Below are 72,089 nucleotides of genomic sequence, written 5' to 3'. Positions count from 1 at the left end.
CACGTCACACATCGGAGTGTCTTCCTTTCCACTTCCATATGCCCTGCAAAAACAGTATGGGCAAATATCTCAACAACAAACGCAAAATTGCAACATACAAAATGCAACTTCAACAAAAAACATCACTCGGGTATCTTCATCAAGCAACTCTACTGGTTCTGGCACAAGAATCTAGCAAACTCATGAATGTTGAGCGAATAAGCTCTCAACACAAGAAACAAAAAACAGTCACAAGCAAAGCAACAAGGAAATAAAGAATTTTCATCACATCAGTGGATCATGAGATCGCCAAGGTGAAACGGATAACTTACTTATAGCTCATAGGTCGTGGACACCGTTCATCATCACATTTATATATCTTGGCATTAGCATAACCAAGTTTGATAGTAATATTACGCTCTAACTCATTCTTAAATCGTACAGTCTGCATAAGAGAAATATATCATAAGATATCTTGAAGGATATAAAGCACAACACTAAACAAGCATTCTCCTAAACCACACAACAAGAATAACCAGCACTTGCCCACCACATGCTAGATAACATACTTAAAAGATCTGCACCAACAAGATGAACAAACACACGAATCCCACCCCACCTAATTCAGTTAGATCCCTATTTCTCATTCATAATTCCCTGAAGAAAAAACTCCACCATGAAATTTTGAAAATTAAAATCCCATGTCACATTTGGGAGAGTAGGCAGGCAAAAATCACCTGAACACCAGAAATAGCCTTCACAACTGTTGACTTTCCATGGGCCACATGACCAATAGTTCCTAAAAATATTATGAAGGAAAATTTTCAAACTTGTAAGCAAAACTAAGCAGCATTTTCTGTGTACATTTATAACTAATGCGTATATTACCAATGTTGATTGTAGCCTGGCGAGAAATAACTTCAGGCGAAAGAGGATGTAATTTTGCCACATCCAACTTGCTCAAGTCCTGCTCCATCAATCCTTTTCGTGCCATATTGAACGCAGTTGTCAAAGCTCTCTTCCCCTAAAATGCCTACAACAGATATAATTGACCAAATAAGTGGAATAATCATTAACTATGTTCCTATCTAGGCCATACTTCGTATATGCTATGAGTTAACAAGTGAAAAAAGGGTAGATTCTAGCTCACTCTCATTTAATATTGATTTGTGTTCATGGAGAAGATGGATAAATTAAGAAAAACACAACCACAACGCCCACAGTCATATAAAACATCCAATTACATTGTTTTTCTTCAAGTTTAAGCTTTCACCAATTCCCAGATTACCAATATCCAGATTACCCAGTACAATTATGAATTGGGTATGAACTAATTAGACATAAAACAACACCAAAACAATGCCAACAGAGACTATTGAACAATTTGAAATCATCATATCGGCAAAATCCATCATCCCCGCATGAGAATAATTGACTAAACGCTGTTTGGATCTATAAGTACAAATAAAATCAACAGAAAAAACCCATATAATCGATACGAAAGGAATAAAATAGATGAGGAAAATAAGCTATACACTGTCGTCAATACCAAGAATAGAAGCGGCAGAGAAGGAGAGGCGCCGCCGAGGGGAGGTGGTGATATAACTAAAAGATGCTGGTTCTGTTGGACGAGAGTAGTTAGGGTTTTATGAGGGGGAGGCGGGAGGAAGGAGGAGGATATAACAGCAGCTGCGAGTTCGAGTTTGAGTCTGAGCCTGAGGAGAGAGAAAATATGTTCGATTGAGAAAATATTCGACTAATTTTTTTTCTTTAAGAAATTCGATTATTTTTTTTCTTTAACAAATTCGAGTATTTTAATTTCTTTGAAAGAATCCGAGTATTTTTTTTTCTTTAAGAAATTCCTGTACCAAAAGGTCTTACGTGCACAACGTGTACAATAAATTTATTGTACACCAATATAATTTTTATCCATTTTTTTTGTAACTTTAACCTAGTTTTACTAATGGTTTCGACCAATAAAAAATAAGATTTCTAATTTATTTTTGAATTAAAAAAATCGAGTGCCACATAGATAATTAAATAGGTGCCACGTAGGTATGTTAATTAATTAATTACAAATATATACAACTCCATCTAAAGTCAAACACTCTAATAATTAAAAAATAAATCTAAAATAAATTTCATCCAAAATCAAACACTAATCTAATATACATATATAAAGGAATCATATTTGCTGGACTATTAGAGCGCCACCTAGGATTACTAATGGTTTCGGCCAATGAAAAATAAGATTTCTAATTTATTTTTGAATTATAAAAAATCGAGTGCCACGTAGATAATAAATTAGGTGCCACGTAGATATTTAAATTAATTAATTAATTATTGATATATGCAATTCCATCCAAAATCAAACGCTCTAGTAATTAAAAAAATAAATCTAAAATAAAATTCATCCAAAATCAAACACTAATCTAAAATAAAATTCAATCCAAAATCAAACATTAATCCAATATTATAGCGCCACGTAGGAAATCTAATGGTATCGGCCAATGAAAAATAAGACTTTGAAATTATTTTTGAATTAAAAAGTCGAATGCCACGTAAATAAATAATTAGATGCCACGTAAATATTTTTAATAAATAATTATTAATATTTCTTATATACAATTTCATCCAACATCAAACACTATAATAATTAAAAAATAAATCTAAAATAAAATTCAATCCAAAAAAAAAAAAGATTAATTTAATCTAATATATAAAATATAGCAGTTGATATATGTAGGAGTTTTATTTTAACGTAACAATTTAATAGAAACCGTGCATCGCACGGGCTAAAGTCTAGTCTATCTATTACTATATACTAAAAGAGACACCAGGAATGACACATGTCAATTCCTGGTGCGATTTTTTCCCGCCAAAAAACACTTTCCTAAAATAAAATGTATTTGTTTTATTTTATTTTTATTCTCTACCTTTTTTTTATAAACGATTTATGTATGGAAACAAAATTTAGTTTATAGATTATGGCAATAATAGATACAACGTAATAATAATTATTCTAAATTGGTAATATTTTAGTCAAATCACTATATTAATAATGGAAAATATATCACTCAATATTTTAGTCAAATTACCACATTAGCATTTTAAATATGCATATTAGATGAATAAATTTAAACAATTTTGTTAAAAATGTTATAACTATGCAGTAGTTTGGGAGATATTCATTTAAATATTTTGTGAAAAAAAATGATCAAAATCGTGCATGCACGGGATCTAATCTAGTCTAAAATAAAATTCAATCCAAAATCAAACATTAACCCAATAATAGAGCGCCACGTAAGAAATCTAATGGTTCCGACCTATGAAAAATAAGATGTTAAAATTATTTTTGAATTTAAAAAGTTGGGTGTCATGTAGATAAATAATTAGGTGTCATATAGATATTTTTATTAATTAATTACTAATATTACGCATATACAACTTCATCAAAAGAACAAACACTCTAATATTTAAAAATTAAATCTAAAATAAAATTCAATCCAAAATAAAAAAAATTAATGTAATATAATATATAAAATATAGCAGTTGGTATAGTATATAAGTTTTATTTTAACTTAACAATTTAATAAAATCCGTGCATCGCACGGGCAAAATTCTAGTAAGTTTTATTAAAATAAAAAAATTTATCACTAAAAAGTAGATAACTCTTACATATATAAGCTTAACTTTTAAGCATTTTGAGTTAACTTTTACTCCGGTGCACAATATTTATTGTACACCCCTTGTAAATAAGAATTTGTGTTCCTGTAATTTCCATTGATAAATATTTATAGCATTATACGGTTGCAATAAGAGTCTTAATCATATTCCGGAACTAACAGAAATATGTTAATGTACTACATACTAGATTTTAGCCCGTCAGATATACGAATTCTATTAAATTGTAAAATAAAACTCCTAAATATATCAACTTATATTTTATATAGTAGATTAGATTAGTTTTTAATTTTGGAATGAATTTCATGTTAGATTTATTTTTTAATTATTAAATTGTTTAATTTTGGGTTAAGTTGTATATATATGTGTAATATTAGTATTAAGGAAATCTAGGATAGATGGAGGATTAAATGTATGAAAGATGTTGATCAAAAAGTTTTGGTGGGAGATAAAGGAAATCAAGGATAGATGGAGGTTCTAATTTGATAACTTGTTCAACGGGGATCAAGGGTGCGATATTGGAGATACAAATATCCATTGGGATATGGCCGGTTAACCTAGACTTTATGCGAAGAATTCAAAAGAGAATCGAAATGACATTAAAAAAGATGAGACACAAGAGGGCAGTGGGGCCCGATGGTATATCTACCGAAGTCTGGAGATGCTTGGGGGAGAGAGGGGTTGTATGGTTAACAATTCATTTCAACAAGATTTGGGGAAGTAATAGGATGCCATTAGAGTGGAGAAAAGGTACTATCATCCCTTAGTACAAGAATAAGGTACCTGGTGCATGATGTTTGCAGATGATATTGTGTTGATTGATGAAACAAAAGAAGGAGTGGAAAATAAGTTTGAGTTGTTGAGACAAACTTTGGAATCTCATGGTTTTAGGCTGAGTATAAACAAGACGGAATATATGGAGTGTAAGTTTAGTGGAGTCCAAGATAGAGAGACAGGGGCGATTACCTTAGATGTGAAAATTGTATAAGGATCTGAAATGTTCCTTTATTTAGGATATATTTGTAACACCCCGACAATTCCCTCTTTTCTAAAATAACCTTTTAATATAAAACGTAGAGAATTATCAAGGCATTATCGCCCGTGTGAAAACGTTACGGCTTATTCAGAATTTTGCAGCGGAAAACATAAAACTAACTTTTAGGTTCATAAATAATCTATTACATATTAGGTCCAACCCAATTAACTGAATTAAGGAAATACGAATAGTACGACAAATTTCAAATCCAAGTTAACAAATTAAATCACTTAATTAAACGAATAGAACTACAAGCTCTCTAATCCCGATCCCAATGATGCATCATCTTCAAACCTGTAGATGGGCAACGCTTATTGATCCTTAGAGACTGCTCAACAAAGATGGGTCATCACAGGATCAATAAGGCATAGCCATGATCAACACACACAAACAAAGCACGTAATCAGCAAAGCTGAGTACTACATACTAAAACAACAACAATCCTAGCATGATACTATCAAACCAACAACCCTATCATGATACTAATAAATATAAGTAAGGACAGACAAAACATAATAATTTGACGACTATACTTGACTAGACTAAGCTAGGCTTAATAACCAAAATATTATTTTAGTTGAAATAGACAATGGACCGAGTTGACCATCCAGAAGTCTTCACTAAGGAAGACGAGGTACGGGCGCGACTCCGTAACCTCAGTGACCTGCGATATCGAGGAACGTTTAAATAAAAATAGGACACGGTGATCAATCCGGTCCCAGAAAAGGCCATGGGCTACCACCATGAACCCCAACTCCTGTTTGTCCGTCACTTCAGACGTGCATAGTCTAAAGCTATTGCTATTCAGTTTCACTTTACATGATTTACAAATTGAGATTTCGTTATGACTCAACCATTACATAAGACAGACAATTCACATTTGTTCACAACTGTTTTTATCTTGGAATTAAGTAAGTGATCATAAAAGCATCAATCAAGACTCATTCCAACTTAACCAACCTTTCCTTTAACCATGAGCGACCCTGTATATGGGCATAAAGTTTCAACTTACTAAACAAGGTCCTCCGCCCTTATAAAGTAGTGAAAAGATAGAAAGGGAACAACGACCAATCGATCCAACACAATCATATAGAATAATCTAGTGTTCCCAACCAACATGTTTGTATCAAACATCCATACTAACATGTTACAGTTCTTATAGTGCAAAATACGTTCAATAGGTTTGCCCAACAGTATTAAACATGCACATTCAATATAACCCAGTTCGTCCATAATATCAACATCACCAAGTTCAACAATAATATCAACATAACCAAGTTTAACAACAAGATTCAACATGGTTTCAACAATTAGCACACATTCCAAGCACACAGGTATGTACGTACCTTGTGTAAACAAACTGATAGGCCACTTTAACACTTTCAAAAGTTGCCTAAAGAGAATTCTCCACCTAACAACAACCAATATAGACTCATATCAATTCATATTGAATTTTCAGCAACATTAGGGAGCTTCAAACCCTTCTTAAACATAATTAGAACGTTTCCCAATATCGAAACTTGAATATTTAATTTCCTAGCATCATAATTATTATATTAATTATTGAAATTCGTTGAAAACTCTTCAAAGCATCATACTTTAAATTCCAGCAATATAACTAATTTCAAACTACCCCAAACCATAATTAACATGTTTGAAATCATAAAAACAATAACTTTAATAACTTATAATCATCCTACTATGATTTTAAAACTATTAAAACTTAAAATTCATGCTTTAATAATTAAAATTCTTATTTCAATCCAATTATATAATCTGAAAATTAAATTATTAATTAATCAAAATATATAATCTGAAAATTCATAGCTTAATCATAAAAATCATAAATTTAATTCAAGAAACATAAATTAAATTATTAAAACGTAATTAAAAACAATAATTTAGCTTAGGGTTCAAGAAACAACCAAAAGAGGAGAAAGGAGTTGCTGGCGGGCGGCAGGGCGCGGCAGCGGCGGTGGTCAGGCGAGCCAGGAGACGCGGCTGGCGCGTAGTGGTTGCGGATGGGCTGGTTGCCGAAGGTGGTGATGGCCAGCGTGGAGTAGTGACGAAACAGAGAGGAGAGAGAACGACGCCGACGAAAAAGATGGACGGTGGAGGAAGCCGGGCGTCGGAGGAGAGCAGCGACGGCGGCTGCTGCTGCTCGGCGTCGGTTGTGGTTGCGTGCGACTGCAGTGTTTCGCACAAACAGGAATTTTGAGTGAGGGGAGCAAGGAAACGAAAGGGAAGAAAGAAAGAACGAAGCAAGAGAGAGAGAGAGAGAGAGAGAGAGAGAGAGAGAGAGAGGTTACCGGCGTGAAGGCTGCGGTGAGGGTGGTCGCCGGTGAGTGGTGACGGCGGCCGTGCACAACAATGGAGGCTTGAGAGTGGTTTTCACGTGAATGTTGAAAGAGAGAGAGAAGGGTTTGATTTCTTGTTTTTGCTTTTTACGTGAAATTGAAAGAGAAGGGAGTAATTATTTTTTTGGGTTTTATTATTTGGGCTTCACCCAATTGGGCTAGAATTAGGATTTAGATTTAGTATTTGAATCCAAAATCGGTTATGATTGTTTTCTAAATTTAATTGTGTTTTCGTAATTCAAATTCTTTCAACATCAATTCTAAAATTATTTTTGATTTCATAAATCATTGAAATATTTAAAATGTATAAAAATAAATATTCGTAAATTACATATTTATTTCTGAAATTCGTAAATTCTATTTAAATATAATTAACTATACATTAAAATATATTAATAAAATGTATAAAATTACGGGGGATTACAATCTACCCCTCTTAAAAGAAGTTTCGTCCTGAAACTTGACACGAAAATTCACACATTTTTCAAAAGTTTTCAACTTATTCCTATTGGAGAAGTACTTGTGCCACTCATGTGCACTCTTTTGCCAACTTAAAGTTACTTGTAATATTCACGAACACATTTTCTTATGCGGAGAATCTATGTACTTTGCATCAGCATGAATAAGTTGCTAAAAATAAGCATAAAAATGCATATAAATACCATAAAAATAGGTAAAAAGCGCGAATTTCTATCGCATTCTACCCCCCTTAAAGAAAACGAGTTACGCCCTCGTAACTCATCTCAGGGAATAACTTTGGATATTTCTACTTCATCGAATCATTTCCCCAACGCTATATTTCCACTAAAATCGTAGCAAGTGGGATTTCTACACTTCTTTCCACACAATGCCTCAATAGGTGGTATCTTAAAGCTCACATAGTAACTATTGTTGCAAGAAATTCAATCGAATTTAGATGGTCTTCCCAATTACCCTTAAAGTCAACAACACAGGATCTCAACATATTTTCAGTTAGTAATCTCAGTTTGTCCATCGATCGCAGGTGGAAAGCAGTACTCATTTTCAATGTCGCCCCCAAGATTCACTAGACCTTTTTGCCAAAGCTTCAGACTTTTATGGTGAGGATCTCAAATGTTGCCCCATAAAGATAATGTCTCCAAATCATTCAAAGTGAACACAATAACAACTAACTCTAGATCAAGGGTAGGGTAATTGATTTCATAAGGTTTCAATTGTCGTGACGACAGGTGCGGAGGTCAAACATTCCTTTAAAATCTGGAAAGCTTCTTCACATTTCTCACTCCACTTGAATTTCGATTCCTTTTTCAACAAGTTGGTCCTTGGTTTTTCTTTGTTCGAAAATCTTTCACAAACTCCCTATAATAGTCAGCTAGGCCTAGGAAACTTCGGATATCAGACACGTTCCTTTGGAGTTGGTCACTCACTCACAACTTGATTCTTAGTAGGATCTACAGAAACTCCTTCTACTCAGCTTTCTCTTTCTAGTGATCCTCATTACGGCTTTCATGGATGTATAACTCTTGGGCTTAACTCTTAGCACTTTCACCAATTCATACATTACCATCTTTTCAAGACAACAAATGATTTCTAACGATCCTGGATCACTCAAATTTTCTCTTAAATTTATTCCCTTACGTAACATAGCTCTCAATCAATTTAGTCCTTTACTTTTCCGTCGGTGTCACTTATACACATATGACTTCAAGATTTGTATACTTCATTTAATAAAACTAGATTCTTTCTAAGCGTCTCCAAGTAATTCTCAAGTGTTTGTCATGCTCTTTCTCATTCCTTGAACAAATCGGGATATCATCAATAACATAATATCGAACTTAATTCGGAATTCGTAGAAAATCTTATCCATCAAATCCATAATTATGGTAGGTGCATTGGTTAACCCAAAAGACATTATTCTAAACCCATAATGACAATAACGAGTCCTAATGAGGTCTTAGTCCCTTATCAGCTATCCTCAATTGGTGATACTTCAAACACAAATCAGTCTTCGAGAACACACTCGCCCAATTCATTGATCCAATATGTCATCTATTCTAGGCAAATGATACTTGGAGTTTAGCTCCCTAAATTCGATGCATAATTCCATACTCTTATCTTTCTCCTTAATAAACAACACATGAGCTCCTCACGGTGACGCACTAGGCCTAACATACTCCTTAACGAAACAACTATTGCGATTGTGTCCTAATTAGATCATTTATAGGTGTCGTTTCAGGATTTAACTCTATAGTGAACTCAAATGCTCTAGCTGGTAACATACTTGCAATTTCACTCGGAAACACATCAATGAATCCACTCACAATGACAAACATCCTCGATTTTGACTCCAAGTTCTTTATTCACCTCAAACACACTACAGAAAAATAGTTCACGCTCCCTATTCATCAATTTCCTCACTCGCATTATAGAAATAACCAAAGGTTCTTGGACTACCCAAAACATCTATACTAGGTCAATCTTCCAATATGGTTCCTTACATTTACTTTCTGAATTTCACAGTACGTCTATCTTAGCCTTGTACAAACTTAGTCAATTCCATCCTAAGGTTTATGAATTCTTGTGCCTTTTGATTTCTCATAAAAGGAGTTTCCTTAAAGCAGTAACAAACGAATCCCAATTGAATCTCTCAACAATGCTAAGTCTAACCCCATTTTCTCTCCACCACAAATCAACTTCATCTTCCAAGTACAGTACAACTTGACCCACTCTCATGTTCTCAAGACAGTTCACATCCCCAAACAGTTTCTCAAACTCCCTAACCTAGTTCTCTAAAAAGGTAGGATCAGCTTGCCCCTTAAAGTATGGTGGCTTAACTTTGGTTAGTCTCTCAAACATGTCCCCAGTAGAATCAGGACGCTCAGTTCTCTCTACAGCCAGTCTTCCCGCCAAAAGGCGAATAGCAGCAACTAACTCACTATTGCTTGACATTCTAGTATGCGACCTAAAATTAATTATTCTACGATACATAACTCATATGTCCCCTCTACGAGAGAAATTTAGATTTGATCATAGAGATCGCATCAACAAACACTTATTCAAGAATGTACACCAATAATAGAGCAATCATCGTCACTCATTCAAGAAAATATCCCTATCAAGGACATACAATTTGAAAACCAATGAATGGAAGTTCAATCACAACAAATAAGTAATAATATTCCCATTCGCGTGCCCAAAATAAACTCTTGATCATTTGGATTATCAATAATCTAACTCTATTCCTCAAAAGAATGTTAATAACAATTCCTAAACCATAATAACGCACTTGTCCTCAAATTAACATAAAGGTTCTACGACACAAACATAAACTATTGTTGGCGAATAATGGAATTCTCAAACTGGAAATGAATACTTTAACTTCTATTGCTAACTCTATAAAGGTTTATTACATCCTTGAAATTAATAAAGAACATTTCAAACTTCAATAAACTTTAACTTTAAACTGTTGTAGCTTTGCTACTTATTCTTTAAAACATAAAAGAGCTAATTAACTATTTATGACTTCAAAATATTTGTGGCCTCTTGCCTATCCATTGCTCCTGAAACTTGCGGAGTGAAATTTAGATCTCAAGATCATCAAACTCTTCCCCAGGGTCTTCATCTTCTTCCATATTTTCATCTTGATTAGGCTCATTTGCCACCTCCTGTTCACTTTCGAGCTCTGCATCTGAATCACTAGAAATTTCAATGGTTGGCTCATGGGCCACTAGGTTAGGATTCTCTGCCTCAACACCTACATTCTCATTCTCCACAGCTACATCATTTTCCTCTAGGTCATTATTTACACTTACTCCCATAGGTTCTTTTGTAACTGCATCTCCAACATGACTCCCTACTATTTTACCGTCTCTAAACCCACTTTCTGCCGCCTCAATAATGGTGGTTAGAATTTCTGAATCATATTTCCATCTACCATCCCAAGTCTCATACTTAGCCAAGTTTGGAGTTCCATTATCAGAATGCATGTCTTTAAACTTTTCCTTGAGTTCTAGGTATGGAAATTTGTTAGGTAAGCAATTAATAATAGTGGCTGCTATCGTATCCTTTCTCATTAAGATAGGTTGCCCTAGAACTTTAGCATGATATTCGCATCCAAACACAATTTTCTTCACGTAAATATCAGGGGTTTCTATATCAAGTTTCTCGAAAGATCCTATGTTGGTGTACTTGGAAAGAAATATTTTATTCCTGAAATAAACAATTCCATGTCTCACTAACGATTTTCCAACCAAATTATAAACAAAGTTCAATAACGCAATAAGTTTGGTGGGAGAAAACAATTCTTTATGCACATTTAAATGTAACACTTAAACAATTAGTACACGCACGTTCATAACAATCAACTTCTTATCATTGACTAGCTACTAATGCACATATAATTCTATCTTATATGCCCTTCTTATACTACCCATCTCTCATAAACTAAAGCATTGAAATAATTTAATTAACAAAGTAAAATGACGATAATATAAGAAAATTATAACATAGAATAATAACATGAATAAAATATAAAATAAATTAAGTAAAATAAATTAAGGAAATGCGTAGCGAATAAATTAGAAAATAAAGTTATTAATTCGAAAAAGATTTATATTTCCTAATAACGAATTCTAACTCTTGAAACAACTAAAAAAAAAAATTGAACTTCTTTAAAAAAAAACGTACTCATTTTCTTTTTTTTTTTGTTTTTTTTTTTTTTGAATAATAAATAATAAGAAAAATATAAATGTCGAAGGTATCACTTTAATTTTAATAATAATTTGATTTCGAACTTAAATAAGAAATATTATGTTCTTTCAAACAAGATAAAAGGAGATCTGCCCCCCCCAAAAAAAGTACCAATTTTTGAACACTATAATACGTAGAATCTCGATTTTTAAGAAATTTATTTTAAATAACTAGATAGTTAGGCGCCTAAAAATTTATTAAAGTAAAACCTTAGCTTCTAGATACCACTTTGTAACACCCCGACAATTCCCTCTTTTCTAAAATAACCTTTTAATATAAAACGTAGAGAATTATCAAGGCATTATCGCCCGTGTGAAAACGTTACGGCTTATTCAGAATTTTGCAGCGGAAAACATAAAACTAACTTTTAGGTTCATAAATAATCTATTACATATTAGGTCCAACCCAATTAACTGAATTAAGGAAATACGAATAGTACGACAAATTTCAAATCCAAGTTAACAAATTAAATCACTTAATTAAACGAATAGAACTACAAGCTCTCTAATCCCGATCCCAATGATGCATCATCTTCAAACCTGTAGATGGGCAACGCTTATTGATCCTTAGAGACTGCTCACCAAAGATGGGTCATCACAGGATCAATAAGGCATAGCCATGATCAACACACACAAACAAAGCACGTAATCAGCAAAGCTGAGTACTACATACTAAAACAACAACAATCCTAGCATGATACTATCAAACCAACAACCCTATCATGATACTAATAAATATAAGTAAGGACAGACAAAACATAATAATTTGACGACTATACTTGACTAGACTAAGCTAGGCTTAATAACCAAAATATTATTTTAGTTGAAATAGACAATGGACCGAGTTGACCATCCAGAAGTCTTCACTAAGGAAGACGAGGTACGGGCGCGACTCCGTAACCTCAGTGACCTGCGATATCGAGGAACGTTTAAATAAAAATAGGACACGGTGATCAATCCGGTCCCAGAAAAGGCCATGGGCTACCACCATGAACCCCAACTCCTGTTTGTCCGTCACTTCAGACGTGCACAGTCTAAAGCTATTGCTATTCAGTTTCACTTTACATGATTTACAAATTGAGATTTCGTTATGACTCAACCATTACATAAGACAGACAATTCACATTTGTTCACAACTGTTTTTATCTTGGAATTAAGTAAGTGATCATAAAAGCATCAATCAAGACTCATTCCAACTTAACCAACCTTTCCTTTAACCATGAGCGACCCTGTATATGGGCATAAAGTTTCAACTTACTAAACAAGGTCCTCCGCCCTTATAAAGTAGTGAAAAGATAGAAAGGGAACAACGACCAATCGATCCAACACAATCATATAGAATAATCTAGTGTTCCCAACCAACATGTTTGTATCAAACATCCATACTAACATGTTACAGTTCTTATAGTGCAAAATACGTTCAATAGGTTTGCCCAACAGTATTAAACATGCACATTCAATATAACCCAGTTCGTCCATAATATCAACATCACCAAGTTCAACAATAATATCAACATAACCAAGTTTAACAACAAGATTCAACATGGTTTCAACAATTAGCACACATTCCAAGCACACAGGTATGTACGTACCTTGTGTAAACAAACTGATAGGCCACTTTAACACTTTCAAAAGTTGCCTAAAGAGAATTCTCCACCTAACAACAACCAATATAGACTCATATCAATTCATATTGAATTTTCAGCAACATTAGGGAGCTTCAAACCCTTCTTAAACATAATTAGAACGTTTCCCAATATCGAAACTTGAATATTTAATTTCCTAGCATCATAATTATTATATTAATTATTGAAATTCGTTGAAAACTCTTCAAAGCATCATACTTTAAATTCCAGCAATATAACTAATTTCAAACTACCCCAAACCATAATTAACATGTTTGAAATCATAAAAACAATAACTTTAATAACTTATAATCATCCTACTATGATTTTAAAACTATTAAAACTTAAAATTCATGCTTTAATAATTAAAATTCTTATTTCAATCCAATTATATAATCTGAAAATTAAATTATTAATTAATCAAAATATATAATCTGAAAATTCATAGCTTAATCATAAAAATCATAAATTTAATTCAAGAAACATAAATTAAATTATTAAAACGTAATTAAAAACAATAATTTAGCTTAGGGTTCAAGAAACAACCAAAAGAGGAGAAAGGAGTTGCTGGCGGGCGGCAGGGCGCGGCAGCGGCGGTGGTCAGGCGAGCCAGGAGACGCGGCTGGCGCGTAGTGGTTGCGGATGGGCTGGTTGCCGAAGGTGGTGATGGCCAGCGTGGAGTAGTGACAAAACAGAGAGGAGAGAGAACGACGCCGACGAAATAGATGGACGGTGGAGGAAGCCGGGCGTCGGAGGAGAGCAGCGACGGCGGCTGCTGCTGCTCGGCGTCGGTTGTGGTTGCGTGCGACTGCAGTGTTTCGCACAAACAGGAATTTTGAGTGAGGGGAGCAAGGAAACGAAAGGGAAGAAAGAAAGAACGAAGCAAGAGAGAGAGAGAGAGAGAGAGAGAGAGAGAGAGAGAGAGAGAGAGAGAGGTTACCGGCGTGAAGGCTGCGGTGAGGGTGGTCGCCGGTGAGTGGTGACGGCGGCCGTGCACAACAATGGAGGCTTGAGAGTGGTTTTCACGTGAATGTTGAAAGAGAGAGAGAAGGGTTTGATTTCTTGTTTTTGCTTTTTACGTGAAATTGAAAGAGAAGGGAGTAATTATTTTTTTGGGTTTTATTATTTGGGCTTCACCCAATTGGGCTAGAATTAGGATTTAGATTTAGTATTTGAATCCAAAATCGGTTATGATTGTTTTCTAAATTTAATTGTGTTTTCGTAATTCAAATTCTTTCAACATCAATTCTAAAATTATTTTTGATTTCATAAATCATTGAAATATTTAAAATGTATAAAAATAAATATTCGTAAATTACATATTTATTTCTGAAATTCGTAAATTCTATTTAAATATAATTAACTATACATTAAAATATATTAATAAAATGTATAAAATTACGGGGGATTACAATATTATCCAAAAGGATAGGAAATTGGATGGTGATGTGGCTCATAGAATCAAAGCAGGTTGGTTGAAGTAGAAAAATGCCACGGAGTTCCTATGTGATCCAGGCATGCCCCAAAGATTGAAGGGAAAATTTTACCGCACGACAATTCAACAAGCGTTGTTATACGGCACGGAATGCTAGGCAGTTAAACATTGACACGTGCAAAAGATGAATGTGGCGGAGATGCACATGTTACGTTGGATGTGTGGGCATACAAGAAAGGATCATTTGAGGAATGAGATTATTAGGAAGAAAGTAGGGATTGCACCGATTATGATGGAAAATCGTTTAAGATGGTTTTGACATGTAAGCAAAAGATTAAGTGATGCCCCGGTTAGGAGGTTAGAAGGGTGGCAAAGTGATAGAATTTCAAGGGGTAGGGGAAGACCTAGAAAACCTTGGAGGATAGTGATTGAGACGATATGGGCCTTCTTGGGATTGAGAAAAATGTGGCGTTGGATAGGACAGAGTGGAGGGAGAGAATATACATTGATGACTTCATTTGACTTATACAACTTCCATTTTGACTCTTCTTACTTTTACTTCTTGATTTTTTTTAATGTACTTATTTTACTTATTTATTTATTTTAAAGTTTACTTATTTTTATTATCCCTTATAATATTTTTCTATAATACATATATACATTTTCCTCTTATCTCACTTTCATTAATTCCACTTTCTCACCTCTTCCCTGTTTATTTTTTAACTTCCCGCTCCTTTCTTGTTTGATTGGTGACAATGACGATCTCCTACGACGATTCATGTTATCCGACCCCAAAACATTTTGGGACTAAGGCTTTGTTGTTGTTGTTGTTGTTGTTGTTGTTGTTGTTGTTGTTGTTGTTCTATATATGTGGCACCTAATTATTTATTTACGTGGCAATCGACTTTTTTAATTCAAAAATAATTTCGAAATCTTATTTTTAATTGGCAGAAACAATTAGATTTTCTACGTGGCACTCTAATATTGGATTAGTGTTTGATTTTGAATTGACTTTTACTTTAGATTAATTTTTGATTTTGGATGAATTTTATTTTAGATTTATTTTTTTAATTTTAGAGTGTTTTATCTTGGATGGAGTTATATATATTAGCAATTAATTAATTAAAATATTTATGTGACACCTAATTAATTATCTACATGGCAGTCCATTTTTTTAATTCAAAAGAGAAGTTTTACACCAGTTTGAGGACGAATAGTCTCACGACTGCCTCCAATTCCCGATGCGGAAAAATTAGAAATCTTATTTTTCATTGGCCAAAACCATTAGATTTCCTACGTTGCGCTCTAATAATTCAACAAATGTGCCTCTTACATATATATATATATATATATATATATATATATATATATATATATATATATATATATATATATATATATATATATATATATATATATATATATATATATATATATATATACCATGGTTATTTCTTTTAAAAATATTTATTTTTAATCAAACACAACTTAAACACTAATATATGAGTCGTATGATTTGAAATCTCTTTCTATTTTTAAATTAAATTATTATAATTGAAGTAAGTTAAAAGATCGAAGGTACGTTTGAGAATTCCCAAATTACCTTTGGTTATTACCAAAGCGCAAAAATACAGTTTGCATCTCGCCAACTGCGTCTTTGGTCATTATCAAACAATTATTGTCTTCAATATCAAATATACACATAATCTTACTAAATTTGTCTAAATTGTGGTCGATTGAATATTTTATATTCTATATCGTACATGTTTGTTCAAAATAAGAAAACATTTCGTGCTAAAATATCCTTAACTATATATTTTTAATATTTACATCGCATTAATTCCAAGAGACAAGATCATGATTATTTTATTTTTAAGATTTCCATTTTTAATCAAACTTTAGTTATGGACATAATAAAATACATTAGAAAGTTGTTTTTAAAGATATACATAACTTCAGCTCTCACACGTTACCCGAGTTATAGATTTTTTTCTTCTATATCATATGTGGTCGTGCAAAATATCGTATCTTTTACTAAATGTTTTTAATTGTTACATTTTCTTTTATTCTAAGATTCGAAATTGAAAATATTACAGGAAAAATAAAAATTGTTCGAATCGGATAACGAATTGAAAACATGAAGCTCGAACCATGGATGAGGCCAAATGTCGCGTGCATCGCGACGACGAGGCAAGCCACGAGCTGGCGGCAAGGTCAGCCCCATGGGACAACCACGAGCACGAGTTTAATGAATAAAAGTTGATCTTAAATGGATTCAAGTTGAGAAATAAATCAAAGTTGATATTAAATAAATACAAGTTATGCTTAAATGAATACAATTTAAGTTTAATAAATAAAAGTGAGCTTAACTGAATATAAGTTAAACTTAAATGAATAAAACTTATGCTTAAAAGTTGTCGAACTTCTCCCAGAATGCAAAAGAACCGTTTGCACATGACCAACTACGACTTTGGTCATTACCCTCGTATTGTTTAGAGTTGTTTTAAAAAGAAAAAAAATCACTAAAACTCTCATACGTGACCCGGGTTGTGGTTATCTTATCCTATATCGTACATGGTTGTCCAAACTATGATAATCTTTCTTACTTAAAAGGTTTAACTATATATTCTTAATCGTTACATCTCATTCAATCTAAGAGTTATGACTATGACTATTTATTTTCAAGGGCAGTGGCGACGTTGGATCGACGATTGGTGGCATGGGTTGTGGTGTTGTTGGCTGGGCGCAATGAGAGACATGTGTGGTTGTGGTGAAATGCCACGTGGGGAGCTAGAGTAGATATTTATTTTTAAGTTTGATTATTATTATTGAAGTAAGCTAAAAGATCGAAGGTTTGGAAATTCCCAAATTATCTTTGGTCGTTACCAGAACACAAAACTACAGTTTGCATCTCACCAACTGCATCTTTGGTCATTACCAAACAAATATTGTGGTATGACCAATAACCTAGTTGGCTAGATGCGAACTGTATTTTTGTGCTCTAGTATTCTAGTAATGACCAAAGGTAAATCGGAAATTACCAAACCTTTGATTTTTTCGCTTACTTCAATTATAATAATCAAATTTAAAAGTAAATATCTAATATCGTATTTGTTTTGCAAGTATTAGCCGATATGCTTATACTCCATATTTGTTATAGTTATCTCTTAAAGTTTAATTTATTATATAGTGATCTATTAAATTCTAATTTATTATATTATCTTATATAGTGAATAATGTCGAACCTAGAAAAACTTGAGATTGTGGCCCTTGATATTACTAGAAAAAACTACTTCTCATGGGTGTTAGATGCTGAAATACACCTAGATGCTAAAGGGCTTGGTGACACAACAAAAGAAGGAAAAATAAAACAACATGTCAAGATAAACCTAAGGCTATGATATTCCTTCGCCATCACCTCCATGAAGGGCTTAAAACTGAGTATCTGACAGTTAAAGACCCACAAATCCTTTGGAGTAATCTAAAGAAAAGGTATGACCACCAGAAAACTGTGATATTGCCAAAAGCTCGTTATGATTGGTTGTTGCATTTAAGATTATAGGATTTAAAATATGTGAGTGAATATAACTCAGCCAGCCAGCCATGTTTAAAATTACTTCTCAACTGAAATTATGTGGAGAGAAAATTACTGATGCAGATATGTTAGAAAAAACATACTCCACTTTTCATGCAAATAATGTTGTCCTGCAGACACAGTATCGAGAAAAGGATTTTGAAAAATATTCTGAATTGATATCTTGTCTTCTTGTGGCTGAACAAAATAATGAGTTGTTAATGAAAAATCATGAAGCACCCCCTACTGGCTCAACTCCATTCCCTGGAGTGAATGTGACATCCCATTATGGGATAGAATCAAAGAATAAAGACCATGCCAGCAGCAGTGGTCGTGATCGTGGCCAATGGCGGGGCCGTGGGCGTGGTTTTGGTGGCTATGGTAGAGGTCGTGGATGTTATTCCAAGATCTCACATTCCCTCCAGAAGTGGGACCGTAAAGATGGTAAAGGTGATAAAGGAAAAAGTGAAAATGTGACTAGTGTTTGTTACCGTTGTGGAGGAAAAGGCCATTGGTCACGTGTATGTCGCACACCAAAACACCTTGTTAACCTTTATCAAGAATCATTGAAGAAGAAAGGAAAGAATGTTGAGACCAATCTTGTATTTGAAGATGGCGAAGGTGATTTTGATTCTGGTGATACAACTCACCTAGAAGTTGCAGATTTCTTTACTTCCCCTAAAGGGAATAATTAAGCCTTTAATATATTGTGTTGAATTTGATATAGAATTGTAGTAGTTTAACTATGACATTATGTGTTTATGTTATGAACTTTGTGGTTGTACTATGACTTTATATTTTATGTGTTTTCTAAGACATTGTATTATTTTGGGTGTTTTATTTTATAATGGTTATTTTGGACATGTTTGATTTTTATGACACGTATTTTTATTTCCTTGAAGAAAATGAATACATCTCAAGTTCAATGGGAAATAAATGATGAAGAATTATGTCTTGCTGACAGTGCAACTACTCATACTATACTTAAGAATAAGAAATATTTCTCTCAATTGATGATGAGAAAAACTAGTGTGAGTACTATATCGGGTAGTACAAATATTATAGAAGGCTCCGGAAGAGCAAATATATTGTTGCCTATGGGAACTAATTTTGTCATCATTGATGCATTATATTCTCCCAAGTCTCAAAGAAATTTATTGAGTTTAAAGACATTCGAAGTAATGGTTATCATATTGAGACAATTAGTGAAGGAAATGATGAATTCCTTCAAATCACGAGCATAACCAATGGCACAAAGACTGTCTTGGAGAGATTACCTACATTCTCCACTGGTTTGTACTACATGAAAATTAATTCGATTGAAACACATGCTATAGTAAACCAGAAGTTTACTGATAGCTTCATAGTTTGGCATGACCGGTTAGGCCATCCCGGTTCAATAATGATGCAAAAAATCATTGAAAATTCTTGTGGGCATTCATTAAAGAGCCAACAGATTCTTCCTAATAATTTTTCATGTGTTGCTTGCTCACAAGGAAAGTTGATAATTCGGCCATCACCAGCTAAGATAAATTTTGAATCAATCAATTTTTTGGAACGTATACAAGGGGATATTTGTGGGCCAATACATCCCCATGTGGACCATTTAGATACTTTATGGTTTTAATCTATGCATCGACTAGATGGTCACATGTATGTTTGTTATCATCTCGCAACCTGGCGTTTGCGAGATTACTTGCTCAATTGATTAAATTAAGAGCACATTTTCCAGATACTCCTATCAAGTCTATTCGTCTTGATAATGCTGGTGAATTTACTTCTCAATCTTTCAATGATTATTTCATGTCCATTGGGATAAATATTGAACATCCTGTAGCACATGTTCATACACAAAACGGTCTTGCTGAATCATTAATTAAACGCATTCAGTTGATTGCTAGACCATTATTAATGAAGTCTAAACTCCCAATTTCTGCTTGGGGACATGCTATATTACATGCAGCAGCATTGATTCGCATCAGGCCAACAAATTATCATAAGTTCTCCCCATCACAATCGGTTTTTGGTCAGGAACCAAATATATCCCATCTTAGAACTTTTGGATGTGCAGTTTATGTCCCTATAGCTCCACCACAACGCTCCAAGATGGGTCCTCAAAGGAGGTTGGGAATATATGTTGGATTTGATTCCCCATCAATAATCAAATATCTTGAGCCAACTACATGGCATTTATTTAAGGCTCGTTTTTGCTGATTGTCATTTTAATGAGTCAGTTTTCCCAAGTTTAGGGGGAGAAAACAAACAATTGGATAAATAAATTAGTTGGAATGAATTATCATTGTCTTATCTTGATCCTCGTACTAAGAAATGTGAACTAGAAGTTCAAAAGATAATTCATTTACAAAGTTTAGCAAATCAGTTGCCAGACACTTTTACTGACCCAAAGAGAGTAACTAAGTCACATATACCAGCTGTGAATGCTCCAGTTAAGATTGAGGTCCCAGAAGGACAAAATGAAGTTGCTAATGAGTCTAAGGCACGCCAGAAGCGTGGAAGACCAATAGGTTCCAAAGACAAGAATCCTCGAAAAAGGAAAGGGGCAATGGTTGATGATGGTCAAATCGAGGATACGGTCAATTTTTAAAGGATCTCCAAAAGAGACTTTAGACATGATAGAAGATGAAATTCAGGTACCTGATAATGAAGAAATTTCTATAAATTATATCATGTCTGGAATTACATGGAACCGAAACCAAATCGACGTCGACGATGTTTTTGCATGTAATGTAGCATTAGACATTATGGATGATGATGAGGATCATGAACCAAAGTCTATTGAATAATGTAGAAATAGAGATGATTGGCCAAAGTGGAAGGAAGCAATTGAATCAGAATTGAAATCTCTTGCAAAAAGAGAAGTATTTGGACCTGTAGTCCGTACACCTGAAGATGTAAAGCCAGTGGGACATAAATGGGTCTTTGTGCGAAATAAAAATAAAAATGGTGATATTGAAAGATATAAAGCAAGATTAGTTGCACAAGGATTCTCACAAATACCTGACATTGATTATGATGAGACATATTCTCATGTGGTGGATGCAACAACTTTTAGATACATAATCATTCTGGCAATGAGAAAAGAACTTGACTTACGCTTAATGGATGTAGTCACGGCTTATTTGTATGGCCCACTAGATAATGATATCTATATGAAACTCCCAGAAGGATTTAAGTTGCCAGAAGCAACAAAATCAAGTTGTCGAGAATATTTCTCTATCAAATTGAATAGATCTCTATATAGATTGAAACAATCAGGGCGTATGTGGTATAATCGCCTTAGTGAGTACTTGTTGGAGGAAGGCTATAAGAATAATCCTATTAGCCCATGCATTTTTATAAAAAGATTTGGATCATGATTTGTTATAATTGCAGTGTATGTTGATGATCTAAACATTGTTGGAAATCCTGAAGAGATTTTCATGACAGTGGAATGTTTAAAGAAAGAATTTGAAATGAAAGATCTTGGAAAGACAAAATTTTGCTTGGGGTTACAAATTGAGCACCTAAATAATGGAATCCTTGTGCATCAAACAACATATACATAAAAGGTGCTAAAAAGGTTCTATATGAATCAAGCACATCCATTGAGTAGCCCTATGGTTGTAAGATCACTTGATGTGGATAAGGACCCTTTCCGTCCTCGGGAAAATGATGAAGAAAATTTTGGTCCTGAAGTTCCATACTTAAGTGCAATTGGGCATTGATGTATCTTGCTAGTCATACAAGACCTGACATATCATTTTCTGTGAATTTGTTAGCAAGGTTTAGCTCATGCCCAACCCGGAGGCATTGGAATGGGATTAAACCTGTACTTCGTTACCTACAAGGTACAAAAGATATGGGTTTGTTCTTTCCTAATTTATCCAAAGAAGGTTTAGTTGGTTTTGCAGATGTAGGGTATTTATCTGATCCTCATAATTGCCGATCACAAACTGGATATCTATTTACATGTGGAGGTACTGCCATTTCTTGGCGTTCTATGAAACAAACTATTGCAGCTACTTCCTCTAACCATTCTGAGATATTAGCAATTCATGAGGCTAGTCGTGAATGTGTATGGCTACGGTATGTGATTCAACATATAAGAGAAGATTGTTGTTTATCTTCCGGGAAAGAGGCACCAACAGTTTTATATGAGGATAATACAACTTGTATTGCACAGCTCAAGGAAGGATACATCAAAGATTCGTTCAAGTGAAAATTTGGCAAATTTGTTTACTAAGGCGCTTCCTACTGCTTCGTTGAAAAGTTGATTCCCCTCATTGGATTGCACCGTCTCAAAGATATTCAATGATATTGTCATTAGGGGGAGTAAATGCACGCTGCACTCTTTTTTTCCTTAACCATGGTTTTTCCCACTGGGTTTTCCTGGTAAGGTTTTTAATGAGGCAGCATTTCATGCGCATCATAAGGCATTGTATTGTTTTGGATAATGGACATCCAGGGGGAGTGTTATAAAATATATATTAGGGTGGATGCCCATTATACCCTTACCCCTATATAATACTATGTATGGGTATATATTATAAATGCCTAATGAAATAAGATAATAACCGCCAGTTTCTCTCTTCCTATCTCTCCCTCTCTCTACTTTCATAATAATTTTAATGTTATTTAAATTAACTTTATAGTTTACCAAATTAAAAAAATAACAAACTTAAAAATTTATCCAAATTAAAAAATTTAACGAAAGTAAAGGAACCATTACTTGGTATAAAAAATACTGAAATTTAAAAATTACGAAAATTAATTTCAGAGTAAACAGAATTAAATAATTATTTTCATACTCCCTCCATCCCATATTAGTTATTACACTTTCCTTTTTCGTCCGTCCCAGATTAGTTGTAACACTTCTAAATTATGAATGACCCCACAATTATTATATTGTCTCTCTCTTCCCACTAAAACATTTTTTGTCCCCACACCCTCTCTCATTCAATTAAAAAAATACCCCACTAACTCCTATCACATCTACTTTTTCAATAAAATAACAATTGATAACCAAACAACCACTTATCACCTAAAACTTTGTGCAAAGGTAAGTGTAACAACTAATCTGGGACGGAGGGAGTATTTATTTAAGGAGAAAAAATATTTATTTAAGGAAAAAAAAAAACGTAATTTTGATGAAAATAATTAGACAATAATTTTAAAAAATAACATCCCACTATTAACGAAACTAGTTTTAACTCCGTGCGATGCACGATTTTTGTTTTGTTTTTAGTTTTAATTTTATCAAATGACCAAAAATACATACTTTGTACATAAATCAAAGGGGAAGATACATACTTTGTACAACACTTTTTCGATATAGATACGGATTACAACTTAGAGTTTAAGAATCGCTATATTATCAATACATATATCCTCATTATCTTATTAATTAATTACAACAACGCATGGTCTTTACATTGTCAATCCTCCCTTGTTATTGACACTATTTCATTTGGCCCTTTGTATAAATAGTTGAAGAGATACTTAATTGCTTTCCTTTCATCACACTTCTCCGCATCTTTATTCAGTTAGAACCTATTACGAGTGTTGCCAATATTCTTTTCCAACGACATCTGAAGTATGTAATACAATCAAAACCTACACAAAATTCAGTTAATATCATCTCACAAAATTGCAACATCAAGATCCCCATGATTTCGCCTTCTCATATCGAATTTGTATTGCTTATTCAACCAGAGGACACTGACAAAAGAAGGAGTCTAAAAATCTATGTATTTAATTAATTTTATACCCTTTGTGTTTCTATTTCAAGATGATTTTAAATTTTAAACTTTGATTGATCCATTTGATAAATGTAGAACAAACATCAAGGTACACCCTTTAATTCTTGAACATATTTCAAAATGTTTAAAAGGGAATAATTCAAGCTATCAAATGACTAGCAAGTTGAAAGAGAAGAAAACAAACCCGATTCCTTTATTTCCAACTCCCCACAAAATAAAAATCGAATAATAAACTTGAAGATCAACGAAGGACTTATTTTTCAGGTATCCAAGTTTTTAGTGGTTGCAAATGCTGATTCGTAAGCAGACTGTCATGTGAAGCAATTGATCCGAATATAGAAATATATCAATTAAGTCTGTAATTTTCTTTGAACCATACATAGTATAATCCCAAATTTCGTGCATGCAAATCTGAAACCAAAATTTCTATAATTCGAAATTCAATCAAACTTAGAAAAAACAAATAAACCACAAACTTAAGTACCCAATACAACAAATTAATGGATGCGTCAAACAAACCATGGAAAACAAAAAAATGCTAATATAGAATAATGGAAACGGGTATCAAATTTCAAATTAATTACGTAATATCATTCCTAAAAAAAAAAAACGCGATTAATATAAAAAGTAAGCATGTTACCTATCCATTTTACAAAGTATTTAATAATAGGAAATTTAAAGGAAATCTAGAGTGACACTTACAAAATTGTTGAGTCCGTAAAACACGATTTGCACTCTGGAAAAGGTAATTAAATCACAAAGATTTCGAAAATACCTAATGGGAATATGGGATTAGTTTATAAGATTCGTTAAATTCATCTAAAGTTTAAAACAACATAAATTCACAAATCTAATTAATTGAAACTAAAATCTAAGGGAACCCATTGGAGAAGAGGAAAAAAAAAGGACCCATGGTTCCCAAATACAAATTGAAGATTTCTAAAAGAAAAAAAGAATTCGTGATAATATTTGAAAACTATGAAAACGACAATTTAAATACCGATTTTAAGTGGTACATATCAAATAAATTACTCATAATAATTAACAAAATTGCATAAAACAATAGGAGAAAAGGAATATAATCAAAAAACAATTTAGATCAAAAGATAAAACTGTTTTAAAAATGCCGAATTTGTAATTGAGAAAAAACAGAATAATAATATCATCAATTGTTTACTCCTAGGTTGATTAATTCAATCCAAAATATAAAAGAACCGTTCTAAGAGTTTGATTTGGAATCATATATTTTGATTCTTGATAAACTTTTGAGAGGGGATGATATATAGTAAAAATAGGAATTTGAAGGGTTAGTTTTGGGGAAAGTGATAGATTTTATTATGAAGATATGAGATGTAACTAAAATTTGATGGGAACGTAAAACCTTAAGTACACAATTGTAATCTACATTAGAGTTTAAATTTGAAGAATAACTAAATAAACCTGCATAATCAATCAGAGAAACATACTTTGATTTTGCCAAACTAATAATGAAATTTAGGCCCTTTTTAGTTCACCTTATTTCAGGACCTTATTACTTATTTCAGATCTAATCATATCAGATCAGATCAGATCAGATCAGAAAAAATAAGTTCAGATCAGATCATATCAGAAAAAATAAGTTCAGATCAGATCAGATCACACCATATCAGACCAGATCAGATCAGACCAGATTATTATTATTATTATTATTATTATTATTATTTTATTATTATTATTATTATTATTATAATAAAAATTATTATTATTGGTATATGTTTATATCATTGTTATTATATTTAATATTTTATTATTATTATTGCTTTAATAAAAAATAATGTTGTTGTCGGTGCAATTAAAATCTATCATTTAAGGCATAAAAAAAACATTAACAAAACATTCAAATTGATCATGTCCAAATTAAAACCATTAAGTCTAGGTTAGAAACGATATGATCAGGTCATGTCCATATCAGAACTGATTTTTATAGATCAGAACCATTGTATATCCAGACTAGAACTAATAGGATCAGATAATATCCAGATCATAACTGATCTGTACAGATCATGTTCAAATCTGCAAAGATCTTGTCTACATCAGAACCGATCCTTACAGAACTAATATGTTCAGATCAAAACCGATTTGTACAGATCATGTCCAGATCAGAACTTATATGTCTAGATCATAACCGATCTATCTAGATCATGTATAGGTCTATCTAATATAAAGAATAGTTAAATCATGAGCAAAGTCAAGTAAATAATAACAATATTATAAATTTGTGTAACATTTATTTCACACGTAAATCGTTTAATATTAATAAATGTAGATTTTTGTTTAAACTTAATTCAGAAGAATCAGATCAGATCAGACCAGATCAGATCAGATCAGATCAGACCAGATCAGATCAGAAAAAATAAGTTCAGATCAGATCAGATTAGAAAAAATAAGTTCAGTTTAGATCAGACCAGATCAGATCAGACCAGACCAGATCAGATCAGGAGAAATAAGGTGAACTAAACAGGGCCTTAGCGAATTAGCATATAATTTTTCTGAAACAAACTCAAAGCAAAAGGAAGAGAATATTAAAGATCAAAGAGAATTTAAGATAGTTGTTTTTTAAGTTGAATTGCATATGAAGGTGATGTTTGGTTGACATGAAATACAATGGGAATTATGACTTCCTAGGAAGTGAAAGATTGTAGGGTTGTTTGTTTGACAAAAATATGGGAAGTCACACTTCCTACAAAATGGAGGAACTTGCTTACCTAGGTTCCCCTAGGTAAGTGGAACTTCCCATGTGAATTTATTTTCCATGTTTAACCAAACAATATCATCTAATTCCTATGAAATGCTAATACATGGGAAAAACTTATTCCTAGGAAATTCTACTTTCCACGGTCAATCAAACTACCCCGAAATATTCGGTTTCCTGGCAAAAGAATATAATGAAACATGATGAAAGTCTCTCAAACGACGTGACAGATAGAGGAAACAATTTTTATTTTTATTTTTATTTTTATTTTTATTTTTATAATAAAATACATGAATTATAAAGAGAGGCCACGTGACACTCTAAATTTCATTTAAATTGACCCGCTATTATATAGTAGAATAGATTTGGAGATTGAATTGCGGAAAACCAAAATGGAAGCAAAAGAAATAATCAAATAAAACTGGAAATTGAAATAAATTAATAACATAAATCTGCCCAGAGGAGGTTAGATTATATAGTAAATCATAAAAGAATGGCTAGACTGTGGATAATCAACAAAACACCGATAGTCAAACGTCTCTAAGAAAATAGGAGGACTAAAAATATTAAGAACCTGTGTTGCAACATGGATGATAAGACTATCAACATTAAAAGACAGATAGAAATTATCCAAGACATCTTGCAGGCACCAGGCGGTGGACGTACTTCTCATTCACATACTTATGTTTCTAAGAAATTAACTCACCAACACCAAGGTGTTGAGTGCTGAAATCTCCTCCAGATACTAACTTATATAATCTAATAAAGCAGTATCTAGGGTAGTTGGTTTATTGACAGGAAACAATAAATTTTTTTAGGATGTCTTGATTTACTTGACCAATTACTTTATTTTTTAATAATAATAGATTACTTCCAATTTATAAAGTATGTTACATAGTACAAAATTATAAACTCAATGTCTTTGGAACGAAGTATTAACAATTGCTATTAGTGATTGTATTTAGTCTCCACGGATATTTTATGTCAAGAACCAAAACAACAACAATAATAATAATATCAAGCTAAGGAAAAAATGTGAAAACATTATAGGATACTTCTTAGATAAATCTTGGATTTTATAAGAGTTAAGTCACTAAACACTCCAGCATACTTCTAAACATATGTAAGTTGATCCTTGAAAAGAAAATTTTAATAAAATTTGAATAAAGCTACATAAAACAATTTGTATGAAGATGTTGCCTACTAAAACTAACCATTGTCAAATTTAGATCTAATTTGTACTGACATTCCTTGGCTTTGTATAACATCCCGTAATTCATGATTGGTTGCTATCATAACTCTACAATTTTTTCATTTGCTAGACTTTATAGAGCTGTTAAAATAGACTTTATAAAGTGCCTTAGAGGCGCTCTCCTGCTCAACGCTTTATAAAGTTTATAAAGCGGTTGAAAGAGGCGCTTTATATGTCTGATCATATATGACGGTGGTTTGAGAAAGGCGCTCTATATACCCTACCTAAAATCAATAAATGGAGAAGGAATATAGAGCGCTTATCATATGTAACTGTTAAATAAACATTGAAATATGTAACTGTTGTTGTAGATAGGCGCTTTATATGCTACCTTGTTTCCATTAGCATAGAGAGCGCCTATTGTAGGCAATAGTTCTATATACCATATTTTTTATTAAAATAAAATAAAATAAAATTTACTGTACACAGCCCTTATTTGGGGATGCTATCATCATACACAAAAAATAAATAGATATAATCCATCATAGCCACTCAATCTTTCAAAAGGCAACATATATTCATACATAAAAAAAAAACTCATCCCCAAATTCTTTCATTCAATAACAAATTTCTATCAATTCATTGACAAAATGAAAATGATTCATATAACCAAAAGAAAATCAAATATATTTCTAATGTCAAAAAAAGAATATACAAAAATAGTTTGTTAACTAAAATCATCTGTTGAGTCAGCCCAACTCACATATATAGATCATCATCTTCATCATTATATGGCTATTGATATCCGATAACATATGAGATCCACATCTCCCTTTACCCGTCAATCAATTTTTGAGAATACGTGGGAGGATCTTTGTTAAAATACTATAAGACAAGGTAAAATATAAGTTAATATACAATATTAGTCATAATTTAGAAGCTAAATGTACAATGTGAAGTTTATAAGTTATTCAAGGTGGTTATAAATAGTGATGTTACCTTACTTATTCAACCGTATTACAGTTTTTATTTTTAAAGATCTGTACATCTCAGTTCAATTTGTTGGGTAAAAGTTCATAAATTCAATACCTCTTATCTAAAATTCACAAATATGTTTTACTTAAATGTACAATATGTTTAAAGTATTTACAACAATTTTTGTGTTTCTCTACATTGTGAACTCTATGATATTTTATAAATATGTTAATCTCTATCTCTATTCTCTTATTAGTAAAAAAAATTCATATCCTTAATTATATTCTACGGCTTTGAATAAAACATAAGAAAGTCGAAAGAATTTTCCACTCACCCAATTTTGGTGTTTATTTTAGTTTCCGGCAAGTCAAGTGCAACAAAAGTTATAATTCGTATTATTTTTGAGACAAAGATAATATATTCGATCGTACGTGAACCTTTGGCACCCCAAACTACAATTTCTGGTTCGGCCACTGGATAGTGGGGGTCATATTATTATGACAATTGCAGAAAGGTCAAACTTGTAAAGAAATGGAAAGGCGTATTAATTTCCAACTTCTTTTGAGGAGGTTCGGTTGACTATCTTTATAAAATCCCGAATTTCCACTTACTATTTAAGTATTATTACCCTATTATCTTCTAAGTTCCTATTTTGTACATCTCAGTATCTCACTACACGTCTACACTCATTCCTAATTTCCTACAACCATCGACCCTACCTTTGGCACAACAACCATCGATCCTCTCCACCACATACACCGACCCTCTCGGCTCTTGACTTGCCGGAAACTAAAATAAACACCAAAATTGGGTGAGTGGAAAATTCCATTTGTTATTGTCAACGAAACAAAAATATTTCCATTTCTTGTTTGATTCCCTTTCTTTAATTTGAACGAAAACCCTAATCTTCGTTTCTTTCCAATTCTTTTGTCCATTTAACCATGAGAACTATTGGTAAGGCAACAATTTTGCTTGGTAGTAGTCGATTCAAAAAATTTATAAAGAATATTAGAATGATGTTTCATGCATACTCTCGAGATGGTCGTCGAATGACGTTTCCGAAACCGGCAACCATCCAAGACACGAGATTCATTGAGGTCATACTGAAAACGGCGAGGGGAAGCGGCGTACGTCTAAAAATCACAGCATTTGATCTGTATGTAGTCGGATTTCAACAACTAAGTACTAAAAAATGGTTTTACCTCAAAGATGATAAGATAGATAACAGTGCGTACTTTGATGAGGCACAAAGTTTGGGTTACAAGGGAGACTACAAGAGTCTGGGTGGTTTAGAAAATACCAGAATTGGATATTACACTATAGAAAAGGCTATCAACTATTTGGATTCAGCAACGGTAGCTGATATCGACTCTATGAAGGAGCATATTAAAGCGTTGGTAATTTTTGTTAGTGAGAGTGTACGTTTTAGAAACATATCTCGAGGAATTAAAAAATTAGTTGAGGAACGTGAAGATATCACCTAGGTTGCATGGAAACAGGAAACGGAAGCTAAGGAAACTTCAAATTTCAAAATTGTAAACTACGGGAAAACGACCTAAATATATAAATAGGTAGTTTATGACTCGTGTAACGCACATATGAAATTAAAATTTGTTTACGGAGTATTATAATTACTCGTAAATAATATTATAAATATGAAATATTTTTAATGAACTAATATTTTGTTACGACATAGTAAAATTTTGAATTTGTATAAGACACAATTAGTTCAAAGTGGTCAATTAAACATGAATTATACTACGTACGTAAAATACAAATTGAACATCGGTATTTTTAATTTATTTTCACTTTTTTCGGGAAAATTGAATCGAAATTATGTTTAATAATAAGTTAAGTTTAAGAAACATAAGAGTTAAATTATTTCTCTAAATTTTTATATTGCAGTTGAAATTCATTTATTAAGATTGTAAAATCCTATATTTTTATGATAGTAATTAGTAACATATAAACCAATATTAGAAAATCAATAGTAATAGTGCAGTGTATACTTTGCAATTTTTTCCATGTTACGTGATTGATATTTTTCATATTAATATTAGAAAATCAATAGTAATAGTGCAGTGTATTATTTTCGATTCTTGCCATAATAAATGAACTCGTAATATTACTTGTAATATACTACTTTTTAATTGTGGGGTAAAGCTACTTTTTAGGTATTGTTTGGTTACATTTGGTAAGTTACATGTTTTCTTGTATTTACAATTCTTATGTATCTGAACTATTTAGGAGTTGAAATAAAATGTTCTATTAACCCTTAGAATTAGTGACCCTATGATGTTGCAGTTGATGTGCTAGATAACATGGCATTAATTTTTTTAGCAATGAAAAAAAAAAGATTAAAACTTTTGTTTTTCATCATCATGCATTAATGACCATTGGGAATCTATGATGGAACATTAAACACATACGAATACATATGTTCAATAGCTCGTACATTGAATTTTGTATGTAAGTTATGAGAGTTTGATGAATATTGTTTAAGACTCACCAAAGTCTCTAACTAGTTCAATTTGTCAAGTGTGTGATCAACTAGATTTGACTTGATCTTCTCAATCCCACCCCTAAAAGGGAGCCAAATTCTAGGTTCACACGAATGATGTAATTGAATTTTGAATATAGAAAACAAATCTCAAAATATAAGAAAGTGCGCAAAATACCCCATACAACTTTCAAATATTGAACCTTGACGGAGTCGCCACCAAACATATTAATGGTCCCGTTTGTAAGAACCAAAGTTGACTCTTTTTGGGCAAGGCATTGAATCTTGAAACCGAATGTGTGACATTCGGGTACGGGAACAAACCGCTTATTTTGGTAGGCTTTAAAAAAACATTCAAACACAAGACAAGGATTATTTTGCGAAATCCTAATCATGGCACTAGGTTGGTTGAATCATGCATTTAGAAACATTGAAATCGCTACTTGTACGTGGTCACTTTGCTTTAAAGTTAATTCAAAGAACCTAAGGCCGGTTTGTCCAAAAACTATCTTTGTTAAGCGTGATGTAACCTTTTGTATATTGTTGTATTTAGCATGTTGAGTTATGAAAGCAATAAACATGTAAAGCATCATCACAAATAGAAGAGGAATCATTGAAATGCGTACAACACCGTTTAGGTGCAAAACCAAATCGACTTGAAAAAGCGAGCAAAGGGTGCGTTATTGAAATTGCGGAATTGAAAGTGCGATATTGAAAGTGCGATATGAAATTACGGTATTGTAATTGCGATACTGAAGGTGCAATATTGAAAAAGTACTATTGTATTTGAAATCCGAATGCCAAGAAACTTCTTAATAATAAGTGCGCCCGACACGAATTCAATTCTCTAAAAATCTTAACTTTAGATGAGTTGCTCATCTTGAAGTATCATTGATTTTGAATATCGAAATAGAACTCGAAATAAAACTTGAACTTGAATATAGAACTTGAATATTGAAATTAGGAGGTTTGATGTAAACTAGAACACATGAACATCCTAATTTGGAAAAGGGTGTTCATGTGTTCATGTGTTCTAGTTTGGAAAAGGTAAACTAGAACACATGAACATCCAAATTTGGATGTTCATGTGTTCTAGTTTGGAAAAGGGTTTGCACTTTCCCAAACATCCTTGATTTCCATAAAGTTGAAGCTTTTTGAAGATTTGAATGATGATTGTTGTAAGGAACACTTTCAAGAATGGAAGCCTCAACTTACTAATCATATTTTTTTGAAAACAAAGCATAAATGAAACTTGAAACCTGTAAAGGGAGTTTGGAAGATCATTTGAGGGGGTTTCAAGTATGAAATCCCCTCAAAGATTAGTCATTTTGAAACATTTCCTAGTTCAAGTGAGTATGAACATAACAAGAACATCATTTTCCTATAGACCAATATTAGAAAATCAATAGTAATAGTGCAGTGTATAATTTACAATTTTTTCCATGTTACGTGATTGATATTTTTCATATTAATATTAAAAAATCAATAGTAATAGTGCAGTGTATTATTTTCGATTCTTGCCATAATAAATGAACTCGTAATATTACTTGTAATATACTCTGTATATTGTTCTATGATATGGAAGGAAACAAATTAAAAAATTTATAGTTTTTAAAAGTTTCTTTAATGGAGTAGACATTATACAATTAAATTAAATTAAATTAAATTAAAAAAAGAAGTCAAAGACACATCAAGAGATGACACGTGTCAATCATGATGTGTATTTTAGTATATAGTTATTGAAGTTATTGATTGATTAAAAAATACTCCATCCGTCCCATATTAGTTGTTACACTTACCTTTGCACATAGTTTTAGGTGATAAGTGGTTGTTTGATTATCAATTGTTATTTTATTGAAAAAGTAGATGTGATAGGAGTTAGTGGGATATTTTTTAATTGAATGAGAGAGGGTGTGGGGACAAAAAAGAATTTAGTGGGAAGAGAGAGAGACAATATAATAATTGTGGGGTCATTCCTAATTTAGAAGTGTAACAACTAATCTGGGACGGACGTAAAAGGAAAGTGTAACAACTATCTGGGATAGAGGGAGTATATATTTAATTAGATAAAAAAAAATTGTTGATTAACATATGAATAATTTTTAATGAATAATTTTTAAAATTTAAAAAAAAAAATTCAAAATGTTATTACGAGGTAAAGTAAGGAGAATAGATAAAATAAATAAAAATCCATTGTCATTGTAAACACAAATTTAACGTCAAAGTTTTGTGTACAATGTTCTAATTAGTGGCATTTATGATATTTTTAATGCATACAGACATATCCATATTTTATTGACTATTCAGTTAGACCCTGTTTTGTTCGACCACAGGTATAAGGTGTATGTTTGAGTATTAAACCCATGGATTTATAATCAACGATACATAGAAAATCATAACTTATTCCACCTGTTTGGTAAAATAAATTTAGAATTTTATCATACCGATAATATACTCTCCTACTCCTACTCCTACTCCTTATTCTCATCTTTTTGTTTTTTACACCTTCCCCTCCTCCTTCTACTTAAAGATGTAAGAAAAAAAAAAAATTCAATAAAAAAATAAAAGGCAGACATTATATTTTGATATAGGACACCATCTCCAGCACCACAATCGCTCGCTTTGCTTCAATTCTAACCATCACATTTTTCTGTCACTAGACGAAATTTGATTTTTGGTGGTTATTTTTTTTACAATTGAAGCTACAAATCTAGACTTCGATGTCCAATAATTTCACCCAAAAGGAAGTACTTTTGTTTTCCAAGCTTTAAGCATTCAAACACTTTGTTCTCTCAACATTTGTGCTACTTTATTCAATCAAGCACTATTTTGATATCCAATTCATTCTTCGTTACTTGGCATGATGTCTTCCCTTTAATTTCCTTTAATTATTCATTATGTTCATTTTAGTTTATTTATTATAATTGAATCACGTTTAAGTAGTTTAATTCTAGGGTTCTAGAGGATCCATGAATACATGATTTAGTAGTTTCAATTGCTTGCATGTCAATCTTGTTAGACATACTTTATTGTTTAAGTTTTGTTATATTAGATTACTCGTCGAGAGGTATAATATGATGTTTTAGACTTGTGACCATCAGGTAAAACTATTCATAGCAAATTGCGAGAGCCTGCTAATTTTGTGTTTCAATGAAGTCATTAGATTCGAGAGAGCATATTCCTCCTAGTTATTGTTATTGGTTAATCATTGTTGCCCGTGTTTCCAACCTTGGTCGGTATTTGTGGTGAAACTTATCTTAAACTTTTTTAGCATTGATTTAATCCTTGTCGGTCTTGTTATTAGTTTGCTATTCACAAACACAAATTTTCTGGTTACCTTTGGTCTAGTCTTGTTAGTTGCTAGTGATAAGAAAGTTGTTTCTTTGTGGATACGATCCCTACTTTCCTAGCTATATTTTAGTCGGTGAGCGTTAGGTTTATCTTTGATAGGAGTACGATTTATCCTGGTGATACAAACTGAGGTAGGTAACTAGACACTCGTTGGCACGTTGCACCAATCGACTTCCGAATATCGTTGTTTTCTTCGGATTAATCCGATTTCTTGGTCGTCAAAGTGTCATGCTACATTTCCAAATCGATTGCAGAAGCGGAGGTGTCACGCATGTTGTTTCCAAGGCTAGTTTGTCTCCGCATTCTTATTCTTGAGATTTTCTTTCCTCTTCGTCATGTCAACTATCGTTTATTGTGATAGTTGTCAATAAAATATATTTTTCTAGCAACCTGGTTCAATACAAACGCACAAAGCACGTCAAGATGAATATTCATTTTTCTCGAGAAAATATGGTGTGGGATAAATCTGGTGTTACACGTTCTTAGGAGGTATCAGTTTGCAATCATTTTTATTAAAGGCATGTCGCGACAACTATTTTTGAAATTCAAATACAGTCTTAACGTACACTTCTCCTCCCTGTACGAATGCGGGGTGTGATGGAGAATATAATTATTATCTTCATAGGTTTAATGTATAGTTATGCAATCCTTATCATGACAAGTTTTTAACAAATTCAGGGGAAAAATATATATTTTTGGAAATGGTTGCACATAGTCTGAAACTAAATGTAGATAACTACGAGTTGAAGCATGAAGCAGGTAAATTAGGGCCTTTCCAAAAGAAAGAAAAAAAACAGGTAAATTAAGGTTGTGATAATATAAACTTCTAAAAACAGATAACAACAATTGCAAGTTGAAACATTTGGTGATACGATGATCCCATCATAATTCATAGGTTACAATTAATATTTAGTACAACCGCGAATAAATCAAGTCACGGTGGTTAAAACTAAACTAAATTTTGGAAAGAAGACAGACGGAGTATTAATTGAATTAACAATAATAATAACGAAAACTTCAATCCCCTGATATAATGAGAATGATATTCTTGTATTGAAGAAAAGAGGAAAAAATCCGTTTGGGAGTGGTTTAGCCAGAATACTCGGGACGATTCGACAGAAAAGACACATCTCAAGCCACACAAGGGGCATTTATAATTTGTGATGGAGATGTTGTTCAGCCATCCTGTTAGCATTAGTTCAAGAAGAGTGAAATGAGATTACATAGAAATGGCCATTGAAACAGACATGTGAAATTACTACTTCTGAAGCCAAAATACCAACATTAGACTTGATGACTGATTTTCTTGGATAAGCAAACTAATCAAGGCCTAAGAAAGTATACATCTGAGCAATCACAGCCATAATGATTAATGATTAATGATTGCGCGTACATGAGTTGGAAATATTATACACTGTTCATCATAGGATGGAGAAACTGAGATTAATGGCTATATTAACCTTGTCTTTCATAACAAACATCTAATACAATTAATGGGTGGAAAAAGAAAATGAACAAGTGAGCAAATGGCTAACATAATGTTTACAGGTAGCTTCAATGGCCCTTGAGATTTAAAAGAAGGAAAAAAATAATTAAAATTACACTCATACAGACAATTTTTCCAACATAAATGCCCTGAATTATGTGGAGTTAAATACTAAAACACAAATCCATCCAATTCCGGACTGGACATTATATGTACAGAAGGGAAAGATGACAGGAGCATAGAAAAGTGAGCCATAGCAGAGTCTTCACTCCTGATGATATTCAGGATTGAATGCAAGAGCCTCGCGATAAATCAATTCTCTCATCTGTTCCTCCGACAAAGCATGTTGCTCAAAGTCGAAACAAAAGGGGGACACACATATTGGCTCGTCACTGATGTCATGCAATGAATTCAGGTAAGGATGTGCTAGCGCGTCTTCAACTGAAATACATTAAAAAGTTGAAAGTAATGGTTAAAGATTGCTCGTATATTTCATGCCAGTTGAAGATTAGGTATATTCATGAAGCTGAGGGAAGTAATTCCTTTTTTTTTTGCTCTCCTTTTTTTTTAACAGGGTTGGGTCTGGGTGTGGACATACTTAGGATGGTAGACTATTGCCTAAAGTTTTCGTATGTCAACTGAGGGGAGTATAAACTGTCAATATCTAAATCAAAAGCTGGCTAGTATCAGACATAGCAGAAACCAGACGAAGTTGAGTAAGCAAGTTATAAAAGAAGTTCTAGAAAATGAAATTATCTACAATAACTCACTGACAGGAGAACAAGTCACAAATATTATTTCATCCTTGTCCAATTTGCATAGAATTTCAGAAATACTGTACATGAAACTGTGTCTGTTGTCAACTTGTCATAGTACCCCAACAGGCAGGCAAGTAACCATCTTCCCTTCCCATATTGAGTACCAAGTGCAATTGAAGTAACTTATACTTTTCTAACCTACTAACCTAGCAGCCTTCTCCTGGCAAGGACGAGTTAATAGACAGCACCTAAATTTGGCCCCTTCTAATTTTCTAATCAATTGATAGTGAAAAAAAAACCTACACCCCTTTATAAAGGCAATTGGACATTGTTAACAGATAGAGACAAAATTATCCTAGAGTCATATTAGTCCTCACAGCTGGTCTACTATATCAGGCTATTATCCTGAGATAAACCAGTTTAAAGTCAATACAACCCTTGAAACAGGAGTCGGACTATCAGAATGGCGTTTTATGCAACACCCATTAAAAACCTAGGAGCATAAAAATAAGGGGGGCATGCTGTCATCACTCACAAAATAATACTAAATTCTAAAACATTCTGGGACTTGTTTGCAATAAACCTTAGCCTATATGTGGAACTAAAGAGAGGAGGTTGGTGATTGGATGCTATCAAAGGGGAAAGCCATAGTTTGAGAATCACCTAAGCAGGACATGGACATCAATAAGTTAGAGATAGAAGTACAGTTAACTTATAATCACACAGCACCATGCAACCAATTGTTGTGTGTCCAGACTCCAGAATCATAATATTCATAGTTTACTTGAGGATTAAGTGATATTCTGCATAATCCAACTACATCATCTTGGAAAATCACTTTTCATTAAAAAGATGTTCTTGTAGCTCGAGGAAGAAGAATGAAGAAAGGTTGGCTTGCTGACGTTGAAGATGGTCCCATTTGCAATTTCATTGCACTCGTAAAGAAAGAAAGAAGTCAACAGATTCGTTGAGGTATAGCCTCCCTCACCAAGGTTTTATGTTCCTTTTTTAAAAGCTTCTGTATTGCTGAAAGCCTGTAATCAAGTACTTCAGGTTCTGAGCTATATTGGACTTTCCTTGATTTTGTAGATGAATTGGTCCATGTTAGTCTACTGAAGTAGCTTTTTTTTATCCATTACTCTCCGCCCAGAATTAATAGTGGGGTGGGGGATGCTGTCATAACTCACAAAACAATAAAAAAAATCTACAACATGGAGAATTCATTGCCAAACAGGTCATCAAGATAGATTCAATTTACCTGTAATTCTCTGTCTGGGATCAAATGTCAACATTTTTTCAACAAGATCAATAGCTGATGGATGTACATGTGAAAACTTCTCAGCTAACGACTGCCTTCTATATGCAGGAAGCTGACGAATATATCTTTTAGCATTTTCATTGAGAAACCCTAGCTCGTGTTCTGAAGGGGTTCCAATCAGCTGCAAAGTTTAAAGTCAACACACTCTTTTTTTAGCTCAAGAAAATTACATTGCTACTACATAAATAATGTGATTTGTAGACCAGAACTTTCAAGAACAGAAGGCTCTTCAAGACAACAAAATAACGAACATGCTCATCATGCTGCAAGTTTAAATTTTAAACATTTTTCTACAAGCATAATTTGGAACATCAACTTCACGTGACAAAGAGAACCCCATATGCTTCCTCATGGAATCAAAAGTTGATTAGCAATTCTGATATATATGGCATTTGAAATTGCAGGAAAACAACATTCAACATTAAAAGAAACTCAAGCTGCAAGATGAATGATAAGAATTCACAAGATGACCCGTCTCACAGTCAACATACCTCCATGAGCAGGCGTAATTGATGAACATGATCTCTGCCTGGAAATAGAGGCTTACGGTCCATCAACTCCATAAAAATACAACCTACTGACCATACATCAATAGCAGCAGTGTAATCTGAAGAATTCAACAATAACTCTGGTGCCCGATACCATCTAGTCACAACATATTCAGTCATAAAATCAGTCTCCGATGTTACTCGAGCTAGTCCAAAATCACAGATTTTTAAATCACAGTTGGCATTAAGCAAGAGATTGCTAGGCTTTAGATCCCTGTGTAGAACATTTGCAGAGTGAATGTACTTCAATCCACGTAGTATCTGGTAGAGAAAATACTGCCAAAAAAAAAAAAAAAACATTCATCAGAACAAGTGCAGTAGATGAGGACTTAAATCATTCGGCAAAATTGGCCTCGAGGACACCAACTACGGCTTGATTGCAGAAATAACACAACCTTAAGCGGGTGTACTCTGCACCACAAACAACTTCGGGTGGCCACGTACGGTTTTGAAACCGAGCCTTTCCAGCAATGGGGATTATAATGCGTACCATAAACTACAAATTAGGTGAAAGGCGTGACACAACAAACTTAACCATTTCTCACACTTTGCACCCAATTCATAGTTTATGGCACACATTACACCTAACAATGTAGTTTGTGGTGCCGAGTACACCTGCTTAAGACTTAAGACTGGCTATTCTTTGCACCCAAGCAATAGTAGTCTTTGTATCCCAAAACAATTGTTAAACGTTCACATTATCCACTATCAAGGCTTTGTCCTTTTGTCAGAAACTCGTTCTATTTCAATTTTGGGAATGAGGGAGAAGAGATGAGCCACGTTTTAGGCCAGTAGAAGAAGTTGTTTATATTCAGCCTCAACAATGTAATGCTCCTAAAGAAAAAGGAGGGTAAAAGGATAAAAGGGACCCTATTTAATTTTTTTGGGCGAGGCGGGGCGGGGGAGGAAGATGCTCTGGATTAACTGTACAGCATACTATAGCAAGTTTCAAGTACGTGAATAAAAATAGAAGAAATTGAGAAAGTAAAGGTAAGGGGCCTAGTCGAAGAGATAAAGATGTTTAGACGATGTCGCCAACTCATAAACAAAGGTTCAGGGCAGGTAGTACTCATAGTATGATGAAGTGTAGCACGAAGAAGATATGACATGTACGTAAAACCTTGAACTAAAAACTGATAATAAGAAACACATAAAAAAGTTGCTAATATCATTTACTTTTGAGTCACAGCTTATTCTACAAGCACAATTCATCCTTCCAACATAAGTCAAAAATACATCCTTGTTTATTCTCCATGAACTAGATAAGGAAAACTAGGAAAAAAATGAGAATCCTGATACGAAATAGCAAAAAGTGTATCATTTTTTCACAGCTGTTCGAACAGGGTTTTAGCTTTGACATCGTAATCTATCTCAATGATAATACATGAAAGTGGAGTTCTACGCTGATGCTATGTTCATTAATAGGGACTGAAGAAAAGTGCATCACCTAATTTTAATAATATTTAACTAATGCTCACCCTCTTTACTGAAAATAGTAACATAGACCACAAGTCCAACAGATAACATGAAAAACAAGACCATCTTCCATCCAAAATCGTCCAAGAAACTATACAGGCCTGGATTCATGCCCAACAAATAAGCAATGTCTTCCAGTTCTTTCTAACTCAACAGGATAGAGTAAAGCCTTACTCTGCACTACCATCAATCATGCTATATGAAAATTGACAAAGGAAATCCTAGAGAAGTACATCTGTATGGGAATAACAAAAATCAAAGGAAAATCAACATGGATGTAAAGGATACAGCAGCATACAATTGGTCATCTTTTAGTTCTCAACAAGATGACATCCTAACTCCTGCGGAGTGTTATTCAAAACGATACCTGTTGCTATAGCTGCTTAGGAATGGTAAGGAAAGGTACCTGACAGTGCTCTTCTGATAATCCTTGGTTTGAACGGATAATTTGATGAAGATCAGTGTCCATCAGCTCATATGCAATATATACATCATTAAATGCCTCCCTTCGAGGAGGTGGTATAATATCTCTGATTGCAACAACCTGCAAGGTAAATGCACAACAAATGAACACTAGCAGTATAAATTCCAATAACATCTTTGATAGAAAAGATTAATACCATAATTTTGCAGAACTACCTAAAGTAAGTTAATCAACTAGTGGAAAATCAAGAAGAAACTTAAAAATAAGACAATCAGAACCTTTTTTATTCAAGGCACGCAAGCAGTATTTACGAATCCATCCCAAAATGACAAACATAGTAAATCCTCTAGGCCAAGAAATGAGAGGAAAAAAAGAGGTAAAAACCACTAACATGTAGAACAAAAATAAAAATAAATTGCAAGCAATTGGTTCCCTAACTAACCACACGATGAAATTTATCCAAAAATGGACAAAACAAACACAGGAAACCTCGAGACTTACACCATTTTGAGGAATGAAATATTAATCCAGATGATTGCTAGACATGAATAGAACTTCTGAATTTAATTTTATTGAAAGACAAGACACAACATCTGCTATAAAGGACAACCCCCTTCATAGTTAAAAAAAAATGAGAGTAGGTCAAAGGTGCTTCTTATACTGTTAGTCTGTCATTATCCTAGAAACAAGATAGAAGAATCATCTAAGTAATCCTTGTGTCACTGCTACTAAACGAAAAAACTCGTGGAGAATGGATTTCTGAACATCACAATATCAAGCTTTAGCCACTGGAAAATAATGTACACATGAAGGACAGAATCAACCAAAGAAGGACGTCAAGCTAAGGTCCTGCATGGTTTTGTAGCTCAATTGGCACCCAGAAGCGTTAGACCCTAGACAACCGGAATATTTCACCCTACAGCTCAAGACTCTATTCTGTTTAAAGCAATGTCCCAATCATAGTATACCCTGGAAAAAGAACACTGAAGAATAAATAGGTATAGACTACTTATCCTTATATACCGGAATCGGGGGAGAGCCCATTTGAAGCTAAGAAGGAATAGCCTTATAAGATATAGCCAACTAGTTAAAGTGAGATGAAAGAAGAATCACTTGAAAGACTTGTCCACTTACTAAGATCTCCCTAGAAACGTACAATTTGAGTTGGGTGCAGAACATATTCCTGACTTCAATAGAATTGCATGTGCTTTTCATGCCATAGATTAATCAATAGTTAAACGCACATTTCAGATTGACTAATTTCTGGGTTCTTGTTAAAATTATGATCTCAGACCTATTTAAAAGCGTATATCACAAAATGTTATATTTCCTTTAGGAATATGTGATTTAAGGTTGAGGTGTCTAAATCAAGGTTGCATTGTTGAGTAAAAAATCCCACACCTTTCGTCGGTGTGTCAACTGTTAAGTGTTTGAAATGTGTACATAGCATAAAACAAATTCAAAATAAGTCTTTATGAAACAAAATAATGAGATTAGAATATACCACCAAGTTAAATAAATCCAAGTTAAACGTGAACCCTAAAAAGTGAAAAAAAAACACGTACTTCCTTCCGAGACTTGATTGGTAGTTTCTCGAAAGATTTTTTCTTTCGAATTTGGGAATATTTTAAGAAAGTGGTGGCAGGGGAACAAACTAATAGCTGTTAAAGTTATGCTTCACAAGCTTAAGTGAAATTTAATTGTCAATGACCCCAAAGAAGTAACCAAAGCTGCTCAGATTATATATTTCCTAAAAAAGAGATTTTCATATAAATACTTGACGTTAAGCAGCTACAGGCCTACAGCACAAGGCAGAAAATTTAAGGCTGTTGGAAAAAGGAGGGAAAAGCAATCCAATCAGAACATTCATTTGCAGCGACAAAAAGGGTATTATTGCAAAAAAATTAGCAATATTACTTAACACACAAGATTTCGCATAATACTATTTTATTATCATGTATCATCTAAAGTCATCAGTAAACACCTGAATCCAACATCCTGCTCCATCAACCATGCGTACATCAACACTATTATAGTTATGTTACTGTTGGCAGTAAGGTGGCGTATAGCAGCTTTGATGCAAGTTCCTTCTACTCTCACTCACATAATGTAATTTATTTGGGGATGAGGGGGATGGGGGACTGTAAAATTTCTTACTGTAACATTTATATTTTGGCAGAAAGTTTTTCTGAACCAGGTAAAATCCTTCATAGTTCCCTTGTTGCTTCAACATCTTGATGGAATTTCAGTAGATCAAGTACACCAAGAAAGAACAAACTTCGGAAATAGTGGCCCTTCCAAACTCAAAATTGGGCAATGACTGAAGCAACTCTGATGATCAACTCTGTTCTGCGGTGATGGATTTCAAGCTTGCAACGCATAAATATTGCTCAATAAGATGGATCGTGAAGGAGGAAGAGCAAGCTTCTGAACAGCCAGAATATTGTTATTTTTGGCAATATTTGTATCACAAGTTACGCCCGCTATGAACTAAAATCTGGTGATTTATTTATTTACAGTCTCATGATAACCATCAATCAGAAACCTTATTCCTTATTACAAATTAGAGTAGTAATTAAAGGAGGAACTTTGATTTCTAAGAATCTTATATTGCATTTGAAGCTTCATCTTTCTCTCTCCTAAAAGCATTATGTTAACATAAGATCCAAAGTCATTGGACAAAGGTTCAAAAAACTCAACCCAACTTTTATATTATATTACTATCCTTGTCTTGATTTCCTTGAGTAGCTCGGAGCACGGACTTCATTTGGCAGTGATAAAAACACAAAAGTAATGGAAACTTTAGATCCATCTGCTCCCTTCTAAAATCTTATACTGAGGTTTTGAGCCATTGCACATGATGTCATATGCGTACTTAGGGAAACCTCTAGTTCAGATAGCTGATCTTTACTCAAGGCTCTTTTCTTTTTTGAAGCAATAGTCCCCTAAATCACCTTCCCTTTCTCAATCTCATGTCTAGTGGTGCCAATATCAGTAAAATAAACTTAAACGGCCTATTATCTTCAAAAATGATAATATTTCTATAGCCATTAACCACAGACTTGTATTCCTACTTTTCAGGAAAATCTAAGGTTCATCTTTAGTATATTATTCATCTTCCCATTTCTGCCTCCCTCCAAGTCCAGCAATAATTAATCCATAACCATAAATATTAGTGGGCATGACTACTGCACATCATCAGAGTATAGAGCTACACCTGAGCGTCCTCATACCATGATCAATCAACAACGGGTCTCATAATCAAGAAAGAACCTTAATTTGTTGCTAATTTTCTGAACAAATAGCACAAATCTCCAGGCAAATAAAAATTGCAAAAATGAGAAAAAAGTTCCACTTAATCTCCTGAAACAAAATGCTAATCCTTAATCTTTTATTTAATAGTTTTTGCCTTTCCACGTACCCGGAAAGTTGAAATAAATAAAAAATTTACCTTTTAATTTATGCAGTATACTTTTATTTACTTTTGTACACTGTGATACTCCTCTTGGCCTGAGCATCGTTCCATTGATCCAACAATCCAAATGATTAAAGTTTCAAGTGACAGATGGAGATACCAAGGCCCATCAGGCCTTTCCCACCATGCATTGTTGCTCCTTTTTCCACATTTCTACTCGCCTTAAGACCACACATCTTAGTATCTTACCATCCCAAACTTCCCACCCACTTCTCAGATCTTCATTTGACTTCCGACTATCTACTCTATAACAAAGATCTTTTAGCAACTTATATTTCTAGCAAGGTGCAGTAGAGGGTTTCTACTCTACATTGCTTACACTCATCTAGGTCATATTGTCTATCTTAAAGCCACTCCTACTTTTTTGAAGAAAAAACTAGTTGAATCCTATTTTCCGTAAAGTTAATATAACTTTTTGCATTAAGAAGAGCAGAAGAGCAAAACCCCACTGAACCCATGCTGTTAGAAATTAATAGCAAGCGTTGATCATTCCATTTCTTTTTTTTTATTTTACCTTGCATATAACTCTAAGTAAACCACTCACTAATTCAGTGAATATGTACATCAGACAACCTCCAAGACCTTTTGGGAAAATATCTAGCGAGAACATGCCTATCATGTCTATCAGTATCTCAAAAATCGGCTTCTGATACAGTTAATAACTAACTGATCTCATCAATCTTATGCTCATTCATCAAAATAACTACTTCCTTGAAAACCGAAAAACTTTGATCTGAATATAATTCCATGTTGGCTTTACATACTGTTACGGTCCATTGTAAGGTATGGGACTTAAGTCCCACATCGGTCATATGGGTGGCTGATGTGGGGTTTATATAGGATCATGGGCTCTCCTCCCCTTGAGCTAGCTTTTGGGGATGGTTCTCCTGTGGTCCTGTATCAATGGTATCAGAGCCGACCACCACTCCTAGCACCACATGTGACCGATGGAGGTGACGCCGGTGCTCGTCCGGGGCTAGGAACCTTCTCTCTTTGCCTAGCGCAAAGCCTGCCACATGAGGGCATGTGGCTGCGAAGAGGGGTGGTATGTTACGGTCCATTGTAAGGTATGGGACTTAAGTCCCACATCGGTCATATGGGTGGCTGATGTGGGGTTTATATAGGATCATGGGCTCTCCTCCCCTTGAGCTAGCTTTTGGGGATGGTTCTCCTGTGGTCCTGTATCACATACACCAAACAATGAAACGGCTTTATCTTTCTTGACTTTCTATTATCCCCAGTACTATCTCCAACCACTTCACTTCAATCACTCCTGCACACTAAGAAAAAAAGCTACCAATATCTTTAGCCTCTCGAGTCTTCAACTTTTACCTTCTCAACCCCAGTTCTTAACAACGGAAATGAATGAGCTCAAAGTTTAGGGGAAGGTAAAGAAAAAAACACTCAATAAATGAACCGCCATAGAAACAACAGAAATCCCAACAGTATGGAAAATTGATTAACTCATATAAACAAATGTGGAAAATAGAAATACATATTAATCACTCACTGACGTTTTCATGATCCATATGCCTAAGTAGCTTGATCTCACGCAAAGTCCTCTTGGCATCCACCTTATTATCAAACGCATTCGCAATCTTCTTGATCGCCACATGCTCATTCGTGTCCGAATTCAAAGACGAACTGCGCGATTAAATCAACAAAAACAATATTCAAATCAATCAAAACCAATACAAACTACAACACAATCATCATCGTCATCAAAGGAGAGATAAAGAGATAACATTACCAAACGATGCCATAAGCGCCCTTTCCAATAGGCATAATAGGAGGTTTATACTTGGCAGTAACCTCAAAGATGTTGCCAAAGATATTGTATTGGATAAACTTTCCGCCATGGCTGAGAGTCGCCGGAATACTAACTTGCTGTTGTTGCTGCAACGGCGGGGTCTGAGAATGATCAGCCGCGGGTGGAAGAGGATTTTCAGGCGGTGGAGCTCCGGCATCCATCATGTCGGTGTCGGAAGGTTGAGGAGCTAAGGCGTCCATGGTTGTGCGAGCCTGAGCTCTATGAAACCCTAGAATTGGGAAATGGGTAATGGGAAATGACTCAATGAGGGATCTCTTCACTGTTTTTTCTTCTCTCTCTCCTACATTAGGCTGCTTTTTTGGGGTAAAATGAATTAATTAAAGATAATGAATAATTATTAAATAATTAAATTAGGATAAAAGGCATGATAACCTAACTAGATTGAGTTGTTTATCGTTGGTTAATTTTGATTTTATCACTAGTCTACAATTATGGTTGAATAAAGCTTGTTGTTGACTTTTTCATGATATATTCCTCCGTATACCATACTCAATGGAGTAGTGGTTTTCAATAGTTTATTACTTTTAAATTTTAACTCAATTAAATAACACTTTATTTAAAATTATGCGAGATTTTTAGACCCGTTATATTAGTTTGTATGGAGAAATGATAAAACAATTAGAGCATGCAAAAACGCTAGATATATGAATATCAATGTTTTGGTAATGAGATTTATCTTGCTTGGCTAGATTTGTATTTTGCGGAATCATTCGATAAATACTATAAATATTACGAAACTTCAAAGATTTGATGTATTATTATACATTTAGCGTGTCTAAGAGTCCGGATCCTCTAGAGTCTTAATTAAACTCTTCAAGGTAGAGTTGTATTTAGACCACACATTTTAAAATCAATGGCTCATATTAGTAGTAAGGGTAAATCAGGAGTTGGATATTGATGAGAAAAAATATAGGAGATTTTGAAAAGATAATATATGAGCCATTGATTTTTCATTTAATGGATGTTATTGTTCAAACTCTATCTTATAGTATTATTTTAGAACTCTAGAGGATCCAAAACCGCGTGTCTAGAGTTATAATTTTTTGGAACTACGTCTGAACGGTTAGAATAAAAGCAAATAAATCAAGTAAATCTTATAAGTATCATGTTTTGAAGATAATTTAAATTGTACGTTTATTTGATTGGCAATGCCATTTGACAATAATTAATAAACTTCACAACTAATTGATGATTGTTTAAATGTGTTCACCACTTATATTATATAAACTAAATTAGGTCCCGTGCACGCACGGATATTTAAAAATTATTATTTGACTATCCTTTTTATAAAAAAATTAATTGAATTATTTATCCCTTAAATCTATTGCGTAATTAATAATCTCGAATGTACTCATTTTATCATATTTTAACTTACTACGTATTATATATTTTATATGTTTAATATGATGATCTGACTAAAATATTTTATATATTTAATATGCTAATTTTCTATGACCAAAATATACTTAATTTAATATTGCTCAAATATATTAATTCCTGGCACTTTTTAACTTTGTTTACCTATCTATTACTATATACTAAAAGAGACACCAGGAATGACATGTGTCAATTCCTGGTGCGATTTTTTCCCGCCAAAAACATTTACTTTTTTTTCTTTTTTTTTAATCTCTTAACAAAATCCTTAAACTGGGTACTGAATATTAAAGGGACTGACAATTCTGGAGAGATTTCAGTGAGTGATTTAAGGAAAGATTTTAGCAATTTGTTTCAATTAATGGTCAAATCAACGCCTTTAATAATTTGTTTCCTTTTTTATAAGATTACCTATTACTCATCAACGCATATCATTCTTAATGGGCACATAATTTTCATACCAACGCCTTTAATAATTAGTTTCTTTTTTTTCTCTTATATTCCTTAAATAGGTACAATTATTAATATTACATACTTCCTCCGTCTTTTAATACTCGCAACGTTTGTTAGTTTCACGTATGCCAATGCACACCTTTGATCATTTATATCTTAAATTCTCTTTATGCAAAAATTATAAAAAATTGATATTTTGAAAATACACATTGAGACGAATCTAACAAGATCTCACATGACTATGTTTTATCTTATATAAAAAGCACTAAGAACAGTCAAAGTAGATTATATGAATAGTGGCAAAAGTCCAAACGTTGCGAGTATTAAAAGACGGAGGAAGTAATATATTTCGCTGAATTATATATTTGTCAAAATATTTAATCTTTGTGCAACAAGAAATGATAATAGAGAATCGTAATCTACGATAATCGTAATTAACGGTGCACGTTATGAAAATTACATATTACATAATATATTCTCGGAATTATATACATACAATTTTATTTTATTTTTTAACAAATCAACCGAAAATAAAGAGGAAATAGTGAACTGCCAAAATAAAGAGGAAACGACAATAGAGAATCGTAATCTACGGTGCACCTTATGGAAATTACCTATTACATAATATCTTTCTCAAATTATATATTTGTCAAATATATAATCTTTGGTGCAAAAAGAAATGACAATAGAGAATCGTAATCTACGGTGCACGTTATGGAAATTACCTATTACATAATATATTTCTCAGAATTATATACATACAAAATAAAAATTCTTTGGCAAATCAACCGAAAATATTGCTACACGTTCAAATCAACGCCTGACACGGGATGATAGAATATATTTGACATTTTTAGATTCTTAAAAAAATCTTTGAGAATATCTCCATATATTATAAAAACTACGAAGATGTACCATTAAAAAAACCACGAGTTCACTGATCATATTATTCTTAAAATTATTAGAGATTTCAAATACAACATCTTCCGTTATACACAAGAAGATGAATGGGGTCAACATGATTATTGATTGCGGTGGAAACTGGAAAGTTTACCACTCATTTTTATTATTCTTTTTTTGTTTTTGCTAATAGCCCGTAGTTCATTACTCCTTACTTCCTTACTCTAAGTCCTAACCAAGTTCCTCCTTAGTTCCTTACATTTTTATTTTTATTTTTATTTTTATTTTTATTTTTGTTTTTATTATTTTATTTTACATTTTTTATTTTTTAACGAGTGAGTACAACTCTGACCATTAGTCAGATAAAACTATCTAAGCACAATTCTATATTTTAGTTATTTTTAATAATAAGTTATTTACACATTTTTATTAAATATTAAAAAAACGATTATATAAACTTATAATCAATGTTAATGTTATAATCGTTGTGGTCATAGAGAATGGTGGGATATAAATAAAAAAAATTATAATCTCCATACATTTTGATTCAGTTAACTAACTAAGCTTCATCCATTCTCTCATAATTAGCGAGATTATGGGTTTTAATAACTTGGTGTCGTTCAAGCTTATTACATATAACTACAAGATATGACCAAACATGTTCACCTATTTTAAAACTAGTCTTATATGCACGCGATGCGTGCGAGATTATACAAAAACTAAAAATCGTAAGAGTACATCTATAACCCAAAAGTAAAACAGAAACATTTGTCACACATGATGGATTACTCAATATCAAACCTCATAAGATATTGTCTAGCTCCTATTCATGCTTATACTGTATAGATATTGTCTGGATTACACATTATGGATTACTCAACAGAAACCTCATATTACTCAATTTCATTCTTATACTGGCTGGCTCCTGCCCAGCCCAAGTGCAATGCATCAATTGCAATAACTCTTGACACATGTCTTCCCATTGGATATATTTCCTTATTGTCCACGTGATCCCCATCGAATTGAAATTTAGCATCATACCTACAATTAGTTAAAAGATTCAAGATGAGAATATTGCATATATAATTGTAGGATCATCTAATAAAGGGACACAAATTCTGTAATTGTAGAATTTTAACAAAAACTCTGGTTTTCACCAGTTTTACAGAATGGTTCTCAGTATTGCAGTGTATTTGGCTTACTGTTTACAGAATGGTTCTCAGTAAAAATTGTAAGCAATACTGCTGCTTTGCTGGTGCTTAGCTACTGTGGCTTGTCCAACAGTTGTTGTGTGGAGTGATGCTGTTAGTGTGCAGCATGTTCATTTTTTTGGGTGTTAGTGTGCAGCATGTTCAGACTAATTGCACAACCAAAATTTACCATCAATCAAAGTTTTCCAATAAAAATAATAGAATTAGGGAAAAATAAAACAAAATTGAGAATACCTTTGAAGATCTTCATATTTTTCAGCAATGTGTCATGAATGGATCAAACACAACAGGGATGCAACCAGCAATGAGAGAATCAAACATGGACTTTCTCGTTGGACTGTGCCTTGGAGGCTGAAGGCTGATGCCATGAAAAGTTTCTCAAAAAGTGCTGATTCAACACATGATCCTCCTATACAGTTTAAGAAGTTGCAGACTTTATTAGGAGCAGAAGTGCATTGTGCAATGAGGATCGATCTTATGCTCTCCCAACGCTTGTGTGGGGTCCCAGCAAAGCTAATGAAGTACTTCCGATTCATCTTCCCGATGTTAGACTGTCATGCTATGATCTCCTCATCTGAGCTGGGATTGAAGTAGGTTGGGTATGGGAGTCCTACCTCGTTAATTGACCATGGTTGTCGTTCAATTATAAGCTTCATCGGGTTCTGGAGTTAGCAAGTATTTCCACAAATAGATAATTACAAAAAAAAAATCACATACCATCCTGGGTAAGCAAAAGATAATCAGAAGCACTCAAAGTGATTACATTTTCGATCAATAACTTGAAATTTCCTCAACTAAACTAATTAAATTAAAATTCCAATTAAATAAAACGACATGAAGAAAACAGAAAAAGATAAGGGGACTTACATGGGGATTAATGGCTTCTCAAACACTGATAGTGGTGTCTCCGGACTCCAGCTAAAAAATCTAATGAGAATTTCCTGAAATTCAGAAACACCCATTAATAAGCAAAATGATATTCGATCCAGATAATAATGCTGCGAATTTCAAATTCTTAAACAAAATCCACCCAAAAAATAAAATTTATCACTACAATTTTAAAACCCTAACTGCCAAATAAGGCAAAAACACTATAAAAATAAAAGGACACATTTTTAGTCAAGCGAAAACTTATTAGGGCCATTCATAAATCTCTAGAAATAACGGATCTGTACAGAAATATTAGGGCCATTTACAAATCTCTAGAAATAAAGCAGCAAAAGCCACCATTTTCAGGACATTTAACTACAAATGGTATTATAAAAAAAGAAAATAGGGAAATTAAAGCTTACCCAGGTGAGAAATTTTGTCGAGTATTGATAGAAACCCACAACGTTTTATGAAGAAGAGGGTTGAAATTCAATTTGGAAGATAAATAAAATAAAATGGGGAGAGAGAATAAATACGAACTTCAATTTACAAAAAGGGGAGACCAACAATTAAAACAACTTTGCATTCTCAATTAGTAGATGTTCAGCTGTTACCCATCACTTAATATATAAATAGATGATACCTTTACATTAGGATTTTGAGATTTGAGATAGCGTCCAACACCAGACACAATGCCTCCACTTTCGATTCCCATGACAAAGATGTCCACTTTCCCTTGAGTGTCCTCCCATGACAAATATGTCCACTAATCTGAAACAAATGAACAAATCTGAAAAAACTGAACTGAACAAACGGAAAACTTAACGTAGTTGACCAGATTAAATGAACTAATCAGAACAACTGAACTAATGAAAACAAAAGAATCTAATTGATATGTTTATTTTAATGTAATTCTGCTTCTTTCTATAGAAAAAAAAACTTGCACAATTCTATGTTGTTTAGACACTTTTGTCTTTAATAATTGTTCACTGATTGTTCATTCTTGCTATAGAAAATTCAGTGATTGTTCATTCTTGCTATAGAAAATTCAGTGATTGTTCATTCTTGTCTAAAGCTGCCATAGCCAATAAAGACCAAAACAATCAACAGCTACCCACAATCATTAAGGTAATGAACAAAAACTTAATCTCAGAAATTCAAAAAACAAACAAATTTTGAGGCATTTCTCAATGTTGTCATTTGATCAAACACGTTACAACACTCGTCAACATTAGGGAGAGTCAATGAAGGAGAACCAAACAACAGAACTGAGAGTCAATGAAGGAGAAAAACTGGCTTACAACAGCATTGAAAGAGTGGATTTGTCAACATTAGGGAGACCAACAATGCCAGCTCTCAAGTACTGATCTTCCCCTACTACCGTGATTCGTGAATGGGTGGTTTGCGACTAAGAAGAAGAGCTCTTGGTTTTAAGGCCGCGTTGATCACTCGTAGTAATCATCAATTCATTAAAGTTTCTTATTTACTAAGTTTAAATTAATGGTAACAATTTGAATAAGAAGATAATTTAAATAAATATTAAATAAAAACAAACAACCAAAATCCAAAACAGGAAGAAAATATTGAATGACACGAAGATCCGATTTTAGAGATAACCTAATTGATTGACCATGGATTGTAAACAAAGATCTAAGGTAATGCTAAACTACCCACCCTAAATTAATCATTTCTAGACTAAACACTATAAAATCACATCAACAATATCCAATCAAAACAAATTTATCCAAAAATCATAAATTCGCCTCTTTAAAAACTTCACCCAAAAAAAAAGTCCAAATTCACATAACACCAAATTGACATAAGTAAAGCAAAATTGAAACCGTAATTAAACGAAAATAAGAAATTGTGAAACTCAACTGGTTAGATGATGATGAGGGTTTTGATTTTCGAAGAGATTCAACGTGAAAAGGGCCGAGCGATTCCGCCTCCTTCTCCATCTCCACCAATTGATGATTAAAAAACCTCAACACAAAGATCAAACGAATAAGAGCATGAGTTTTAATCCGAATTTATCGAACCTCTGTGATGTTTCTTGAAAAATGAATAGAACTGGAAAAGCGGCCAGTGAGAACTCAATAACACAAATCAAATACCAATCTATCTGCAACAATCGACGAAGATGACGAACCCATCTCAAAATCTGACCCAAAGTCGCATTCAAATTTCCCCAAAATTAACGAATTAAATTGGGGATGAACAAAGATTAGGTCTCGAATCTTTTAATTAGATCTCGATTATTTTTTAATTTTATGGATTTTTCGAGAAGAAGATGAAAATTGAAGGAGAGGATGTGAGGGAGGAGAGAAAAGACGGGAGGGAAGAGAGAGAAGAAAACCGGAGGAAGGAGAGCAGGAAGCCAGGAACTCAGGAAGGGTTGAATATGTGGGGGTTTTTTCGTCAATTCAAAGGTGGACACCAAAAGTTAATTTACTAAACTAACCTCAGCTCTTGGCTTATATAATAGAGATAATATCCACTATTTATTTTTAATGATATATTTAATAGTTTTTATACTTTATTCCACTTCTTCCACTTTAGCTATAAAAAAGTTTAGTGGTACGGAAAAATTAATTGTTACGACTTTTTTTTTGGCAATTACTCCGTAAGAAAGACAACTTGTTTAGGAGAAGTAAAGAAGTGAACTCTGTACTCTGTACTCTGTACTCTGGAAACGCTACAACCAACCATCAACAACTGAATAATGAATATCCCGCCAACATGAGCTACTAATTCCAGTTTATCCACAAAAACCCATCTTAAACCCCTTGTAAAAAAAATCTCAAATTCCTCTGAGAATGGCGATTGCAAATTCTGGAACTTTTGCAGTATCAGCTTCACCATTGCACATCGATTCACAATCCAAGGTACGCAGATTCATCCCTTCTAATTGCACTTTAGCTTCATCTAATTCTTCTTCAACATCAGCTGAAGAAACTACACTCGAAGAACCGAAAAACCCTAGAAAGTTTAGTTATAGCAGGGCATCTCCTTCTGTGAGATGGCCCAATTTGAAACTCACAGAAATTCACCAATCCGCGCAAACCCATTTGAATTTAGCATCTAATTCACCGACCCATTTTGCGAAAACGGCCAATAATTCGGAGGATAGTGAGGAATTTGAGGTTGAGGGCGATGCAGGTAGTATGGATGATGTGGGTGGTGGTGTTAATGATGAGACTTTAGAGGTTTTGGATAAGCCTAGTAAGAGTAAGGCTAGGAGAATGACTAAGTTGGCCCTTAAAAGGGCGAAAGATTGGAGGATGAGGGTTCAATATTTGACTGATAAGATATTAGGGTTAGGGTCTGATGAGTTTGTGGCTGATGTGTTGGATAAGAGATTGGTGCAAATGACTCCTACTGATTATTGTTTTGTGGTGAAGTGGGTGGGTCAGTCGAGTTGGCAGCGAGCTTTGGAGGTTTTTGAGTGGTTGAATCTCAGGCATTGGTACTCTCCTAATGCTCGAATGCTGGCCACGATATTGGCGGTTCTTGGAAAGGCGAATCAGGAAGGGCTGGCTGTGGAGATTTTTATGAGGGCGGAGTCTTCTGCTGGTAATACCGTTCAGGTTTACAATGCAATGATGGGGGTTTATGCGAGGAATGCTAGATTCTCAAAGGTTCAAGAAATGCTGAGTTTGATGCGAGAGCGTGGCTGTGAGCCAGATCTTGTGAGCTTTAATACCTTGATAAATGCGCGTTTGAAATCAGGTCCATTAGGGCCGAATTTGGGGATGGAGCTTTTGAATGAGGTGAGAAAATCTGGCATGAGACCAGATGCTATAACTTATAACACTCTTATTAGTGCTTGCTCTCGTGAGTCCAATCTGCAGGAGGCTATAAAGGTATATGGTGATATGGAGGCTAATAATTGCCAACCTGATCTATGGACATATAATGCCATGATTTCAGTTTTTGCTAGATGTGGGTTAGCAAGTAGAGCTGAAAGGATTCTTAGAGAACTGGAGGCTAAAGGGTTTATCCCAGATGCTGTGACATATAATTCACTGTTGTATGCATATGCCAGAGAAGGAAATATTGAGAAGGTAGGAGATATTTGCGAAGAGATGTTGAAAAGAGGATTTGTGAAGGATGAAATGACTTACAACACTATCCTTCACATGTATGGTAAGCAGGGAGAACATGATACAGCGTTGGATCTGTATAGAAACATGAAATTGTCTGGACTAGTTCCTGATGCAGTTACGTACACTGTTTTGATTGATTGTCTTGGAAAAGCCAATAGAATGACCGAGGCTGCAAATTTAATGTCAGAGATGTTGGATAGCGGAGTTAAACCCACTTTGCGAACTTTTAGTGCCTTGATATGTGGTTATGGTAAATCTGGGAAACGAGTGGAGGCTGAAGAAACATTTAATTGCATGCTGAGATCTGGAATTAAGCCTGACAAGTTGGCTTACTCTGTTATGTTGGACATTCTTTTGAGGTCTGATGAGACGAGAAAAGCCATGGCTATTTACAGTGATATGGTTTACCACAATATTATGCCCGATCACAAACTTTACCTTTCTTTGATTCAGCTTCTTAAGAAGGAAAACAAAGATGAGGGTCTTCAAAGAATTGTCCTAGATATGCAGCAATTATGTGGTATGACTCCAGTAGATATATCTTCCATTCTTGTTCAAGGTGAATGCTTTGACGAGGCTGGCAGGATGTTGAGGTTGGCTGTTGCTCAGGGCTATGATTTGGACCACAGAAACCTTTTATCTATCCTCAGTTCATTTAGTTCATCTGGTCGGCACGTGGAAGCAGAAGATTTGCTTAAATATCTGAGGGATCATGCTTCTTCATCTCAGGAGCTCGTTGAAGAGGCTTTGGTGATCGTGTTTTGCAAGGCTAATCAACTTGATGCTGCCCTGGAACAATACTATAACATAAAAGAGTCTGGCTTATTTTGTGGGAGTTGCATGATGTATGAGTCTCTGATAATGTGTTGCAAGGAATCTGAACTCTTTTCTACTGCATCTCAGATATTCTCTGACATGAAATTTTTAGGAGTTGAGCCATCTTATAACATATACCAGATTATGGTGTTCATATATTGTCACATGTCTTTTCCGGAGACAGCACAATCGTTGGTTGATGAAGCAGAAGGAAAAGGCATGATATTTAAGGATGTTGGCACATTTGTTAGTCTTATTGATGCATATGGGAATATAAAGGAACTGGAGAAAGGGGAAAGTGTTGTTGCTCGTCTAAGGCAAAGATCGAAGGTAGTGGACAGGAAGGTCTGGAATGCATTGATACAAGCTTATGCTGCATCTGGTGGTTATGAACAAGCTAGGGCAGCTTTTAATACAATGATGAGAGACGGACCTTCCCCAACCATAGATACAATGAATTTACTGATGCAAGCTTTAATTGTAGATGGGAGACTAAATGAGCTATATGTGTTGATTCAAGAACTTCAAGACATGGGTTTTAAGATTAGTAAAAGCACCATCCTTTTAATGCTTGAAGCATTCGCAAAAGCTGGAAATATCTTTGAAGTAAAGAAAATATATAACGGGATGAGGGCTGCTGGTTACCTCCCAAACATGCATCTCTACAGAATAATGATTTGGTTGCTATCCCAGGGAAAACGAGTGAGGGATGTTGAGGCCATGGTTTCTGAGATGGAAGAAGCTGGATTCAAGCCTGATCTTTCAATGTGGAATTCATTGCTAAAAATGTACATTGGCATTGAGTATTATGAAAAGACTGCTGAAGTGTTCAAGAAGATTCAAGAAGCTGGACTTGTCGCTGATGAGGACACTTACAATGCTTTGATACTGATGTATTGCCGAGACCGAAGACCGAAAGAAGGTTTACGCCTGATGCATGAAGTGAGAAGGAGGGGCTTGGATCTGAAGTTGGATGCTTACAAAAGCTTAATTGCTGCCTGCAGCAAGCAGCAGCTTTCAGATAAAGCTGAGGAGCTCTTCAGTGACTTGCAAGAAAAGGGGTTCAAGTTGGATCGTTCTTTTTATCATTTAATGATTAAAATGTATAGAGATTCTGGAAGACATGATAAAGCTGAAAGGCTACTTGTTAAAATGAAGGAAGTTGGAATTGAGCCCACCATTGCAACAATGCATTTACTGATGATGTCTTATGGAACTTCTGGACAACCTAAAGAAGCTGAGAAGGTCCTTGATAATCTTAAATTATCAGGGTATAATCTTAGTACACTGCCTTACAGTTCAGTTATCGATGCCTTTCTGAAACAAGGAGATTATAATGCTGGGATTCAGAAGCTCTTTGAAATGAAGGATGATGGTTTGGACCCTGACCATAGAATATGGAGTTGCTTCATTTATGCAGCAAGCTTGTGTCAGAGTTCAGAAGAAGCTATGGTTCTTTTAACAGCTCTGCAAGATACTGGTTTTGATCTCCCAGTAAGGTAGCTATTAGTGAAAAGTCCAATCAATGATAAGATTACATAGTTTTCTGTTAGATTCCTTTCTTTCTATCTAATTGACTTTCTGATAAATGCTGACGAAAATGACTCCTATTCACAGGCTGCTGACTGAAAATTGGGAATCATCAGTTAAAATCTTGGACCATTGGCTTGAAAGATTAGAGCCACTTGAAGACAATGCTGCATTCAACTTTGTGAATTCTTTGGAGAACCTTTTGTGGGCATTTGAACTCCGGGCTACAGCTTCATTGCTTTTCCAACTGGCAGTAAAGAGGAGAATTTACCAAAATCATGTGTTCAGGTACAAACAATATTATTTTGTCATGGTAATCTGTTACTATATGGTGCTCAGGAGTCAGGACTTCAGGAGATAGTAGTTATAATTAGATTTTACATCTATGCCTCTAGAGTAGAATTCGATGAAGTTCCAGGAGCTTTAAATTATTTTGTCTTGTTGCATTTTCCACCCTTTTATTGGAGGATTATGATTTTCTATGATTTCTATGCATGCTTTATGCATCTATTCCTTTCTTGGTCATGGCTGTTTATATATAGTGACTTTACATGTTTTGGGTAGATAATTTCTTGTATAAAATGCCCTATTTATTGTGGCTTTTTTATTTTATTGCAGAGTGGCTGAAAAAGAATGGGGAGCTGATTTCAGAAAATTGTCTGCTGGTGCTGCTCTTGTGGGTCTTACATTATGGCTTGACCTCATGCAGGTAAGGAATCCTTCTTGTTTCCATTTAACAGTGACCTGAAAATGATGAACATATGTGTGTCTAATTTGTGAAGTCTTGTTTAAAAAGTTTCTTTTAATAATGCTAGACTGTAACGCTTGAATATACCCTTCTTCTCCTATCTTCTACCTGCTACATACTCTGTAAGACTGTAACTATGTAACATATTTGGGAACCAAAGAAAAGAACTTAAATATGGCTTTCCAATAATAGTCTTCCAATTTGTTTTACCTGTATCCAAAAGGGACAAAGTACATAATTGCTTTCGCGGGTTCACATTTCACTTGTAGTTAAAGGCGATGACCTACTTCCTCCATTTAGAAATAGTTGCACCATATTCCTAAAAAGATTCATGGCTTTTACATGCCTCCATTTATCGCGGGTTTTTTGGCATATTTATCTTTCTCACTCATCTCTCTACCTCTTTTATTATTTTTTATTCACTTCTCTCTCCTAAACACCAAACCAAGGTGTTTGATAACTATGGTCTCAAGAAGGGCTCTGAGGCTTGAAGGGCTTACTTTAAAATGGACTTTTGGGTTGAAACATGAAAGACTAGGGTTTACATCAAGGAGACAAGGACACTTGACTACTTGAGAATGCTAGATAACTCTGAACCCAAACCAAGGTACCCATATTGATTAAACTTTTCATTTCACCTCAATGCGTGTTTGATCCTTGACACTATGATATAGGTGTCACTCGTATCAGGTTGTGGACATTAGACAATTTATCTTGGACCCAATTGTGATTTTTTTCAAAAAGTAGCCGAGCTTGATAGTTGGATGCATACTGAGAGTACCCAGGTTTGAGTGACATAGGTTATTATTCTTTTGGTAATAGACAAATCCCAAAATGTGAGGTTTTTGTGTAATCAAGACTCAAGAGATAATTCCCAAAATTTGACTCTTTTTTGTGTGAACATACATTCATACTTCAAACCAAGAGCATTGTATTGTGTTTGTTTTGGAAGTACGACATATATGTTATGAAGGCAATTTTGAAAAAGAGTTTTGTGGGGTTCATAGGGTCAACCGCTCAATTGCTTGTGCTTGAAGGAAATTGAATTACCAATTAGTCATCTTATGCAAGAATCAGCATCTGTAATTTTAGTTCAAGGCTGAAACTTATGCTGCTTCGGCCTCTCTGCTAATAACTGGTGATGCTGTGAATTTTGTTTCAATAATTAATGAGGTTATGTAGCCATGTTTAAGTATTTGAAAGGCTCTATGTCAGCCATGGTCTACTTGTGGAGAGAATCACAGTTTGTAACCTAGAGCTCTCTAAGCATATGGTAGTCAATGGGACAAGGGAGACTAAAAAAAAAAGTATTAAAAAGTTCATCTATGACTCTATGAGATTAATTGACTATGCCTTAAGTCCAGAGGAAACCATGTTTGACAACTGGTTTCTTTATTTGGTTGACAAGGCTGTAATTTATGATGTGGGTCGATGTCTAAGTGATTTTCTACTCTCTATTTCAAACGGGTTCAGAGATTCATTACTGTTGTCTTTGGCTTTATTTTTTCAAAAAAAATTGGTTGCCTTTGGATTTTGATGAACTAAATTAAGTTTATCAGCTTTTTATTCATTGGGAAGTAAGACCCAGGTTGCTTGTTGGACAAAAGCCAATTGGAAATAGCTTATTTGTTTGTTACAGAGTTGGAAGCTTCCTTGAAATGGTGTAATGTTGATGTTTGAGTCTATACAGCTAATTCTTAACTGAAGGTTAAAACTCAGAATATGTGAGAGATTGTCAGAAGTATATGGAAGACCACTTATTCGGGCTTAATATGCTTATGTGGCTATTGTCTTAAGTAACCTTAATATATGGTATTTTGAAGAGAATTGGAGGAAGGAACTTGTTCAAATGATAATTATTGTTGGGGAAGATTCTTTTAAGATGACATATATGGTTATGATTGATAGAGGGTGATTTGGATAAAGGGAAAGCCCCCCTACCCTTAGTGTACTCGTAAACCAACTCTTTAAGGAGCCTAAGTAGTTGCGGAGTATATCTGTTGATTGTATCTGAAAATACCATTACTGTGGTAATGTAATTTGAACCAACAGTGTGACACCTAAGTCTGGAAGGAGGTAGTACGTATATGGGCATTTATAGGTGGGACATGCTTAAGTTTGGTAATACTCTGCCACTGTGGGCATGTTTGACAAGATTTTAAGGCAACTCTTCGAACTCAAATCAAATGCTATGATTATGCCATCTATGTGATAGTGGACTCATGGTTGATGTTCTAAACTAGATAGTCATTTTCAGTAGGGTGAGCTAGGTGGCCTTGCCTTAGATTCAAGAACACTAGTAGGTGTTTAGGACCCCTCTTTCATGTCTGGACAGAATAGGAAACGGTAAGGGCATGACTCATTTGGTGCAAGTGATAGAAAAGTGCTCATTCTTGGGGGAAGTGGGACACGTGTGCTAACAACCACTTTGTGATGTGATTAAATTAATTATTAAGAAATTAAACCAAAGGGAGGCAAGAAGATTTTACCGTGGGAGCCCGCGTGTCGGGAAGAACAATGATGATGATGATGAACCATAAAGATTGAAAGCTTTCAACAACCGTGAAAGCTTCACATCGTGGCTACATCTTTTTCAGTTCCTCTAACATCATGACCTAATTACAAGGTTTAACAAGAGCATATATAATCCTAGAAAACAATACAATCTAACGGACAAGAAAGACCCACATCACTCTAAACTTGCGGAAAAAGAATAGCAGCTCGCCCGACAATACAATCTAACGGACAAGAAAGACCCACATCACTCTAAACTTGCGGAAAAAGAATAGCAGCTCGCCCGACAGTTCGGGCGAACCTATACCAGGTTCGGTCGAACCAAGGTCAGGTTCAGTCAACCTACCTATGGTTCCGCCGAACCACCCTTGCAGGAGCTATTGAAAATAGTCAAAATTCCCACGTTTCTCATCCGAACCGAGCTTATGACCATGCGTTGGAAAGCTGTTGAGACAAACTTTCTCCTCCGCCTTGAATCACCTCAAACCGATGAGTACATCAAGATATATGTCCATTCAAAGTCAGCCCCTTGCTTTCCTACCTCCACAAGGTTTCCATGCTTAACTAAAGAACACTTTATGACTCCATTGATTATGCCGTGAACCCATCCTCTACACCTTACAACCGTAACAATTTTAAGGTCAAGGAAACAAGGGAAATTGCAATTTGGAGGCAGGGTCCTCATGAATGCTAATGACATGGAAACTCATGTCCATTATATTGATAGTCTAAGTAGGGCATTAAAATAGTTTTGTATTTTCTCATTTTGTGTATTGGCCATCCCCTTAGAGCTCCTAATCCTAATATAACACCATTTGTTGCAGTGTAAGAGTGATTTCTTAACATCGGTTTGTGTTATTTTTTTTTCCACGGCATGTATGTACACCACCAAATAAAATGCTAGTCAAAAGTGATCTAAGAGCTTGAATTTTGGGAGGGTACTAGGGTAGAATTTATATTTGGTCCACTTCGAAAAGAAGGCACTTTCTGTTATTTCTAGCATGTGGAATGTAGAGACATTGATTATTTGGAGTTGCGGAATTGCCCCATATTGTCTAGGTTATACCTGTTTGATTTCACGCTAATGTTATGCTGGATCAGATGCAACCAAAACAGAGTAGAATAAGAGATCCCTTTGGAATTTTGTAAGCTAGTAACCTAGTAACCTCAAGTGTCTTCAAATTTGGGAACATTTTCAAGTCCACTGACTTCATGTATTATTTCAAACTCAAAAGGCATTTTCGAGCCCATGAGATTCCTATGACATATTATATGCTATAAGTGTCTACGAACATGGAGGCCTCTTTAAATTCCGTAACTTCATGACTTGTCGAGCTAGAAATTTATATAAACGCATTCACTGTTCTAAAGTTTTCTTAATCGTGCAGGATGCGTCACTGGAGGGTTCACCAGAATCACCAAAATCGGTTGTTCTAATAACAGGGACAGCAGAATACAACATGGTCTCGTTAAACAGCACATTAAAGGCATACCTTTGGGAGATGGGATCACCTTTTTTGCCTTGTAGGACAAGGAGCGGAGTTCTAATTGCCAAGGCTCATTCCCTCAGAATGTGGCTAAAAGACTCCCCATTTTGCTTTGACCTTGAGCTGAAAAATGCTCACGCACTTCCACAATCAAACTCAATGCAGCTTATGGAAGGATGCTTTATGAGACGTGGTCTTGTTCCTGCTTTCAGGGACATTGCTGGAAGACTCGGAGTAGTGCGACCAAAAAAATTTGCAAGATTAGCATTGTTGTCAGATGAGAAAAGAGAAAAAGCTATCCAGGCTGACATTGATGGTAGCAAAGATAAGCTAGACAAGATGAAGAGTAAAGGTGGTGTTATTATGAAGAGGAAACTGGGGCACCAGAAAAATAAGTTTATCAGGAAAACAATGTCATCAAACACCAAAGAGATGCTTCCTCGGTAAATGTTGCTTCAAAATAAGTGATCGGTTATATCTGTCTGGAATGATGAGATATCGTTACCCGTTCTTCAAGGGTAAAGCTTATGCTTTTTGCATGCCTATATTGGGGGACTTTGGGAACTGCGGCAAAAAGAAGGTTTTCATAGCCATTTCAGCCTATTCAAAGGCATAGTGGTTCCTACATTTTTGCACAGCACCTTCTGCAATTATATGCAAGAATACTATAAAAAGCCAAAGGACTGTTTTTCATGCCAGAGAAGCTGCTAATTTTTCAGGTCAGAGTTCGTACTAATTTCTCAGATGAAGTAGGGAATCATTTTGTTGCACTTGTCCCATAGAGTTTTGAGATCTCTGCTGACTAGTGATTGAGATTCCTGTGGATCTGTAGATATGTGGGGGTGTTTTATTAGTGACATAAACACTCATGATAGTTGCATGATTACCTGGCCTTGTCCTCTTCAACTACAAAAATTCTTTACAAATCAGTTTTAACGAGTAAAGTATGTTTTACTCATTAAACATCACTTTTAATCAGTAAAAAGTAAAAACCATGTAACAAATACAACAGTGATCAGTAAAAAACAGTTTCAATCAGTAGAAGTATTTTTACTTCAATAAAAATCAGATGAAGAGGACAGGACTTAGGGGCTTCATAATAGTCACAATATTGTTCATAGTAAATAGCCTCACCGTAGTCCTCCATGGTTGATGTATATAGTAGATTCTGCATAACAGAAATTTACAGGGAATTTTGAAACAATGCTTCTTTCTGACAACATTTATATTATTGCCCTCTTTAGTCTTTAAGAGGTAGATATTTCTTTCTTCTATTTCAAAGGGTAGCTTGGCAAGTCTGACTACAGTGAAATATGGTATCACTTGAAAACTGCTTGTTGCCTTGTCAAGAATAGTTAGTTCTCTAAGTGTGTCCTTTAAATTTTCTCTGCATCACCTATTCAAGTTACATGTCTGATGTTATAATGGACATAGGTGTGACGTTTATGATGCTTCAGAATCTATTGAACAAAAGAACTCGACACGTCCATGTCAGGCAAATGGCAGCTTGAGTAACAGAGAATATATTTGAACTTTCTTTTCTTGGAAACCAGAAGAAGATTGATGTTTTGTGGAAAGGATGGAGACTGGAGATGAATTGCATTTTCACTCACTTAAAAAGGTACAACACTTTCTGGTTTTGAATTTTGAGCGCATTCCTTTTGTATTGTGTTTGATCAATCCATATTAAACTTCCTCTTACCATGTTCCTTTTTCTGGTAAGTGATTGATGGCGTCAACGTAATGTTGGATCCTAGAGTTCTACGTACACTCACGAGATAAGTGATGAGGTGATAATTTATTTCAAGTGCTGGAAAATGCTCGACTGCAGAAAATAAATTGTGCTAGTTTAGACGAAGTAACGATGGAGTTTGGGGGATATATTTTCCCTGCTTATATCATGTAAAAGCAGCCCGGAAGAGTCAGTCTCTTGGAAGAACAGTTCAAATTTGAGAGGCAAGTGAAGTGCGGCAAAGAGGTGAAGTGCGGCAAAGAAGTCAGTCAGTATGTTAGGAAAAGGTCGCGACAGCAATTACAGCATGAGTTAGTTATGTGGACAAAAGTAGGTTATTCTGTGTTCATTGGATCACTTGTATGCAGAGTACTGTAACATTTTTGGTGCCAAAAATGGGGTGAATTATCAAATGGCTTATTGATTGAGTAATGATCATGATCCTTAGTTTTTTGCCCTGCTCTTAAGTACTCCGTAGCAATTTGTGGGTTATGGAGAATGGTGCACAATGAGCATGGTGCATCAAAAGAACATGTGTGCATAAGCAAAAGAACATACGTCGTATGATTTATTATTTCACTCTTTTGTTTAAATAAAATATGTATATTATTTCGCTTTTATTAATAAATAATAAATGTATTCATGTTCTTCTGTCAACGTTCCTTTAGCGATGTACTTGTGTTCTTAGGCTTTTTCTTTTTGACTTAACGGCAGTTTCAGGACTTATTTATTACTTATTTTATATTATTTATCATTTATTATTTATTATTTATTTATTTCAATTCTGTAATATTTAGTTCAGTTCAGTTCATGAGCATTCAGTTCACTTCTGCTCTAAAGAACAGGACCATAAGGTGTATCATGTTCATTGTGCACCATGGTCCACCATCTAAATTACGTCTTTTTAAGTTTTAGGCTGACGATGGCTGATGGTGCATAGAAATAATAAGGGTAGGCTGTAGCCATTGATACAGTTTTTTTTTTTTTCGGACAGTTGATACACACAGAAAAACAAGCAACAAATTACAACACATTCATTCTAGCCATACAAGCTAGATCATGCGCTCTTCCTACTCTATTTCTATCACACTTAACCACAGAAACATTATTCATGCTAGCCGCTATCCTAATGATATCACTACAAACAGACACAACTTCAAATTGACAGTTTGGAGCTTGCCGGATTGCTGTAACCAGATTAGCACAGTCTGTCATAAGAAGAACATCCATCATTCCTCTACAGAATTACAGAGTACATTTTTTGTGTTGTCTTGTGCGCTGCGTTTCGAGCTCCACTGTGTAATACGGAGTAGAAGATTGTTGTTTATAAGAACCCAATTTACTAAATCTATAACTATTTTTTTTGAAGGAAACTAAATGGAGAACTATTGTTTTAATTAGTTGGAGTGAATGTAGTTAGTTGTATGAAAGGGTTGGTTGCTCACAGTTTGCCATAAGTATATTAGAAAACAACACCATCTGAGAATTTCAAAATTAAGTCATCGAAATTCGATTTGATAAATCTTCGACAAGGACGAATAAATTACGAAATGATCAATAATATTGTCAATTATGTTTGTAACATACATCGGCAAGAATTTCATAGAGGAGGGAAATCTTCAATTCCGAAAAAATGAAATTACTTCGTAATATTCTTTACAATAAAATATGTGTATCGTTATTCGACGTCTGCGTACGTTGAAATCGCCAACGTTTTAAACATGAAAGGACACATTTACCTTTATAAAAATGTTAGCCCTCCCTTGATTTTGTTCACCCATCTCTCACCCCTCCCCCTCTCCCTCCAGCAGGTTGGTCCATCTCCCCCCCGGCAGTCAAAATTTCCGGCGAACATATTTTGGACAATATTCTGTTGGCAAATCCTTTCACTCCTTTGGCTACTACTACTTTTCGCCGGAAACCGTAAGTATACTACCATTACTTGCCGGAAAACGTAAGTAAAGAGAGACAGAGGTGGAGTCACCACCCCTCTCATCGCATGAATTTCCGTCGGGGGTAAAAAAATAATTTTTTATTTTTTACTACTCGACCGCGCACGAAAATTCATGGAAGCCATGGCAACCAAGCACGGATTTTACATGGAAGCCATGGCGACCAAGCACGTATTTTGCAGGGGAGCCATAGCTACCGCGCAGATCTAGTGCTTGGAAGCCATGACGTCCAAGCATGGATTTTGCATATAAGCCATGGCTACCGCGCAGATCTAGTGCTTGGAAGCCATGGCAAGTTGGCAACCCAACACGGATTTTGCATGGAACCTATGGCTTCCACTCAAAGATATTGCGATGGCTTCCAAGCAATATTCGTGCTTGGTTGACATGGTTTCTGTGCAAAATTCGTGCGCAGGAAAGCATGTCATATTTTGAATTTTTTTTCTTCATAATTAACGTTTTAATATTTGGGCATATTATCGTTCAAAATTAGTGTTAGTTAAGAATTAATGTTTAAAATTATCGTTAATTAAAAATGTATGTGTTAAATTATTTCAAAAATGAATGTTGGAAATTTTACAAATTATTTGAGGTATAATTTGTTCATTTAAGTTTCGTCGGAGGTAAAAAAAGAAATTTTTACTTTTTATTTATTTGACACACGTGTAATACCTCGTATTTTTTAGAATTTATAAATATATTTTAATGTATTTATAAAGTATTTTTACGAATTTTAGTATCATTTATTATTTGTTATTTGTTACGGAGTATTTATTATTCTTTATTTATTATTCATTATTTATTATGTACTGTACTCCGTATTATTTATCATTTATCATTTATTATTTATTATTTAATATTTAATATTTAATATTTATTATTGATTATTTATTATTGATTATTGATTATTGATTATTTATTATTTACGATTGATTATTGATTATTGATTATTGATTATTTATTATTTATTATTTAATACTCCGTATTTATTATTTTATTATTTATTATTTATTATTTATTATTTATTATTTATTATTTATTATTTATTATTTATTATTTATTATTTATTATTTATTATTTATTATTTATTATTTATTATTTATTATTTATTATTTATTATTTATTATTTATTATTTATTATTTATTATTTATTATTTATTATTTATTATTTATTATTTATTATTTATTATTTATTATTTATTATTTATTATTTATTATTTATTATTTATTATTTATTATTTATTATTTATTATTTATTATTTATTATTTATTATTTATTATTTATTATTTATTATTTATTATTTATTATTTATTATTTATTATTTATTATTTATTATTTATTATTTATTATTTATTATTTATTATTTATTATTTATTATTATTATTATTATTTATTATTTATTATTATTATTATTTATTATTTATTATTTATTATTTATTATTTATTATTTATTATTTATTATTTATTATTTATTATTTATTATTATTATTTATTATTTTTATTTTTATTTTTTATTTTTTATTTTTTATTTATTATTTATTATTTATTATTTATTATTTATTATTTATTATTTATTGTTTATTATTTATTATTTATTATTTATTCAGTTCCAATCAGTTCAGTTTCGTTCAGTTCAGAAGAACAGGGCCTTACTCTATTATCCCTCAATATTTTTTGAGCTGGCAAAATCTGACACAACATGAACCAGAAACGAAAGAAACGGGTTAGTATCAAGGGTTTACGACCCGTTTATTAGATGGGTCGGGTTAGTGTTGAGATTCGCAACACGAAACTCACAAGATTTAAACCGCCCAAGAAAAAACAACTAGTAATTTAATATATTTGGTAATAAATCTTCATAATGGTGCCAACTTTATTGAACAAACACGACACGAGAAAACGATTTAGTGTCCAGAGTTTTTAACATGATTAGTTAAACGGGTCAATACGACATGACACGTTTATTAAAGGTGTCGGGTTAGTGTATATTGAGGTTTCCCAACTTGGTTATATTCGACACAAGCATAAATACGACCCGACATGACACATTTGCCAACTCTAAATGTTTCCACTTACTTTATTTTTCTTCATTCATATTTTATTATTTTTCTTATCCTCGCACATTTGACTCTCCTTAAGTCCTTATCTATTACTATATATTAAAAGAGACACCAGGAATGACACGTGTCAATTCCTGGTGCGATTTTTTCCCGTCAAAAACTTTTTCCTAAAAAATATATTTAATTTATTCAGTTTTTATTTTCTCTCCTTTTGTATAAATGTTTATAAATAGAAAAAATTATAGGATTATTAAATATGACATTATTAGACAATTTCGGTAATATTTAGTAAGATAGTCATATCAATAATAAAAAAACATTCTTACTCAATATTTTGTTCATATTAAGCATATCAAATATTTAATTTGATCAAATCATCATATTAAACATATAAAATATATAATACGTAATAGAGCGAAATTATATGATAAAATGAGTATGTTCGAGATTTATTATTACGCAATAGATTTAAGGGATAAATATTTCAGTTAAAAAAATGGTCAATTAATAATTTTAATATAACCGTGCAGCACGGGACCTAATCTAGTAATTTATAAACAAAAGTTTACCATAAAAAAGGGAAAGAATATTGAGTACATCTCCTTTAAGCAACCTTTAGCTTTCTGAAGGGGCTATTAAACGATAAACCCACTGTTAACTTCAACAATAATATAAAACGTATTTTCTTTTAATCCCTATATACACGTCACCAATCAAACCATTATTACGAATCCTTACATCATCAACGCTTACATTTGTTTCAACTTTTTTTGATTAAGGAAATAAATCATCAACTCGTACATTAAAAAAAAAAAAAAACATCCTCCTGTTTTTCCTGTCATTTACATATAAAGTCATCCACAATACCCAACAAATTTTGGAAAAACAATTAAATAATAAACCTTCAAATTTCATCAATGGCTACTTTTACTCCTGTGAACCTTTCTCCTACTAACACCAAATTCCCTAACAAAGTACCCTTTATCACCAAAACCCCCATAACCACACTCCTTTCTCTCTCCTCTTCAAAACCCACTTTTACTCTACTCTACTCCGCCGCTTCCGCCACTGTAAGATGCTGCGCCATTCAATCGCCGGCGGAAACTCATCGGATACCGGAGTACATCCCTCACAGAATCTCCGACCCCAACTACGTCAGAATCTTCGATACCACCCTCCGAGACGGGGAGCAGTCTCCGGGGGCCGCCATGACGCCGGGGGAGAAGCTCGAGATAGCGAGGCAACTTGCTCTCCTTGGTGTAGACATCATAGAGGCGGGGTTCCCTGCGTCATCGAAAGCTGACTTGGAGGCTGTTAAAATGATCGCCGTGGAGGTGGGTAATGACGTGGATGAGGAGGGGTATGTGCCGGTGATATGTGGGTTGTCGAGGTGTAACAAGGCGGACATTGAGGCGGCGTGGGAGGCGGTGAAGTACGCCCGGCGGCCGAGGATTCATACGTTTATAGCAACGAGTGAGATTCATATGAAGTATAAGTTGAATAAGAGCAAGGAGGAGGTGGTTGACATTGCTAAGAGTATGGTGAGTTATGCTAGAAGTTTGGGGTGTCATGATGTTGAGTTTAGCCCTGAAGATGCTGGCAGGTAACTTATTTTTATAATTTTATGTTGGGCTTTACCATTTTTTTTTGTTCAGGATGTCAGTGTCGCATTTGGTAGTAGATAATAATAAAATGATGAGATTGAAAATAAATTTAAGTGTTATTATTTATGAAAAAAATTGATAATTTTGAATGAACTATAGTGACCATGAGAATGAATGTTGATTTTCTTTATAATTTTACATATAAATTCATTCTCGTTGATATTATATATGGCCGACAACAAACAAGTCGTTAAGGGAATTGATTTTGACACTTGTTTTTATCATGCTCTCGTATTAATAGGAGTGTTAAAATCGACTTTTGAATTGGCAATTTTTTTTTTTTTTTGATCTTAGGTATTTTGGGTTAGGTTTCAGTAGTAGTAGTGCTTTGTGAAATTTAAAGAAAGGAGAAAGAGATAGGTGTATTTAATTGCGTAAATGTGTGAATGTGAGATAGACAAATTATATTTTGCTTTAGAGAGTGTGGTGCTATTGTTGAAGCAATTTGGTGCACATTGACACGTAATATGTATAATAGAGAACATTTATGTATACTTTCATTGATTTGTGTCGATCTTGGAAGTAATAATATATTGTGTAACTTGGATCACTATGTGAGTGTTTATGTAAGTTTTACTTCTTATGTAGTTTACATAGATAAGGAGAAAAAAACAAAATATAAGTATAATCACAAATAGGACTTTCACGGTGACTTTTGTTTTTTGAGAAAGAAGAAAAATACCAACATTTATCCGCTCTTTTATCAAATTCTATTGAGGGTGGAAAGAATAGGTGAACTTTCCTTTTCAAAAAATAGGTTGAATTGTCATCAATTATTTAGAAAACTTGTCATATACTCCCTCCATTCCTTTTTTATATTCCTGTTTCTATATATGTTATTCCTATTTGATCTTTCTGTTTCTATTTTTGGACATCACTTTTTACCATAAATTTCTCCACCATCCCTTATTTAATTCATTCACATTTCCCCATTCACCCACCCAACCCCACTTTTATGATTTTTTATTACTTTAATAAAAATATCTTCTATCTCTTTCATTTCTTTATTACTTTTCTTCATTTATTTATTATTTTCTCTTACACCCAATCATTATTCTTACACCCAATCATTACAAGATTCCATTTTCTTATTTTCCACCCCAAACACCAAATAGGAAGATCATTTAGGAATGGAGGGAGTACTTCGTAGTAATTTCGTTGATCTCAACGTTCATGATGCTACAAAGATACGTACTTATTTGAGACAATTGTTTTATAAGAGAGCATTTCGTAAGATAAAGTCAAAATCAAATGAGCATATCTTTGAAACGAACTTTGTTGACAAATAAAACGATACTCCCTCCGTATTTTTTTAAGAGATACACTTGCCTTTTTCGGTCGTATTTTTTTAAGAGATACACTTGTCATTTTTGGTAACTTATCAACCCCACCACCTAATTAAATAATATATCTACTACACTTTATGACCCACCATCCAATTAAAAAATAATTTTACAACTATACCCACCCCACCCCCACCTCCACTTGTTCAAAAGGACATGGTCCCCAATGTACTTATTTATTAAAATATCTACCCCAACCCCACTTCTTTTATTCTTCTTAAGACCCGTGCTCAACTAAGTGTATTTCTTAAAAAAATACGGAGGGAGTATTTTTTATGGAAGGTTTTCAATGCGTACAACAAAATTGTAGCCACATACTGTAAATATTGTAATAATTACTTTATTACAGTAACCAGGTTCTGTAATTATTTTTCTCAATTTCTATGGTATAAGAACCAAAAAAATGATATCGTTCACATTCCACGAAAGTGAGACTGTGATTCTTGAAAGGGGTGGTTCTATATTTCCAGTTTTCCACCATTTTCACGTACCAAACGCTTAAAATGCCTCGTCAACGTCAAGATCTAAATTCCTAAATCCATTTCTACTTTTGACTATTCAACCCTACCACGTCAGACCAACACAAGTTTACTCACTCACTCACTCACTCACTCACTCACTCACTCGGTTAAAAAACATACACAAACTATCTTCCGCAAAAAACCACCCACTTTCGTGTGTAGAATAAGCAAAGATTTTCAGCCGCCACCCTCCATTAAACCCCTGCAAAAACCTTGCAACACCCATCAATGGCGGCTCTTACATCCTCAAATCTGTCACTCACCAACACCACAATTCCAAAACCCATTTTCCCCAAAACCCCCTTTACAACCCTCCTCTCTCTCTCCTCCCCAAAACCATCTTTCTCTCTCCTCTCTCTTTCCTCCAAACCCCACATCAAACCCACCTCCCATTTCGCCACCGTCACTCGGTGCTCCGCTGCCTCACCTGGAGGTAGGCCTGAGTATGTCCCCAACAAAATTTCCGACCCGAATTATGTTAGAATCTTTGATACCACCCTCCGAGATGGCGAGCAATCTCCGGGTGCATCGATGACACCGAAGCAGAAGCTGGAGATTGCTCGGCA

At 33.9% G+C, this 72,089-nt stretch overlaps 7 protein-coding genes and 1 long non-coding RNA gene across 12 annotated transcripts in view; 5 read left to right on the top strand and 3 right to left on the bottom strand.

Annotated features, from left to right (window-relative positions):
- LOC110788947 (eukaryotic translation initiation factor 2 subunit gamma) overlaps positions 1–1,713 on the bottom strand; it is a 5,193-nt gene extending 3,480 nt beyond the window's left edge. The window contains exons 1-5 of one of the 2 annotated variants that reach the window (XM_021993585.2): positions 1,515–1,713; positions 868–1,012; positions 717–778; positions 312–424; positions 1–43 (exon numbers count right to left, since the gene is read on the bottom strand). The exon at positions 1–43 is cut by the window's left edge and continues 60 nt beyond it. In XM_021993585.2, coding sequence (XP_021849277.1) covers positions 1–43; positions 312–424; positions 717–778; positions 868–973 — 324 coding nt within the window. In that variant the 5' untranslated portion in view covers positions 974–1,012; positions 1,515–1,713. The remainder of the gene's footprint in view (positions 44–311; positions 425–716; positions 779–867; positions 1,013–1,514) is intronic. The other variant, XM_021993584.2, reaches the window with a different exon arrangement.
- A 16,527-nt stretch (positions 1,714–18,240) lies between these two features.
- Positions 18,241–19,112, top strand: LOC130469540 (uncharacterized). The gene is made up of 2 exons (XM_056838889.1): positions 18,241–18,335; positions 18,437–19,112. Exons 1-2 carry the CDS (start codon positions 18,241–18,243, stop codon positions 19,110–19,112), a joined length of 771 nt encoding a protein of 256 aa, XP_056694867.1.
- A 922-nt stretch (positions 19,113–20,034) lies between these two features.
- Positions 20,035–21,022, top strand: LOC130469539 (uncharacterized). The gene is made up of 2 exons (XM_056838888.1): positions 20,035–20,603; positions 20,701–21,022. The coding sequence occupies exons 1-2, from the start codon at positions 20,035–20,037 to the stop codon at positions 21,020–21,022; spliced, it is 891 nt and encodes a 296-aa protein (XP_056694866.1).
- A 1,119-nt stretch (positions 21,023–22,141) lies between these two features.
- Positions 22,142–22,636, top strand: LOC130469538 (secreted RxLR effector protein 161-like). The gene has a single exon (XM_056838887.1). The coding sequence runs from the start codon at positions 22,142–22,144 to the stop codon at positions 22,634–22,636; it is 495 nt and encodes a 164-aa protein (XP_056694865.1).
- A 13,634-nt stretch (positions 22,637–36,270) lies between these two features.
- On the bottom strand, positions 36,271–46,538 carry LOC110788948 (mitogen-activated protein kinase homolog MMK1). The gene is made up of 6 exons (XM_021993587.2): positions 46,161–46,538; positions 45,925–46,054; positions 40,918–41,055; positions 38,979–39,311; positions 38,428–38,608; positions 36,271–36,852 (listed from the first exon to the last, which is right to left on the bottom strand). Exons 1-6 carry the CDS (start codon positions 46,418–46,420, stop codon positions 36,677–36,679), a joined length of 1,218 nt encoding a protein of 405 aa, XP_021849279.1. The 5' UTR covers positions 46,421–46,538; the 3' UTR covers positions 36,271–36,676.
- A 3,978-nt stretch (positions 46,539–50,516) lies between these two features.
- Positions 50,517–53,040, bottom strand: LOC110781119 (uncharacterized). 2 transcript variants are annotated; one of them, XR_008930098.1, is made up of 4 exons: positions 52,928–53,040; positions 51,693–51,820; positions 51,047–51,120; positions 50,517–50,841 (listed from the first exon to the last, which is right to left on the bottom strand). It is a non-coding gene; the product is annotated as an uncharacterized lncRNA (long non-coding RNA). The 2 variants fall into 2 exon arrangements; XR_008930097.1 differs by having other exon boundaries at positions 50,517–51,120.
- A 676-nt stretch (positions 53,041–53,716) lies between these two features.
- Positions 53,717–64,442, top strand: LOC110788949 (pentatricopeptide repeat-containing protein At3g18110, chloroplastic). 2 transcript variants are annotated; one of them, XM_021993589.2, is made up of 6 exons: positions 53,717–57,470; positions 57,589–57,789; positions 58,120–58,210; positions 62,152–62,969; positions 63,708–63,871; positions 63,974–64,442. In XM_021993589.2, the coding sequence occupies exons 1-4, from the start codon at positions 53,866–53,868 to the stop codon at positions 62,695–62,697; spliced, it is 4,443 nt and encodes a 1,480-aa protein (XP_021849281.2). In that variant the 5' UTR covers positions 53,717–53,865; the 3' UTR covers positions 62,698–62,969; positions 63,708–63,871; positions 63,974–64,442. The 2 variants fall into 2 exon arrangements, with proteins under 2 accessions (XP_021849281.2, XP_021849280.2); XM_021993588.2 differs by having other exon boundaries at positions 63,685–63,871.
- Positions 64,443–68,820: 4,378 nt separating this feature from the next.
- Positions 68,821–72,089, top strand: part of LOC110779562 (2-isopropylmalate synthase A) — an 8,144-nt gene continuing 4,875 nt past the window's right edge. The window contains exon 1 of one of the 2 annotated variants that reach the window (XM_021984048.2): positions 68,821–69,598. In XM_021984048.2, the coding sequence (XP_021839740.2) occupies positions 68,913–69,598 (686 nt within the window). In that variant the 5' untranslated portion in view covers positions 68,821–68,912. Of the gene's footprint in view, positions 69,599–71,605 lie in introns of those variants that run through there. The other variant, XM_021984047.2, reaches the window with a different exon arrangement.

Source organism: Spinacia oleracea, chromosome 3 (genome assembly GCF_020520425.1).
Source record: "Spinacia oleracea cultivar Varoflay chromosome 3, BTI_SOV_V1, whole genome shotgun sequence".
Lineage (NCBI taxonomy): Eukaryota > Viridiplantae > Streptophyta > Magnoliopsida > Caryophyllales > Amaranthaceae > Spinacia > Spinacia oleracea.
Note: the sequence above shows the minus strand (reverse complement) of the source record. Positions and strands in the feature narration are given on the sequence as shown.

Coding starts and splice junctions, on each gene's coding strand:
- LOC130469540 (XM_056838889.1), top strand. CDS start 18,241: ATGATATTCCTTCGCCATCACCTCCATGAAGGGCTTAAAACTGAGTAT. Junction 18,336..18,436: donor TGGAGTAATCTAAAGAAAAG/GTATGACCACCA, acceptor AATATAACTCAG/CCAGCCAGCCATGTTTAAAA.
- LOC130469539 (XM_056838888.1), top strand. CDS start 20,035: ATGGTTTTAATCTATGCATCGACTAGATGGTCACATGTATGTTTGTTA. Junction 20,604..20,700: donor TATCTTGAGCCAACTACATG/GCATTTATTTAA, acceptor TAAATAAATTAG/TTGGAATGAATTATCATTGT.
- LOC130469538 (XM_056838887.1), top strand. CDS start 22,142: ATGTATCTTGCTAGTCATACAAGACCTGACATATCATTTTCTGTGAAT.
- LOC110788948 (XM_021993587.2), bottom strand. CDS start 46,420: ATGGACGCCTTAGCTCCTCAACCTTCCGACACCGACATGATGGATGCC. Junction 46,055..46,160: donor GGCGCTTATGGCATCGTTTG/GTAATGTTATCT, acceptor TTAATCGCGCAG/TTCGTCTTTGAATTCGGACA. Junction 36,853..38,427: donor TCCCAGACAGAGAATTACAG/GTAAATTGAATC, acceptor AATGTATTTCAG/TTGAAGACGCGCTAGCACAT.
- LOC110788949 (XM_021993589.2), top strand. CDS start 53,866: ATGGCGATTGCAAATTCTGGAACTTTTGCAGTATCAGCTTCACCATTG. Junction 57,471..57,588: donor GGTTTTGATCTCCCAGTAAG/GTAGCTATTAGT, acceptor TCCTATTCACAG/GCTGCTGACTGAAAATTGGG. Junction 58,211..62,151: donor TATGGCTTGACCTCATGCAG/GTAAGGAATCCT, acceptor TTAATCGTGCAG/GATGCGTCACTGGAGGGTTC.